The 60948-nt window shown below is 50.9% G+C and overlaps 1 protein-coding gene across 2 annotated transcripts; it reads left to right on the forward strand.

The window, feature by feature from the left end:
- The first annotated feature begins 10500 nt into the window (after positions 1-10500).
- On the forward strand, positions 10501-60731 carry TRAM2 (translocation associated membrane protein 2). 2 transcript variants are annotated; one of them, XM_006137043.5, is made up of 11 exons: positions 10501-10699; positions 42992-43055; positions 48522-48631; positions 48918-49034; positions 53616-53674; positions 55127-55211; positions 55636-55706; positions 56701-56805; positions 58312-58455; positions 59961-60127; positions 60498-60731. In XM_006137043.5, the coding sequence occupies exons 1-11, from the start codon at positions 10580-10582 to the stop codon at positions 60569-60571; spliced, it is 1116 nt and encodes a 371-aa protein (XP_006137105.2). In that variant the 5' UTR covers positions 10501-10579; the 3' UTR covers positions 60572-60731. The 2 variants fall into 2 exon arrangements, with proteins under 2 accessions (XP_006137105.2, XP_075779452.1); XM_075923337.2 differs by lacking the exons at positions 10501-10699; positions 42992-43055 and adding an exon at positions 45849-46520.
- The last annotated feature ends 217 nt before the right edge of the window (positions 60732-60948 follow it).

Here is a 60948-nt window from a genome sequence, read left to right on the forward strand (position 1 = left end):
GAGCTCTTTTGGAAAATGGCATGTGTTGATGGGGAAAAGGAGTTCTTTTGAAAGGAGAGGAAAGAGGAAAAAGCACAGGTGCCCTGGTGCCCATTCCATCCATAGTAATCACAGCTTAAATGCAAAAGAGTGTCCATTCAGTGTGGATGCTATCTTTTGAAAAAAAAATCACTTTTTCAATGCGCTTTGGCAGTGTGGATGCTCTTTTTTGGAAGATCTCTTCCGGAAAAGCTTCTTCTGAAAGAAGCCTGCAGTCTCTAACATAGCCTGGCAGCACAGCCTACGCTTCCTGCCCTTCCGACGCTCCTTTGCAGGCTTATCCAGTCACTGAGTCCTCTGCTGGGACTTTCAACAAGGAGACAGTACAGTAGAATCCTCTTACCCAACACACACTGGCAATCCACTCTATGGAAACAACCGATCCACAGCTGGGGCTAACCCGCATCACGCCAGCTGGCAGCTCCCCTATAAGCAGGGGTTCTGTAGAAACGGGATTTGCGCATTTCAGTTCAGTTAAACAATGTGGCACTTTCATTCTGCTCCTCTCTAGCCCAGTAAAGCAGAGACGGACTGAGGCCCTCTCCCCAAAAAGCAAAGGTGGTTCTTCCAGTGCTTGCTCATGTTACTCCAAGTAGGTATGTGCAGGCCGTATGCACAGTTGCTGGAAGACTTTTTTTTTCCCCTGGCAGTACCTGTCGGGTCAGTCCAACTGTCCCCTGGAGTCATGCCTCTATAGTGCCACATATAGGGCGCTGCCAACCTATTGTCCCTGCAGTTCTTTACTGCCTGTGAGGGTCCTTGCAACTGCATCTCTCTCTTGCTTTGGCAAGCAATCCCCTAGTGGACACTCCTGTTTCTCGTCTATACATAGTTAGAATAGGTGGATAAGGGCTTGTCTTCACTATGCTGGAGCAATCGAGCCACTGGCCATCGATTTATATCTGCTCAGACATGATAAATCGATATCCGAGCGCTTTCCCATGGATGCCGGTATTCCATCAGGATGAGAAGAGCAGATTAGATCGATGGCGGGGGTTAGTGTAGACTAGACCTCAGTTTTAATGTAGTGTTTGGGGGGTGTCCCCACACTATCATGTCCTTTTCTCTGGAACTGAGAAAGACCCTTCCCACATTCCCCTCACCAGAGCTGGGGGGGGGCCAGGCTAGTAGATTTTGTGTGACCCATGGGGGGACAGCAGAGGCACCAAAATGCCAGTGCGGGCTCCCCAATGCTAGGGGAAGCCCCAAGGATTGGATCCAGGCAAGCTGAGGGCTGCGTCTAGTCCCTGGGCCTTAGGTTCCCTACCCCTGGTTTAAACTGTGGGGTTTGCCAAAAACCTATGTGCAAAAGTGTCCCTACCCCACACGCATCTCAGCTGCATCTAGACTGGCATGATTTTGCAGAAATACTTTTAACGGAAAAATGTTTCCGTTAAAAGTATTTCCGCAAAAGAGCGTCTAAGATTGGCACGGGTGCTTTTGCGCAAGAAGTGCTTTTGCTCAAAAGCATCTGTGCCCAGTATAGACGCGCTTTTGCCCAGGAAAGCTCCGATGGCCATTTTAGCCATCGGGCGTTCTTGCGCAAAAAATCAAGGTGCCTGTCTACACTGGCCCTCTTGTGCAAATATTCTTGCACAAGAGGGCTTATCTCTGAGCGGGAACGTCAAAGTATTTGTGCAAGAAGCACTGAATTCTTACATTAGAACGTCAGTGCTCTTGCACAAATTCAAGCGGCCAGTGTAGACAGCTGGCAAGTTTTTGCACAAAATCTTGCCAGTCTAGATGCACCCCTCCTGTTCAAAGTACCTGGGAAAATCCCCCCAAACGGACTATTGCAAGAACTGAAAGGGGTTTTGTCCCAGAACTACAAAAGAAAGGGCGTTCAGGTGGAAGCTGCTTCTCACGGAGTCAGCCTTCCGTCCTTGTCCAGTGCTGAGCCCGGTGGAATCGGCTCCCAGCACCTCGGCGTGGGGCGTACCGCTCCAGGGGAGCTGCAGCACTGAGGAAGGACTCTGGGGCGAGTCCGCAGGGAGTGCAGCAACTCAGCTCCGTTTCTGCTCCCCAGCGCTGCACAAGAAATGGGAGAGAGGGCGGCACTCGCCCACTCGGAGAGGGGCTGAGCATTAATGGAGGCAAGGCCAGGCCATTTAGTGCCTTTTAAGCCTGAGACAGCACTGTCAACTCCGGGCCATCTTGTAGTTTCCCCTGCAAGGGAGGGCCATGTAGAGGATTTGGAGCTCCACTTCACTCCAGAGACTTTTGAGGCAGCTAGGAGTCTCACAGCACTGACCCGGGGGGCTATGTACAACAACCCATCCTTGCATGGGACCGTCAGCTGGTGCTTTGGAGACTAATGCAGCTCCCCTTTGAGCTCCTAGCAACAGGCTTGCTCCTCTACCTTTTGTGGGAGGTAGCATTCCTGGCAGTGATATTTTCAGACAGGAGAGGGTCTGAATTTAAGGTCCTGATATCTGAGCCTCCCTACGTGGTTTTCTATAAGGACAAAGTCCCACTACTGCCTCAACAAGCCTTTCCTCCAAAGGCAGCCTCATAATGTCACGTGAACCAGGATGCGTTTCTCGCAGTTTTCTACCCTAAGCCACGTGCCAACAGCTGGGAGCACAAGCTCCATTCTCTGAATGTTGCACCGGCGTTGGCTTTTTATATCGAAAGGACAAAACCATTTTGAAAATCTTTACCTCAGTAGCAGACAGGAGGAACAGGTCTTGGGGACCTGTGTCATACCCAAGAATTTCATCCTGGATCACAGTCTGATTCTGCAACCACCTGCAGGTGGATTTGAACCTGGGACCTTAGTGTAGGAACCTCTACTAGGTGAGCTACAAAACCAGCTGGCTCGCAGCTTAGGCTGTAGAGCTCACTCATTCTTATCTCTCACTGTAAGTGGTCTAAGGGCCACTATATAGGACAGTGAACCATGCCCACTAGGTGTGTGGGTTACACTATGACTTGGCAGAGGGATTAGTCGCCGCACTGACCGCTGTTCCACCACAAGGGACATTCTTAGCCACATTCCTGGCACAAGTCCCAATAGAGGAGCTCTGCAGGGCCACAACATGGTTGTCAATCCACACCTTCACCTCACGCTGGGCCATTACTCAGTAGGCTGGGCATGATGCCACCTTTGACAGATTGGTGCTTCAATCTGCAGATCCATAAACTCCTGCTAGGGACTGCTTGGGAGTCACCTACTTGGAATCAAGGCGACACGAGCAAGCATGGAGGAAGAAAAGACGGTTACCTGGCTTTCATAACAGTTGTTCATCAAGATGTGTTGCTCATGTCCATTTCAAGCCTTAACCACCTACCCCTCTGTTGGAGCCAGCCAGCAAGAAGGTACAGAAGATGCCGGTTGGGAGGGGCCTATATGCAGTGCCATGAAGGTGTGACTCCAGAGGGTGCCTGGACTGACCCAACAGTTGGTGCTGCTAGGGAAAAAGCCTTGGTCTGGTGTGCCAATGTTCGAACACCTTTTCAGTTTCGGAAAAACAGATTTCAAAAATCAGTGTTTATTAAGGGGCTTGATTTTTATCAACCAAAAAATGATCCGAGGAATTTTCGTGAAAACAGAAAAGCTGCAATTTTTTCGGTCTTTCCCAGGAACACTGATTGGTGTTTTTCAGCTAGCTCTGTCATTCATATGCATATTGCTGAGTACTCCCAATGTCTGGGAAGAGCTGGGGGGTTTCCTGGGCTCACCTCTAGCTAGAACAGAGCGTCACCATATGCAAGTTCACTCTAAGCAGCTTCCACTCCATAGCAAGGAGGACACGTGTCCATAGGACTGGCCTGGATTGTCTTATGCTCCCTTCTATGCTTTCCCCAACCCTGTAACAGTGAGCGAATAACAGCCCTCTGGTTTCTTGGCGGCAGTTTCATTCCACTTTTAAAAAAAAAAGTTTAATGTTTTTGGCCGTTGGAAAGAAAACCCACCGCAACGGCTTTTCTTTTAAACAGCAAACTCTGCCCAGCTCCATATAGGGTCTGGCTCAGACGCCATAGCCCAGGAATGCTGACTCTAACAGTGCAGCTGATTCGCCGGCTGACTCCCCTGCGAGTCCTTTCCGCCCACACTCCAGTTCCTATCCCCAGGCTGAGAGCAAAACATCAGCGATGGCCCCTAGTCATAGGCCTGATCCTGGGAAACAAACCTGAGTTGAGGCATCTCAGATCCGGTCAGGATCTGGGTCTTGAGTCTCCTCTCATGTATTCCAGCATAACTCCGTGGACTTAGGGAGAGTCGGTCTTGTTCTGCAGATGTCAATGATTAGAAAATCAGTCCCTCCAGCCAGGTGCCTGTGGCTTCTCCTGTGAATCTGGGACACTAACAATTAGGGTGTATCTGACGGCCTGTTCTCGGACTCTCGTCAGCCTGTCTTGGATGGATGAGAGAAGAAATAAGGGCTGCATTAATGGGTCCATGTAGCCCATTATCCTGACTCTGCCAGTGCCAGATGCTTCAGAGAAAATGTACAAAACCAAGCAATATTAGAATGGTCCACCCCCTGTCTTCCTCTCCCATCTTCTGGTAGTCAGAGGTTTAGGGCCATCCCAAGCATGAAGTTACATCCCTGATTATCGTGGCTCATGGATATTGCTGGATTGATCTTCCATGAACTCAAGTTCTTTTTAGCCAAAAATATAACTGGGTTCAGTCCCATTATCCCATGGCTATGAGTTCCACAGGTTTATTGTGTGTGTCATGAAAAAATATTCCCGCTTGTTTCCCCTGCTCTAGGTTTTATACATGTTTTCCTGATACCCGCTCTAGACACCCCCCCTTTGTTAATTTAACCCCCCTCCCCCCATTACAACCCTTAGGGTCTGACCTACCAGTTCCTCTCCTCCTGTGATGGTGGCATCCTTCAGAATAGAGTGGCCTCAAGCCCCTCCATTAGCAGTCACCTCGACACATTATTTTATTGTTTAGACTTACCTCCTACATTGGTCTCTCCAGCCGCCTCCATTTTTTCCTCTCTCTTTTCTAAGCAATGTCCAATCTGTCACTACCTTTCTGGCAAGGGAACTGCATCTTCCTGGCTGTTTGGACAGCCCTGTGTGGATTGCATGCCTGCATGGGGCTACTAGGCACTAACACAGCCCAGGTAACACATAGTGATACAGAATAGAACACAGTGGCTTGGGTGTGGCCAAGCAGGAGCTGATCAGGAAGGAACCATCAACTGTCTGCTTCACGGTGTGATGCTTGTGAGCATGTAGCCCCATCCCATGTAGCCAGGGATCTTTTACCAGGTCACATGTTTAATTCACTGCTGTCTACTTAAGGTACCCAGGTGATCCTCATTCCCATAGTATCTGAGCACCTCACCGTCTCTACTGTAGAACACCTACAGGTAGAAGAAGGGAATTGCAATTTCCCCCATTTAACAGATGGGGAACTGAGGCCCACTGCAGCTAAGTGACTTGTCCAGTGTCACACAGGAAGTCTGTGGCAGAGAACAGACTTGAATACAGGTCTCCCAAGTCCTACGCTAGTTCCGAGGATCCCTTTAGTCTGGTCTTTCTCAGCACTTGTGCTTCCCTAGTTTCTCCTTCCTACTGAGTCGAGGCATATCAACCTATCACCTCCTGTCTGACTAGTGTACCTGGAGCTCAAGCCTTTGTTACTAAGTCAGATGTCAGAGGTTAGCTCTTGATCCAAAGCCCACTACCGTCAATGGAAAGATTCCCATTGACTTCAGCGGGCTTCGCATTTGGCTCTTAAGATCAGGCTCTGAGCAGTATTGTAGCTATGCTGCTGTAGTGCAGACATGCATCGTGACAAAAGGTTTATCCCTCGCTGTAGAAAATCTATCCCCTGGAAAGGCAGTAACCAGCTTGAGCTAAGAATTCTTCTGTCAATCTCATTGAGTCTACAGAGGGGGTTATGTTGGGCATGACACTTTTCAGCACCCTGAGCAAGGTAGCTAGATTGACCTAAGTTTTAGGTGTAGACCAGGCCTTAGTGAAAGAAGTTTTGCTTTTCTCAGTTGTTTACTCTGAGCAGCATCTAGTGGTCTAAACAACACTAGGGCTGTGTCTACACTGGCCACTTATTCCGGAAAATCAGCCGCTTTTCCAGAATAACTTGCCAGCTGTCTACACTGGCCCCTTGAATTTCCGGAAAAGCACTGACGATCTACTGTAAAATCATCAGTGCTTTTCCGGAAAAACTATGCTGCTCCCGTTCGGGCAAAAGTCCTTTTCTGGAAAACTGTTCTGGAAAAGGGCCAGTGTAGACAGCACAGATTTCTTTTCCGCAAAAAAGCCCCGATCGCGAAAATGAAGATCGGGGCTTATTGCGGAAAAGCGCAACTACATTGGCACAGACGCTTTTCCGGAAAAAGTGCTTTTCCAGAAAAGAATCCTGCCAATGTAGACGCGCGTTTTCCGGAAATACTTATAACGGAAAACTGTTCCGTTTTAAGCATTTCCGGAAAATCATGCCAGTGTAGACGTAGCCTGGGGGTTTTGTGTAGGAGAAAGTGCACACAGTGGCACCAGTTACTCAGGACCTTCCTAAGAGGGTTGCCTATGGGTGCGTCTACACGGCACCCTAAACTTGAAATAATATACATGCAATCTTATCTCAAACCTATTTCGAAATAGCTTATTTTGAAATTTGGCACCACATCTACACAGCACCAATTTTCAAAATCATAGAATCATAGAGCTGGAAGAGACCTCAGGAGGTCATCAAGTCCAGCCGCCTGCCCAAGGCAGGACCAAATCAACCCAGCCAGGGCTTTGTGAAGCCGAGACTTAAAAACCTCTAGGGATGGAGATTCCACCACATCCCTAGGGAACCATCCCAGTGCTTCCCCACCCTCCTAGGGAAATAGTTTTTCCTAATATCCAACCTAGACCTCCCCCACTGTAACTTGAGACCGTTGCACCTTTTTCTGCCATCTGTCACCACTGAGAACAGCCTCTCTCCATCCTCTTTGAAACCTCCCTTCAGGAACTTGAAGGCTGCTATCAAATCCCCCCTCACTCTTCTCTTCTGCAGACTAAACAAACCCAAATCCCTCAGCCTCTCCTCATAGGTCATGCACTCCAGCCTCTTAATCATTCGGGTCGCCCTGTGCTAGACCCTCTCCAATGCGTCCACAACCTTTCTATAGCGGGGGCCCAGATCTGGATGCAGTACTCCAAATGTGGCCTCACCGGAGCCAAATAAAAGGGAATAATCACTTCTCTGAATCTGCTGGCAATGCTTCTCCTAATGCAACCTAATATGCCATTAGCCTTCTTGGCTACAAGGACACACTGTTGACTCATATCCAGCTTCTCATCCACTGTAATCCCCAGGTCCTTTTCTGCAGAACTGCTACTTAGCCATTCAGTCCCCAGCCTGCAGCAATGCTTGGGATTCTTCCGTCCCAAGTGCAGGACTCTACACTTGTCCTTGCTGAACCTCATCAGATTTCTTTTGGCTCAATCCTCTAATTTGTCCAGGTCACTCTGGACCCTATCGCTGCCCTCCAGCGTATCTAACGTGCTATTTCAAGCCATCCCTTAATCCTCGTGCAACGAGGATTACCAGGATGGTGAAATAGCAAACCCATTTTTTCTGGTATTCCGAAATAGCCATGCAGTGTAGACGTGCCCTACTTGATTGGAACTTAAGGCCAGGAATCTATTCCCCGAGCTGTGTCTGGCTGGAGTGACTCTTAGTGCTCCAAGTGGCCAGTTTGAAACAGTGCAGCAACTTCAAATGGGCCTGAGCTGTCAGTCCTTCATTCTTCTAACTCTCCTGGGACAGACGGGACCAGACCCTCCGCTGGTGTCAATTGGCTTAGCTCCACTAAAGCCAATGAAGTGATGCTAGCTCACACCTGCCGAGGATTTGACCCAGTGTGTTTTAATGTATAGGTCTGTGAGATAACACCTTGAAAACAAAGTCTCTGTGTATTGTCAGCTTTTCTACTTGCAATCATCTCTGTCTTCTTCAGCGGTGGTTCTCAAAGGGTGGTCCAGGACCATCTTGCAGGTGTGCTGTGGGCTCAGAGCTTACTCCTCCCCTCGCACACAGCAGGAAGCCTGCGCTGGCACTGCAGCCCTGCACACACACCCCTGCAAAGTTGGCTTCCCACTGCAAGTGAGGGTGGGGAAGCCCCAAGCCTCATGGGCCAGATCCAGCTCGCAGGGGGAGGAAGTGGCTCCATATGCTGTCACTCCCTCTCCCCTCCCCAACCCACCCCCAGCTGGGGAAATGCCAGCACAGGAAACTGCACACCTGGAGGCTTTCCCCGCTGCTCCCATTGGGCAGGATCCTGGCTAGACCCCCACCTCAAGCACCCTCCTGCACCCAACCTCCCACCCAAACTCCCCAACCTTAGCCTGCTCCTGCACCCTACCTCCTGCACAGATCATCACCCTCATTTCACTCCTGCACCCAACTCCCAGACACACCCTGCACCCCAACCCCATCCTGCACCCATTTTGTCATCATGGGTGGTTAGCTGGTGGTCCGTGGAAAGGTTTGTGTTGGGCAGGATGGGCCGCAGGCCAAAAAGTTTGAAAAGCCACTGTTCTACAGATAGTGGCTAAGCAGCAGTTCGGCAGAAAAGGACCTGGGGATTACAATGGATGAGAAGCTGGATATGAGTCAACAGTGTGTCCTTGTAGCCAAGAAGGCTAATGGCATATTAGGTTGCATTAGGAGGAGCATTGCCAGCAGATCTAGAGAAGTGATTATTCCCCTTTATTCGGCTCTGGTGAGGCCACATCTGGAGTATTGTGTCCAGTTCTGGGCCCCCCACTACAGAAAAGATGTGGACACATTGGAGAGGGTCCAGCAGAGGGCAACCAAAATGATGAGGGGGCTGGAGCACATGACTTATGAGGAGAGGCTGAGGGATTTGGGCTTTAGTCTGCAGAAGAGAAGAGTGAGGGGGGATTTGACAGCAGCCTTTAACTACTACCTGAAGGGAGGTTCCAAAGAGGACAGAGAAATACTGTTCTCAGAAGTGACTGAGGAATAACTTTTCTGGAATAAGTGACTTTTCTGGAATAAGCTGCGAGCTGTCTACACTGGCCCCTTGAATTTCCGGAAAAGCACTGACAATCTACTGTAAGAAATCAGCTGCTTTTCCAGAAAAACTATGCTGATCCCACTTGGGCAAAAGTCCTTTTTCCAGAAAACTGTTCCGGAAAAGGGCCAGTTTAGACAGCCCAGTAGTCTTTTCTGCAAAAAAGCCCCGATCGCGAAAATGACGATTGGGGCTTTTTTCCGGAAAAGCATCCTGCCAATGTAGACGCTCTTTTTCCAGAAATACTTATAACGGAAAACTGTTCCATTTTAAGCATTTCCGGAAAAAGGTGCCAGTGTAGACGTAGCCTAATACTGGGGACACATTTGTGTTTTTATGTCTGACTTTGTAAGTCAGGTGAAACTTGGGGATTGAGAACCGCTGCTTTCAAAGAATTTCAGAGGGGCAGCCAAGTTACTCTGTAACTGGAAAAACTTAAAAAAACAACAAATAGTCTTGCAGCACCTTAGAGACTAACAAAACATGTAGATGGTATCATGACTTTTCATGGGCACCACTCAATAATTCCAGTCATCTGAAGAAGTGGGTGGTGCCCACAAAAGCTCCTGATGCCATCTACATGTTTTGTTAGTCTCTAAGGTGCTGGAGGACTATTTGTTGTTTTTAAAGTTTTTTTTCCAATTACAGATCAACATGGCTACTTCTGAAACTTTTGCTTTCAAAGATGCGCTTTTGCCTTGCAGATTATAGTGAACTGACTTAACTTGTATGTAAATTGCCTATTGTTGATCCTCTCCCCTAACCTGTCAGCTTGTCAGTCTGTCCTTAGACAAGACCTTTAGACAGAGGCCTGTCTCCAGTGTTTGGAAAGTGCCTCAGACTTTGGGAGCGTGCCATCAATAAAAAAGAAGGGAGATGTATGAGCCTAGGGTACTTCACTGAAGAGTCCTTATTCTCGCTTGTCCTCTTTCTGCCTGGCTGCTGCTCTCCACCCCAGAAGCAGCTGCATTTGCGTGCTGCTCTGTGTGTAACTTGTGAAGCATTTTGAATCCCGGAGTCTGAAAGACGTTCAGCATGGGCTGCCTTCAGTAAGTGACCGAGCCTCCATGAGCAAGGGCTGCAGAAGTTGGTACGGTGTATTTCAAAGACTTCGGGAGTCAGTATAAAGAAGGCTTAGGAGGGAGGGGAAAGAGGGTTTAGGAGGCAGTACAGCCTAGGGGCTACAGCGCTAGTTTACAACGCTGGAGACCTTGGTTCTGTTCCCAGCCCTTATCCCCCACCCCCTTTGCCGGCTGCTCCGTGCCTCAGTTTCCCCGCCTGTCCAGAGGGAGCTGGGTGGGGTGGTGTTGAACAGGACAGCGAGGGAGACGCCGAGAAGGGGCGGGGGGAGGCGATAGCGCGGCAGGGGGGAGCCAGGAGCCGGCTGCGGGGAGCCGGGCAGGGACGGGTTAAGCGGGCGGGGGCGGTCGGCCGGCGCAGGCGCTGCCGAAGTTGTCCGGGCTCCGGGCCGGCAGAAGTTTGCGGCGCTGGGCGGAGGCAGCGGCGGGCGCTGCGCTCCGGCCATGGCCTTCCGCCGGCGGGCCAAGAGCCACCCGCTCTTCAGCCAGGAGTTCCTGATCCACAACCACGCGGACATCGGCTTCTGCCTGGTGCTGTGCGTGCTCATCGCGCTCATGTTCGAGGTGAGAGCTCGGGGCCCCCCATTGCACATTGCACCCCATTGCACCCCCGTTGCACCCCGAGCCTGTGCACCCTGCTGCGCCCCTTCCCGCAGATGCACTCCTGGGGGGTGGAGCACTGCCCTGCTGCACCCCCTCCAATGGACTGTACTGCCCTCCGCCCTTTGGGGGGCCCCTCTGCAGCCCCCCCCCCGTGCAATGCACCCCGAGGTTGGAGTCCCAGCGTAACTCCTTCCCACCAGCCTTGTGGAAGTCTCCGGGGGATCCTTCCCTCGCCAGTGGAAGCAGGCGCCAGCCTGCCCCCCTGGAGAGAGTGTGCCCTGGCAAGGCGTGTATGGGGAAGAAGGTGAGAAGGTGACCCCCACCTGGGGAAGGAGCCCCAGTGAACCTCCCACTCTGGCACTATCCCCACTGTGCCTATCTAGGGGAACGCAGTGCTCTGAGGCGCCCACCATCCTCCCCCCCCCCCTTTGTGGGTTAGTGTCACTCCCCCAACACTGCATTTCATTTCCTTCCCCCTTTCATTTGCCAGGGATCCTTCCCATTTTTCCTGTCCTCTCCCACCCCCATATGCAGTCATCAGCCATCACCCTCCCTTCTCCCCCCCCCAGCTTCTTTTCCCCTCTTCCACACTCTCAGCTGCTTCCCCACTCTCTGTCCACACCAACAACTTGGGCTCCCCAACTTCCAGTCTCTCCCGTACATCCTTCCCCTTCCCTAGTGCTGTCTCCGTCTGCTCCTCTGGTTTGCAGTCTCCTTCCCTCCAGCCCCTTTCACACCCGGACCAGTGCCCACCAGGGACAAGATTTCTCCCTGGCCTCTAACTGCTGCCTTCCCTGGGTCTGGCTGAGTGTAGGTGGGTCTCGGGGGACACTGACTAGCCACTGTCAGGGCGTGGCGGTCCTCGTGGGACCTCTGGCCATGGTAGGATAATACTGCTGTGCCAGGAGGTTGGCAGAGTGGCATACCTCAGTCTCTGAGCTAGCATGATGATTGCCTTGCACTCTTCTAGTGGAGGATGCAGGGACAAGTGTTGGGGGAGTGTCTGCCTTTGCCAGAGTTTCGGGGAGGGGGTCAGCTGGCTCTGCTTTCCCTGGTGTTTGGGAATGAGCCATCAGATGCCATTGGTTTGTGCCCCAGAAGTTAGGGAAGCTGATAAGCGAGGAGGAGTTCTTCCCAATCTGCTCCGTTGTGTGTGGCCTGCGGAGAAGAGGGGTGGCTTTAAGGCAGGGAAGGTGTGATTGGCGGGGAGGGGATCACACAGTTTGGGGTTGGGCAGGAGACTCCTGCAGTATCGTGTCATGCTGTGGTTAGCGGGAGGGGTGGCAGTGATCCTGACACCTCCCTAGCTAAGCCGGGTGGACTAGGTCATTCCTTGGCTGGGAGACCTCTGAGCGGCTGCTAGGAGTGGTGATGGCAAGTCTGTGGCAATCTAGTGTCTAGCCTGATCCAGGGCTCCTGGATTCCCCCCTCTTTCAGGCCTATTGTGGCTGTGGATGCAAAGGTGAGGCGCATAACTGAGAAACCGACTGCTCCTGGCCATCTGTGACCTGTGGTACTTCCATCCTGGATAGGCTGTTGATCTTGGGGTGTTACGTTTATCTAGATTTTCCCCCTCCATTAAGTTCTGGGCTCTGTCACAGGGATCAGATTTAAAATCCTTAAAAAAAAATCCCTTAGCTAGGTTACTGCTGGTACCTTTGATTACATATAAAAATCCACTCTTGGCCATTCACGCAGCTTCCTCTGAGTTTCCTGCAGCTTGGACTCCTTCCTTCTGTATTTCTTTACAGCCCCCTTTTCCTCTCTGGATTCTGGGGTGCCAGCACCCTGTTGCAGTGTTTGGGGTGCAAACTCTGCAGAGGCATATGTAAATCCAGATCAGAGTGAGGATTTTTAAAAGGAAATGGAAACATTTCTATAAATACAGTTCATTTAAAGAAGAAAAAAACAGCTTTGCCTGCTGGGGGAAGGGCAGTGTGGGTGGAGCGTGTCTGCCCTGTCCCTTTGCCTGGGAAGGGCTGCTCATGGTGGGCTGGCTGTCCCTTCTCTATACCCATGGACTAGGGCTGCCATCTCTTAGATACAAAGACCCTGCAACCCGGCGGATGGTCCTGAGTGCGTTAGGCATGGCCAGCTGGCCAGTGTTTGGAGCCACCCTGTTGGATATCCAGGACAGCTCCCTCAAACAGGCACAATTCTGGGAGAATCTGGCCCGTTGGGCAAGGCTACTGTCAGGACACCAACACCTCCTTTTGCCAGGCCACACTGTCCTAGTGCCCGTCTCCCCAGCCTTCGGGCATCTCCCCCTCCACCAACCCCTGTGAGTGCAGCTTGGGGAGGGGAGTTATTTATCAACCTCCTCCCCCCTGCACATTTGATAGCAGTCCGACCCCTGGTAGGGAGAAGCAGCAAAACTTTTCGCCTCTCCCAAGCCTGACACCAGGGCTCTTCCTCCCTGCCTGTGCCTAGGGAAGAGAGAAGATTTCTTGCAGCCCCAGCGCTTTGCACAGAAATGTCAGGAATGTGGAGCTCTCCCGCCCCCCCCCCCCCTTCCCAGCTTTCTCCTCTCTTTCCTCTCCTCTTTCAGGGGAGGAGACGGGACAGGGAAGGGGCTGAGGAACAACTCAGCCCTTCAGGCTTGCTCCAGAGGTGGAGTCTGGCCAGCCTGGTACCTGGGGGGAGGGGGGGTGTCTCTGAACAGCCTGTGTCTGATAGCACCCTGCCTCTCCCACCTCCCAGCCGAGTGCCACGTTTCAGCGTAAATAGAGATGAGACGGAAGGGGGGGGGGGGGCAGACTTTTCCCCTGCAAATCAGAGAAGGGGAAAATCCATTTCCTTAACTTAAAAAAAATAAAAAAGACAGTTTCTCCCTCCCTTTCATTGAAATGCACTGAATGAACAAGTCATTTTCAGTGCTAAACTCTTAAAGTCTCTAAAGGGAGGTGGGGGGGGAGGGGAGGACGGGGAGGGGGGGAGGAGGAAACATCTAAATTAGAGCCAGGAAGGCCAGCTGGCTGGGGTATAAATTCCAAAACTTCATGCAAATGCTGCAGAGTTGGGCACGCCGGCTGCAAGTTGCATAGTTGTACTTTGAAAACAAAAGGAAACAACCGATGACTTTTGAACTAGAGGGGGGAGGTTGTTTCCCACTAACACTGCGGGCGGGTTTGCCCTTTGCTGTTGCTGGTGGCAACTTTACCAAACTTTCCTTCTTTGTGTGTCTCCCCTAGCACTTTTGGCGAATTAACTTTGCCAGGGTGGGTAGCGCTATGTTGACGGGAGAGCATCTCCCCATGCGATTCTCCTTGGAAGTGCTTTAATTAAATTATGTCCATTGGCATAGAGCAGCTCCGGGGGGCGGGAGAGGGTGTGTTGGGAAATTGTAGTGGCACAGCCGCTTTGCTACAGCCATGTTGCTGTAAGTTCTCTAGTATAGATGTGGCCGTAACCTCAGGGCAGCGAGCAAAACAAACTCATATGGGCTCTCTTTAGAAAAAGCTGACTGCATGTTTTTCCCAGATGGAAGGTGTCTGCTTGACAGCCCTACTGAAGTGATTTGTCTACACTGGTGGTGTCATTCATCTCCCACCCTTGCAGCTACACTAGTCAGGATCCTGATGTTGACAGGACCCTGTTGCCATCCAAACCTCAGGAGGGAAATTGTTAGGAAAACCTAAATGACTTGGGTGCTTTTGGGAGACAAGATGAATGAGGGTGTATTTCCCTCCCCTAAATTCTGACTTCCGGAGGGACAGTCTCCACTCACTGATATATTTGTTTTCTGTGACCAACTCTGGAAAGCTTTCCAGGGGTGATGTACCCAGATACTTGATTGCTAATATTCAAACAGTATCGTAAAATGTGCTCACCTAAGTCTCAGTTGTTGCGGATTATATACTATGGGTATCATATAAAAATAATGGGGAGTCCTGTGGTACCTTAGAGACTAAAAGATTTATTAGGATATAAACTTTCGTGGATAAAAGATGAAGTGGGTTTTACCCATGAAAGCTTATATCCTAATAAATCTGTTAGTCTCTAAGAAGATGCCACAGGTTTCCTCATTCTTGCAGATACAGAATAACGTGGCTATCCCTCTGTGACTTATGTATATCATAGGACTCTTAAGTAAAACTTTTTTTGTAGATAATTGAAGCATGACACCCAGATGTATAGAAACTTTTTCTCAACCTGTGTACTACGTACACTTTAGCTTCAATCTTTTTTTTTTTTTAAATCTGTTATTGGCCCAACTTCTCTTGGTGAGAGAGACAAGCTTTTGAACTATACGCCCTCCTCTTCAGGTCTGGGTAAGGTACTCTGAGAATCACAGCTAAATACATAATATGAGAGGCCTTTTGAGCTCCTTTATAGTCTTGGCATTCACAGTGTCCACTGGCAAAGAGTTCCACAGGTTGACGGTGTGTTGTGTGAGGAAGTACTGTGCATATTACAGTACAGGTTGGACCTCCCTGGTCCAGCAGCGTTGGAACCCGACTGGTCCTGAACAAGAGGATTTGCTGAATCAAGGGAGGTCTCCTGCCACCAGCCCCCAAGTCGATCGCCTACTGCTGGCAGGCTGCCCCAGCAGGGACCCTGCCTTGCCTCCTCCCCCCCCCCAACCTGTCTGGGCTGCTTGCCTAGCTGCTGCCAGCTTCCTGGGCATCACAGGCTTGGCTCCTCCCACAGGGCTCCGGCCCCACTTGCTGTGGGCTGCCATGGGACTCCAGCCCAGCCCTGTGCTCCCAGGGGCTGCCAGGGGGCTCTGGTCCAAGCCCCACACTGCACAGGCCTGCTGCAGGGCTGTGGCCCCGTGCTTCTGGGGGCTGCCGTGGGGCTTCTTCCCCATACCAACGCAGGTTGCTGGGCTGCCATTGGGCTCCGGCCTGGCCCCACGCTCCCAAGGGCTTCCACGGGGCCCCGGTCCCAGCCCCACTCTCCAGGGGTCTGCTCCAGCGTTGCTGGGGATTGCCAGGAGAATCCCGTCCCTCCCTGCATTCCCAGGAACTGCCGTGGGGCTCCGGCACAGGCTGATGGGGGACTCTGGCCTGGCTCCATGCTTTTGCGGGCTGTGGGGGGCTCTGGCCCCAGTCCCGTGCTTCCTCCAGCTGAGCTGACGACCCTGTTTTCCCCAGCCCCAGCTGTCCCTCCTGCCCTTAGGCTCCTGGGCTGTCTGGTCCAGGAGTACGGCTGTTGCTGGACCAGAGAATGCCGGTTTTCGGAGATACAGCATGCCAATACAAGATGGAACAGATTGCGTAGCATCAGTGGTTAGCCCATATTCTAAGGGACCATTCGAGTTGAAGTAACCTGTTTACACATCAGCTGTCATAGCTCCAAAAACGGGGTTGGTGGGTTACACGTCACTGGAATCCATCGCAGATCCACCTATAACCCCATGGCCTGTCCCAGTGACTTCACTCTCCTGGTCTCCTTTCACTTCTTCTCTTTAACGTCTCCCATCATACCGCTGCTTTTCACAGTACAAGCAGGAGCCCTTGGGCTATGTCCACATGTACTAGCAATGTGTAATCCCGTTTAATTAACTGGTTAACCACTGGGGGTGGGCAGGCTGGAGCGGTGCCTCCATTAAGGATGGGGTCTGGTCCGGCTGGGATGGAGCACCCACCTGCCGGTTAACCATAACCTGTAAGTACCTTACCGGGTGATGCTTACCAGTTAACCAGTCACATTCCTAGTAGGGATGTGAATGGGTAACCAGTTAACTGGATACTCGGTAAGCATCACCTTTCCTGGATGGTGCTTACCAGGTACTGGTTAACCGGTCGGTGCCCCACCAGTGGCATCCTGCTTAGTTGGTTAAACATTAACATTGAACTGATTAATATGGATTTTGCCTCCCTAGCGCATACAGCAGCATGCAGAGTACAGGCAGTGTGAGTATCAAATGTCACAATGAAAGGCTCCAGCAAGGGAGCTGCTAGGGACTTCCCCACGGTGGGGAAAGGCTGTGGCAGCAGGGAAAAATGTCTGGCAGTGGGAAAAAATAGCAGTGTGGGCGTGGGAGGCGCTGGGTGTGTGGTTAGACACCCTGGAGGTTCAGGCTTAGGCCATGTCTCGCCATCTCCGCTCCTGTTTATAGTCCTGCTCGCTGGAAGTGCGGAGTCAGTTTTCTGCACGCTGCCGTAAGTGTAAATGTACTTGCAGAAAGTCATTTCTTAGCCCCGACTGCCTTGCCGTCTCCCTTGTACTCTTCGCGTCTGCCCCTTGAATGCACCATCCACAGATGGCACCTTCGTTTCTGCTCTTGCAGCCGGGATCCCCTGGCTCTCCATGGCTTGCTGGGCGTTGTTCCTGCCTGCCCGCACCCCCACTTGACTGCCTCTCCTTGAGCAATCTCATCAATCATTTTATGGCCGTGACTTCTCTCCACTCCTGAACTGCCTCCCTCGCGCCTGCCCTGCATCTTAGGCTGTCTCTGACACTTCCAGTGTGTCTTGCTGTCACGGTGCACTTAGCGTGGCTAAGTGTGTTTGATCTCTTTCCAGACCCCTCTCTGTTCCTCTCCTCCTCCCCCCCACCCCCAGCCTTGATAATCGCCATTGCTCTGACCTGCAACCCAGGTATCCCCGTGAGGCCTGTTTTCCATGCTCACCCCATACAAGCATGGCCTGCCCCTTGCTGCTCCATAGCCCTTCTAAGATTTGGCCTATGGCTGCTAGAGTTGGAAATTGATTGCATGGTGGAGTCTCTTCACCAGGGAACGGGTGATTGCAGACTGTGGGGTCTGTGGGCCAGGCCTTAGACCTTCCTGAGGCTGGTGGGGCCTGTGGTGGAGCTCACAGAGCACCCCTTGCAGGATAGGCTGTAGTGATGGAGCTCAGCTCAAAGCACAGAATCTCAAGCTTTCTCCTAGGCGGCACTTCCCCATGTCATGTGGCTAGGCACGGGCTCAGGGATGGGCCACCTAGGCTAGTGAGTGGGCTGCATGAATGGTCCCCTTTATCTCTGTGGGTTGCAAGGTTGTCGTCACTAAGACGGTCTCCTGGGACAGGGTAGTTTTGCTCACTGCACCTGCAGACCTAGGTGTAAGAGGCAGGGGAAGGCATTGGCTTCCCAAACTGCCAGCCCGGCCCCGCCCACACTCTGCCCTCCAGAATGGCCGACTGCTGCCCCTCAGCTCCCGCCCTCCCCTGTGCCCCAGGGCCATTTGCCACTTGCCCTTCCAATGGCTCTGGGGGGGCTGGGGAGGCTGGGGTTGCATACTGCCTGCCCTCCCCATGCTCTGGGGGGGGGGGCACTGGGGAGGCTGGGGCTGCATACTGCCTGCCCTCCCCATGCTCTGGGGGGGGGGCACTGGGGAGGCTGGGGCTGCATACTGCCTGCCCTCCCCATGCTCTGGGGGGGGCACTGGGGAGGCTGGGGCTGCATACTGCCTGCCCTCCCCCTGCTCTGGGGGGGGGGGGGCACTGGGGAGGCTGGGGCTGCATACTGCCTGCACTCCCCATGCTCTGGGGGGGGCACTGGGGAGGCTGGGGCTGCATACTGCCTGCCCTCCCCATGCTCTGGGGGGGGGGCACTGGGGAGGCTGGGGCTGCATACTGCCTGCACTCCCCATGCTCTGGGGGGGGCACTGGGGAGGCTGGGGCTGCATACTGCCTGCCCTCCCCATGCTCTTGGGGCAGGGAGGCTGAGGCCATGGCATGCTATCCTGCCTCCCCATGGTGGGGATGGGGAGGCATTTTGGCTCCTATGGGGGTGGGTCCTAAGCAGAAATGGGGGTGGGGGGCCTCCCCCAGCTCTTCCTTCACCCCACCCCCCATGTTTGCAGGGTGGGCCCACTGAACCATAGCTAGAGCCCTGCAAACCCACAGGCATCCGCATCTGTGGATGCAGATATCCATGGACCATTTTGCAGATGCAGATACAAACTTGGTTTCTGGCAGGGCTGTAACCATCGCAGCATGTTGATTGGCTGCAGAGGGAGCACCCGGTGCTCACAGTCAAACTGGCGTGCAATGAGGACGCGGCTCACTTCACGTGCCCTGGCTTTAAATGCGTGTCGCTTTAGTCATAGTGGCAGCGGAAAAATACGACATGGACGGAAACCAGCAGAATCTAGCAACCCTGCGCATGGGCGGCAGTAAACCCAATGTCTGGGGGGGGGGCCACACATAGACCCCCCGATGGGCTGCAGGTTGCTAATCGCTGCACCAGATGCTGCCCTCAACTGGTGAAAGGTTTGGTGTTCCTGCTGTCTGACAATACAGACTGGAGGAAGTGGCAGAACCTGCTTCACAATAGACCATTTCCTGTGGGGAAGGTACTCTCCAGCCGGCTGTGAATGTGTAGCTGTGATTTAACCATTGCTTTCCAAAGCTGCAGGCTGCCCCCGCTCCTGACCTAGGCAGACGTTGGGGTGTGTGTGTGCCAGGGCCTGCGGAGCTGTCTGCTCGCAGTGGGTGAGCTTTCATCCAGCCGCAGTCCTCGTGCATCTCTAAGGCTTGCTGGGTAGCTATGTGCTGATTAGGCCTTAGCCCAAGTGTTGTGTCCAGTTTCCGGGCGCTGCCTTTGAGAACAGATGTGGACAAATTAGAGAAAGCCCATAGGGGAGCAACAAAAATGACTAACGGTCTAGAAAACGTGGCCTGTGAGGGAAGACTGAAAAAAAAATTGGGTATGTTTAGTCTGGAGAAGAACGAGAGGGGACATGATAACAGTTTTCAAGTACATAAAAGCTTGTTACAAGGAGGCGGGAGAAAAATTGTTCCCCTTAACCTATGAAGGTAGGACAAACGTAAGAACATAAGAACGACCATACTGGGTCAGACCAAAGGTCCATCCAGCCCAGTACCCTGTTTGCCAACAGTGGCCAATACCAGGTGTCCCAGAGGGAGTGAATTGAACAGGTAACGATCAAGCGATCTCTCTCCCGCCATCCATCTCCACCCTCTGACAAACAGAGGCTAGGGACACCATTCCTTACGCATACTGGCTAATAGCCATTAATGGACTTAACCTTCATTAATTTATCTGGTTCTCTTTTAAACCCCGTTCTAGTCCTAGCCTTCACAACCTCCCCAAGCAAGGAGTTCCACAGATTGACTATGCGCTGTGTGAAGAAGAACTTCCTTTTATTTGTTTTAAACCTGCTGCCCATTAGTCAACAAAAGCAACAGGCTTAAATAGCAGCAAGGAAGGCTTAGGTGGAAAAACTTCCTACCTGGCCTGTGTGGTTGAGCACTGGAATAAATTGCCTGTGGAGGTTGTGGAATCCCCATTGTTGTCTAAAAACAATGGTCTTAAAAACTTCCACATACCTGTGAGGTATGGTCTAGTTGATACATAGTCCTGCCTTGAGTGCAGAGGACTGAAGTAAATGGTCTCTCAAATTCCCTTCCACTTATATCATAAAATCATAAAATATTAGAACTGGAAGGGATTTTGAGAGGTCATCAAGTACAGTCCCTTGCCCTTGTGGCAGGACCAAATACTGTCTAGATCATGGGTTCCCAAACTCGGGGTCATGAAGAAATTCTGGGGGGGAGGGAGGGAGGCAACCCAGCTCCCCCCCCCCAATCAAGTTTTGCTGCCCTGGTCAGGTGTGTGGGTTTTTTTTTTTTTGTTCAACAAGTTTTGCTGTTGGGGGGCACGGGACGTGTGAGGGTTTTTTAAAAATCAGAAAGGGGGCATGATGCTGAAAAGTTTGGGAACTGCTGGTCTAGATCATCCCTGACAGATGTCTGTCTAACTGCTCTTAAATATCTCCAGTGATGGAGATTCCACAACCTCCCCAGGCAACTTATTCCAGTGTTTGACCACCCTAAGACGTTAGGAAGTTTTTCCTGATGTCCAACGTAAACCTCCCTTGCTGCAATTTAAGCCACGACGCTGTGAACATGGTGGCTAATGCGACACTGAACAACTGTATAGCATTTTACACTTCTCATGTACCATAAATATCAACTTCTTCTTCAGGCCTAATCCTGCCATCCCTCTTCACACCCATAGCGTCTATTGACTTGAGTGGGAATTCTGTGTGCAGAGAGCACTTTGTAACTGGGCTCTGTGTTGGCAGAGCTTTTATCCTGTCGGACAGGGGGCAGTTTCTGAATGGAGACAAAAGACAGTGCAGTGGTTGGATCACTAGCCTAGGACTTTGCAGACCTGAGCTCACATCCTTGTGTGATGACAAGGATGGTATAAGTCACTTAACCTCTCTGGGCTTCTGTTTTCCATCTAAAATGGGAATAATGGCACTTCCAGAAGGGTTGTGAGGATAAACACAATGAAGATTGAGACTCTTGGAGATGGGAGTCTTGTAAGTACTTTAATAGGCTGATGCCTTTGAAACAGGACTGAAACAATGCCAGTGCGACTGTTGCTTTATCTCAAGGAGATGGAATATGTGAATTAGTATAGGCTTCTCCATCTGTAGCTTCTAGGGTGAAGGCTAACAGGATGGAAAAACATTATTTTTTTAATTGAACCCAGTGTCCGTCTCCCGTTAATTCAAGCTGTGCTGGATTTTTCTACAGTTCCTGGGCTCTCCGGTAAACAGTCTAAATGGGATTCTACTTCTGACCTGTCGGGGTCACTGGAGGAAGCCACAGGACAGACCATGCTGTGAAAAGGCATACTTGCTCATCATATGTATAGTAGCCCAGTGTCTGTCAGTCTGTAACGCTGAAATGCTGGCTGTTTCCTCTGGGTGGCCTGTGCTGCATGGGGAGTGCAGGGCCCAAAAGGCTGCTTGCTCCCCCACGGCGGCCCGGCTGAGCAGCGCAGAAGTCAGCCGAGTGCCACGGCGGGAGGCGAAGGGGGGCGGGGCGGTGACGTGCAGCATGACAGCAGCTCCAGGCCCCGCCCCCTGGCCGTGAATGTCACCGCCCCGCCCCCCTTCGCCTCCGGCCATGGCACTCGGCTGACTTCTGCGCTGCTCAGGCAGGCTGCCGCGTGGGAGCACGTGGCGCAAGCGACTGTTTGGGCTCTGCAGCACCCCTTATGCAGCACGGTGAGTGCGGAGCCCAAACGGCCATTTGGGCTACCCGGTCCCCCAAGTGAGAGGCAGGAGGGGGAGGAGAAGAGAAAGAGAGAGAGGGGGAGGCACTAGAAGGAGGAGAGAGAGACAGAGCGAGAGATCGGAGGCTCAGAAGAGAAGACCAACGTGGAGGAGAGACCTTAAAATCCCGTCTTATGACGGGCTAATTGGCTGGTTCTAATAGAAAGTCTAAGTGACAGCAGAAAATCACTTCCATTATTGTACTGATTAAAATTACCCCATAGTTGCATTAAAATATGTTCTCCACACCCCAGATTGCTTCTATTTCACTTGGCATTTTACAACCTGTGTTGTAGCAACAAATGAAACTTGAAAAGGACTTGGCTTGCGATGCTACGATATGGATGATTGCTATCACGAGTTTCTTGAACCTTTTCAAAGCTTGGCCAACTGGATACTCTTAATAATACAAACTCTCACATGGTGTTTTTCATCCTGAGCTCAACAGAGTGATTCACCAAGAAGGTTAGTAGCATTATCCATGTTTTTCAGATGGGGAAACTGAGGCACAAAGCCGTGACGTGACTTGCTCAAGGTTGCCCAGCAGGCCAGTGGTGAAGCTGGGAATCAACTTCATATCTCCTAAGTCCCAGTCAAGGGCCTTCTCTGCTGTTTTGAGTAGGAATCTCAGTTAATCAGTCAACCAATTAAGCAGAATCCCACTACCGCGCCACTCTCCCTGCATGTGGGGCTACTGCTCCTGGCTCCCCTGTGCTTGGAGCTGCCCTCTCCCAGCAGAGGCCGTCAGCCCCAAGCGTAGGGGGGCTAGCTTCTGCTCTTGACCCACGCACACTAGGGATGCAAGAGAGTAATCAAGTACTCAACACCCGGTAAGCCAAAGCTTATTTGGTAGTGGAGTCGAGTACTCAACTACTCATCCCCCCCCCCCCCGCCCCCACTTGCTGCCTCTGTATCAGAGGCAGCAAGGCGGGTGGGGAAACAGGAGCTGGTGCTGCCCACAGAAGTGAGGGAAGGATTCTGCAAAGCAGCCTGGGCCTAGGCTAGCCACAGGCCGAGGCTGCTCCAGCAGCAGCCCTTTTCCGCAGGGGGTTCCAGCTCCTTGCTGGGACCTCCCGTGGACAGGGGCTGCTGGACCCAGCACAAGCTGCTCAGACCTGGCTCGTGCCCGTCCGGGACTGCTGGGCTCTGCCTTTTGAATGTAGTAAGAGCCATGTGGCCCCTTATCGACTAATCGTGTTCTCAATATAAATTGTGTCGAGTACACGATTAGTCACTTACCCGCTTCTTAACATCCTTACCACACAGGTTGGGCAGCCAGTTTCTGCTCCCAGTGGGTTGTGGGTGTGGCGCTGGTCCCAGGTACTGATTAGCATCCCTAGTTTGAAGGAGCTGCCAACATTTATAGTAATAAAATCACGCCGACTTGTGTTTAGATTCCTCTTTGTCTCAAACAGTTGAGACAGGCTGCACACTGAAGACTTGCAGCAATGCTACTCGGTATGTCCTGTACTCACCAGCGTTGGAAACAGCCCCTACCCCGCCTGATCCTGCCTTGAAAGCAGGGTGGTTTTAGTGAGTCAAAACCACAAGCACATCTGGATGCTAGGGTCACGAGCCATTCTGCACGGTGGGGGGAGAAATGACTCTGTTTTACCCAGTAAAGTTGCTACGCTTTTTCTTGTATTCTTGCTCCCATCTTTATTTGGAACATCCACTGCCTCCATGGTTCTGAATCACGATCTCCCAAATACGGGGCTATCACACTGCCAAAGGGAGAAGGCTGACAAATAGCGCCTGTTTTCAGACTAATACTAAATATATTCTGCCCTATGATCACATCCTCCTTGTAAAGCTCTTAACACACCATACAAGCTGTAACGAACAAAGCCTCATCATAGCTGTCTGTAGCAGGGAAGTGCCATCTGTGTTGGATGGGACAGGGGGACCGGAGAGATGAAGTTGCAGAGTTTAGAACTGGGATTAGAATTTAGATTGCCTAGTGTGCTGGAAATTTAAAAAGGGAAATGCATGGGAGATGAACTCTAGTATGCTAAAATAGACAGGTATATTTGGACAGTGAATCTACCAGATGCTAAAAAAACCCCAACAAACCCAACCTACTTTTTATCCTGTTGGAGTCCAGTTTACATGCAGATCCTATTCTGGTGTATCTGGAATGTACTTCAGAGGAACAGGTTTTTATTTTTGTTTCGAGGGGTGTTGGAGCACAACATTGTGTGGAAAACTTCCTAATGTATATTTTTAAATTGTTTGACAAACCCCCAGTATGAGCAGAAATATTTTAATGCTGTCAGGAGGCTCTGGAATGTCTGTCATTGGAGGTTTTTAAAGAACAGGTAAGATAAATTCTGGGTCATGGACAATCTAGATACTAGTTAGTCCTGCTTCCGTGCATGGGACTGGACTTGATGACCATGAAAGTTCCCTTCCGGTCTTACGTTCCTGTGATTTATTTCTAAGAAATCTTCCCAGGCAGGGCAAAGCCAGGTGTACGCATTTCAAAGTGTTGTAAACCAAATACGGTTGTCAATATTCTATCCGCACAAAACTGAACACCCTAGCCCCGCCCTTTCTCTGAGGCCCCGCCCCCACTCACTACATTCCTCCTCCCTCATTGGCTCACTCTCCTCCAGCCTCACTCACTTTTCCCTGGACTGGGTAGGGGGTGTGGGAGACAGCAAAATCTGTAAATGGGGGTGCAGGCTCTGGCGTGGGGCTGGAGATGAGGTGCAGGGGGTGGGGCCTTGGGATTCGGAATGCAAGAGGGGCTGTGGGTTGATGTACGGGCTTGGAGAATGGGCAGCATGAGGGGTTTGGGGAAGTTCAGGGCAAGGTGTTGGGGTCCAAAGGGGTGAGGGGTTCGGATGCAGGAGGGGGCTTCGGACTGGGGCAGGAGGTTGAGGCTTGGGCTTACTGTGGGCACCTCCCTGTCAGTGGGGTTAAAACAGGCTGCCTGCCTGTCCTGGCTTCATGCTACGCCCCAGAAGTGGCCGGCAGGCCTAGCTCCTAGGTGGTGGAACTGAACAATAGGCGTGCAGACTTGGTGCTCAGGGTGGGGACAGCATGTGGAGCCTACGGCCCCTCCACCTAGGCGCTGGACCTGCTGGCTGCTTTTCGGGTGCAGTGCGGTGCCTCAGGACAAGTAGGGACTAATCTGCCTCAGTTCCGCAGCACCAATGACCGGACTCTGAGTCCTTTTTCGATTGGGTGTTCTGGTCGAAAACCAAACACCTGCTCACCCTAAAGCCAAAGCCTGTAACTTTGTGTTGGCTGTGGACAGGCACACACCTGAAAGTGAAACTACCCAGTTTCTGGCTAGAAACACGTGTAAGTTTCACTTTTGATTTTGCTGCATGACCTGCAAAATGCCAGCAGCTTAAACAATGAACTACATGAGGTCAGGATTTTTGGTTGCCCAACTGAGACCAATTAAAGGGGCCACTTTTTTGCAGGCAGTAGAGCCTTTCATCATTGAAGGCAGGTCAGTAACAGGGGCCAGGAAATATTGATACATTGGGCTGTACGTGCCCTAGATCTCTTCTTAAGGGGGACAAGATCACCCCAGCATTTATATGGGATAAGGAGCTCCCACACGACGAATTATAGTGGCTTCATATACTCTGCAGTCATAAGTAAACAGGTGGACTGTGCATTGTGATTGTCTTCCAATACTTATCATATTTGTGCTTTGTTCCTTTGATTATTGGCCCCTGTTATTTCATTTCCTAGTATGTACACCTGGATTATGAGACTCCGTTGTGTGGTTGTTTCTGCAGTCTAGATGTGTCCCTCTGTTACGTGCATCTAGCATAACCCTTGGTAAGGGGGCCGCTTGCTAGAAAAGCCTTCCACAGCTTCTGTGTCCAATGCAACAAGCAAATGTTGCAACGAATCAAAACCTCACGAGGATATCAGGCAAGGAGAAAAATCCAGGAAGAAGAGAGCTACATCACTTGTGGCAAATAGAGCGCTCCCAATAATAAAGAAACATCATACTGGTAACAGAGGGACACATCTACCCTGCAGAAACAGTCTCACCACAGTGAGTCTCAGAATCCAGGTGCATGTCCTAGGGGTCATGCTGAAGGGCTTAAAAATAGCAGTGTAGACATCCCTGCCCAGGCTCTGAGACTCATCCCCAAGTCTCCGCTCCTGTCCAAGTGGGAACGTGACACTGCTGTTTTCAGCCCTGTAGCACAAGCTTGAGCTTCTGTGTGTAGCTCAGGGGTGGGAAATCATTTTTGGGTCAGGGGCCACTGACCCACAAAAGAATCAGTCCGGGCTGCACACAAGTGAGGAGCAAAAAAAAAAAAAAACTCCCGGGGGCCAGATCCAGGCAAGTCGGGGACCACATCCAGCCCCCAAGCCTTTGTATAGATCTAGGCTCTGGGGCCTACTGCCACAGGCTTTTTTTGCAGCGTAGCTGTACCCCGAGGGGCTGTTGGGTGCCAGCGTAGTACTAGAATCGGATATTTTAATGCCACGGGGGTAGGCTGTCCTAGGATCAAGTGTCAGTATCTCATTCACTGCCTAGCCTGGAGCAGATTCCTGTTTGAGGAGTTGGGTTTTAATGAAATGCTCTGCACTGTCTCCCATCTGGCTAGTAACTGGAGTAGGGCAGGCGGGCTGTAATTTCCAGTGCCTTTAGGAAGCTTTATTCTGGCTCCTGCTCTCCCTGACCCTTGCAAACAGTTCTGTGCAAACAGTAGCTCCAACCCCTCCCACCCGCTTGCTCATTACTCATTCCCCTCGTCGGACTGTGCTCCACGTCACCAGCTGGCATTGCACTCGATGGATTCCAAACGCCAGCTGGTGCCAGGGTATTTATGCAGGCAGCAGGAGAGCCTGGCCAACGGCCTGTAGCCACGTTGCTGCACAGCTTTGCCGAGAGAGCAAGGTGAAGGGGTTTTGGAGATGAGACGCCCATGCAGTTACTCAGGAGGGGTCAGGATGACTGCCGTGGTGTCCTCACAGGGCTCTGGCTCCCTCGATGATGGTAACCAGAAGGCTGCTTGCGTGTGTGCTCGCTGATGTGTGCTGTGTTGACTTGTGCACTTAGTCTCCACAGCAGACCCCGAGAGGGCCCCCAAAGACCACAAACCAGGTAAGGATCAAAAGTGCCCGGCCCGGTTTATTAAGCAAAGTCCAGTAAGAGTTGTCAGTAGACTCTACAGAACCACTACACAGATGTACTCCGTAACAATGGATTGACTGAAGCAGTGGGAAATTTCCACTGCCCTCTAGGTCAGTGTTTCCCAATTTTATTTGGCCACGGAACCCCTAGGGTTGCCGCGTTTCATCAAGCGCAGAAAAAAAAAAAAACCCTGCCACCACAGCTCTGTCTCTTTAAGACGGGACGGGGGGAGTGCTGGCTCTTCGCGGAACCCCAGGGTTCCACGGAGCACCAACTGGGAAACACTGCTTTAGGTCATCCAAAGACTGTCCCCCCAAGACAAACAATTTACACATCACTCCCGACATTGTCCGATTGCCACCGTCTGACATCAGGTCACCACCCATCACCCTGTACCTCGTGGTTTGATCAGATCAGCTTTAGCCATCATGCTGTCATTTCAGACCTTTTCCTAAACCTGGGTCTGTATCTGCGGGGAGTGGGTACCAAGGTCTTTTTTTAATGAGCTGGTGGTACCATGTGCTTTCCACTTAGGTCCAGTACCAATGACTGTTCTACACCTGGGCCTATTACCAATTAGTGTTTTGCACTCTCAGCCCTGTTCGTGCAAAAGTTCTGTGAGCAGGGGCCTGCCTCCTCTTGCTCTCAGCTCAGCTTTGCTTTATGTTAGCCATGTTTTGTCTGTTGTTAGCTAGACCTCAGGCCTCAAACCAGGCCTGTGCTACATGGGCTTACGTTTTAGGCCTTCATAGTGTCTCTGAGGGTATGTCTACGCTACAAAGTTAGTTCGAACTAACGGACGTTAGTTCGAACTAACTTTCATAGGCGCTACACTAGCGCTACGTTAGTTCGAACTTAATTCGAACTAACGGAGCGCTTAGTTTGAACTAGGTAATCCTCATTCCACGAGGATTAAGCCTAGTTCGAATTTACTAGTTCGAATTAAGGGCTGTGTAGACCCTTAATTCGAACTAGTGGGAGGCTAGCTCTCCCCAGGTTTCCCTGGTGGCCACTCTGGCCAACACCAGGGAAACTCTACTGCCCCCCTCCCAGCCCCGGACCCCTTAAAGGGACACGGGCTGGCTACGGTGCCCGTGCCAGGTGCAAGCCTGCCAGCACCCAGCCAGCAGACCCTGCACCTGGCACGGATCAAGCCACCCACCCGATGTCCCCCAGCCCTCCCCCTCTTCCCGGGACCAGGCTGGCGGCTCCCGGGAGCTTGCCCGGGACCGCAATAGGCGGGCACCCACCTAGGCTAGTGCAGACATCGTGGACCTTGTCCACGATCTCCGCACTAGGCACAGGAAAGTGGCCAGCTAGGGCAGGAGAGCTGCCAGCCTGGCCACCCGGGAGCAGGTGTGCATGAAAATCAAGGGGGTCCACTGAGACCCCCGACCCTGAGCCCTGAGCTTACAATGGCCGTCCTGGGTCAGACCAAAGGTCCATCTAGCCCAGTAGCCTGTCTGCAGACAGCGGCCAACCCTAGGGACCCTGGAGGGGATGGACCGAAGACAGTGACCAAGCCATTTGTCTCGTGCCATCCCTCTCCAGCCTTCCACAAATCATGGGCAGGGACACCACTCCTACCCCCTGGCTAATAGCACTCCATGGACCCAACCTCCATGACTTGATCTCACGTCCCTTTAAACTCTGTTCTAGTTCTAGCCTTCACAGCCTCCTGCAGCAAGGAGTTCCACAGGTTAACTCTTTGCTTTGGGAAGAACAACTGTCTCTTACTAGTTTGAAGCCTGCTACCCATTCCTTTCCTTTGGTGTCCTCTAGTCCTTCTTTATGGGAACTAATGAAGAACTTTTCTGTATGCACCCTCTCCACCCAACTCCTGCTTTTAGAGACCTCTATCCTGTCCCCCCTCCGTCTCCTCTTTTCTAAGCTGAAAAGTCCCAGTCTCTTTAGCCTCTCTTCATATGGGACCTGTTCCCAACCCCTGGTCATTGTAGTTGCCCTCCCCTCTCCCAGCCTCTCTCTTCCCCTCTCCCACCTCCTTTTCCCAGTCTCCCCCAGTTTTGTTCAATAAAGACAGATTCCATTTTTAAACACAATTGTCCTTTATTTTGTACATCAAGAAAAGGGGCTAGGGAAGGGTAAGTGGAAGGAGGTGAGGGAGGAATGGGGTACGAGCCCCCGATGGGGAGGACTGGGCTGGCTCTGTGGGCTTCTGGGGGTGGAAGCTCTCCTGCAGCCCCCCAATTGCCCCCTCTCCCCAGATGGCAGCCTGCGGCAAGTGCAGCCGGGCTGATGGCCGAGTGGTGTGATGTGCCCAGTGTGGGTACTCAGGGCACTCCAAGCCAGGACTGCTTTGCAAGCGGGGCACCCCTGAGAACTGTCTGTCCGGGGTGGGGGTCGGGACCCTTTAAGCACAGCCCTCGGCTAGCCCGAGACAGCATCTCCACGCTCTAAGTCCTCCTCTGATGCCCTGCCGGCACTGCTTCCGGCCATCCTTAACCTAGGATCAGGGTCCACTTAATGTGGACATGCTAGTTCGAATTAGCAAAACGCTAATTCGAACTAGTTTTTAGTTCTAGACGCGTTAGTTCGAATTAGCTTAGTTCGAATTAACTAATTCGAACTAAGTTAGTTCAAATTAGCGCTGTAGTGTAGACGTACCCTGAGGAAGGTGAAACTGGGCTTCTCTTCACGGTGTCTTTGATTTTCTCACTGTGGTCCCAGGCTGCGGGTGGTGGTGAAGGTTTAACATCTAGGGTCTGGTGGTAGCATCTGATAGGATTGCCAGGTGTCCAGTTTTTGCCCGGACAGTCCGGTAATTGCATTTTCTGTCTGGTTTAAAAAAAAAAACAAAACACAATTTTTTCCCTTCCTTGTTCAGAAATTTTTGTGAAGGCAACCCTAGCATCTGGAAGCCAAAAAGCTGTAGTTATAGGTGCTGCACAGACCTACAGCACATGACCGTCGCTGTCCTAAGGCACTGACAACCAAAGGGTGACATTTCCAAAGGAGTGTAAGCGACTGCAGACAGAGGAGTCTTCTGGCTCGGGTAGATGTGCTTGTGCTTGCTTTTGTAACTGCCACCAGATGGATTTGAACCTGGGATCTCTAGAGCTTAATATAGGAGCCTCTACCCTTTGAGCTAAAACCCAGCGGGCTCTCAGCCCATGCTGTAGAGGTCTCTTGGTCTTATCTGTTGCTGTGGTCTAAGTGCCACTGCATGGGACAGTGAACCTCACTAGGGCTACGTCTACACTACAGGCTTCTTGCACAAGAACTATTTTACACAAGAGTTCTTGTGCAAAAGGTCTTCCACAAGAGTGCATCCACACTGCCATGTGCTTTTGCGCAAGAGTGTCCATGGCAGCGTGGATGCTCTCTTGCACAAGAAAGCTCTCATGGCCATTTTAGCCATAGGACTTTCTTGCGCAAGAAACCCCTGTTGGCTGTCTACACTGCCTTCTTGTGGAAGAGCTCTTGCGCAAGAGGGCTTATTCCTCGTGGGGAGAGGAATAACTCTTGTGCAAGACGCCCTGTTTTCCGACGCTTTACTGTACATTGACTTGCGCAAGAACGTGCGTGCAATGTAGATGCTTTGCAAGTTTTTGCGCAAGAACAAGTGTTCTTGCGCAAAAAGCCTGCAGTGTAGACATAGCCTAGGAGTTTGGGTTACACTTTCATCAGGCGTGTGCACTCAAAACAGTAGCCATGATGGCAGGGGCAGGAGTATGTGGCACCAGGCAGCTACAGGGGTCGCTCGCCCCCACCTCAGCAGCAGGAGCCGGAGTGACCCAGCAGCCTGCTCTGTTCCACCCCGTCCCCTCCCAACCTGCCGCCGTAGTGAAGCCAAGCACAGAGGACTGGAGGTGTGTGGGAGAGAAGCAGGCTCCCTCTTGCCTCTGTGGTGTGTGTAGGAGGGATAGCAACTGCTGCTGCTGGCCTGCACCAGGTCCCCTGGTAATTCCCTGTCTCGAGGGACTTCAGGCAAGGAGCAGGATGGGGCGGAGCATGTGGAATGGGGCAAGGTGGGACCTGCAGTGGGTCCAAGGTCCATTACTGGCCCTGTTGCAGCATAAGACAGAAGGACCCGCGTCAGCATTACTGCCCTAAATCTCTTGAGCCCTCAGGCCACGTAACCGTTGCTGCCTTAGCCCTGGGAGTCTCAGTTCCCCAATGGCCTGCCACATCTGTTTCCAAACCTGGCTGGTCATGAGACTTCAGACATTTAAAGCGGAATCATTCTGATGACTAACAGGCTTTTGATTTCTTTCCACTTGGGTTCAGACGTGGGTTTTTAGTGCTTGCTAATTGCTGTCTTGATTTGCCAAAGCTGGTAGAAAAACAGTGCGGTGTGCCATCTGAAACTTGGAACCCTGCTTTGCAATAGCACGAATCATTAATGTGAGCCATTCGTGAGATTGTCAGCTAAAATCATGTTGGAATTGACCAGCGCTCTGGAGGAGAATGGTAAGGATGTTGTGGTGTTAAGGTATGAAATCTTGCAACCAGCATGGCTGGGCAGCCTTTGGTGGTCAGCATGAGTGCTTTAGAACCAGTAAACTTTACAAAGCCTTGCAGCAGCAACTAGAAAGAAATACTCTTGGGCTACGTGTACACTGTTTTGCACAAGAGTTCTTGTGCAAAAGGTCTTCCACAAGAGCGCGTCCACATTGCCATGTGCTTTTGCGCAAGAGTGTCCATGGCAGTGTGGACGCTCTCTTCCGCAAGAAAGCTCTGATGGCCATTTTAGCTATAGGGGTTTCTTGCACAAGAAAATCATGTTGCCTGTCTACACTGCCCTCTTGTGGAAGAGCTCTTGCACAAGAAGGCTTATTCCTCATGGGAGAGGAGTAACTCTGTTGGAAGAAGCCCTGTTTTCCGACGCTGTACTGTAAATTTACTTGCGCAAGAATGCGTGTGCAGTGTAGACACCCGGCAAGTTTTTGCACAAGAACAGCTGTTCTTGCGCAAGCAGCCTGCAGTGTAGATGTAGCCTTGTTCTTTTCTGTGTGTCACTATTATGTGGCACAAGGTCTTGAGATACTCACTAATCCTTGGTCTACACTTAAGGCTTTGTTTCAAAACAACCCTCCTTAGATCGAATTAATAAGGGGAACATCCACACTTCTAAGCCTATTATTTTGAAATCTGTACTCCTGCTTTCCTCGAGGAATAATGCTAATTTCAAAATTCGTTATTTCAAAATAGCGGTAGTGTGCCACTTTTTCAAAATAACTGCTCCCCAGTGCTTCCTGGGACTCTAAGTCAAGGTAGTGTCCTTATTTACGGAGCCTGCCTCGGACTAATTTCAAGAATTCCCTGGAGTGAGGACACGCTCTTTTGATTTTGTGAAATCAGGAGTTATTAAATCAATTTTAGTTATTTCTAAATGGTTTCCTAATGTAGACATGCCGTAAGGGTTTGGATTGCAGGTGGGGGTGGAACACCGGTCACCTGAATTCTGTTTCTGTCTCTGCTGCTGATGTGCTGATCACGGGCACAGTTCCTTCAGTTCCTTATCTGTAAAAAAGAAAGCGTATAGGGCTCTTCTTTATGAAACTGTTTCAGACCTACAGATTACAGCAGTATATGCGTCAACCTATCACTAGTTAGCATTACCTGTTAAATGTTTCATGTAGGGCTTTTTAGATCACAACTGAAATGCAGCCCCCTCTGGGGTGGAGTGTGGTTGCCGGGTGAACAATTGTCATGCTGCACATGCTCAGTAGTTGGGTGGGAGAGAAGGGAATGTTTGGCAAAGATGGTGGGCAAATCCCTTGCTTATATTAAGTGCTACCGGACCTTTAACATCCCCACAGAATCTTTGTTTTGTTAAGGCCTTGTGTGAAAGACCGATAGATGCAGTGTTTTATAGATTGTCGTCATCTAAATGGCTCGGGCTAACCTTTACTAAATGCAGTTTCTGTCTGTTTGTGTTGAAGCTGACAATGCACTAAAAGTCTTTGTTTCTAGAGATCTGCACTAGCCTGAGCAGGAGGGAAGCTAAATGGCTCCTGTGGGGGGTGGATAGAAAACCTGTGTGTTGCCATCTGCTTGGAAACAAATTTTCCAGTGTTCTAGGTTTTGAGTCTCTGATTTCAATCCAGGTGATGCTGCTTGTCACGTTATGATATCAAATCAATGATATACAAATCAAGTACTGGCTGCTAATACTGCACTCTGCAGTGAAGGTGGTCTTTGCAAACAGTGAATTCCACCTCTCCCACCCCTGTAAGGTAGGGTAAATGCTCCCATTTTGCAGATGGGGAAACTGATACACAGATAAGTGTCTTGCCCAAGTTCACTTTGTCAATAGCAAAGTTCTGAAAATAGAACCCTAGTGGCTTGATTTCTGGCGCTCTGCTTTTTCCAGCAATAATAATAGCTAGCTCTTGTACCGTACTTTTCATTAGTAAATCTCAACTCTGTGTACAAAGCAGCTCAGCAGGATTATCCCCATTTTACAGTTGGGGAAACTGAGGCACAGGGGCATGCGACTAATCCGACGTTGCCTAGCAGGCCAGTGGCAGAGCTCCTTGGTGTCCAGATTCCCGGATCATTGCTCCATCAACTAGACAATACTGCCTTTACATTAAATGGCATCACTGGTAACCGATATTTATTATCTGAATTGTCTAATCACCTTTGTATGTGTATCTGTGTCTAGTGGAGATGGAAAAAAAATAAGTGGTTTAGAAAACTTGGCTTATGCGGAAAGGTTAAACCTGGGCATGTTTAGCCTTAAGAAAAAAAGACCTGGGTGGGACTCAACAACAATCTTCAAATCTGGTATGGGCTGTGTAACACAATGTGTCTCCTCACCATGGCGCCTCCTGCTGGTCACTCTGGGAATTAGCTTCTTGGTGCTGAAGCACCCCCTTCTGGCTGGTGTTCCCCCCTGTCTCTGCACTCTGGAAACCCCCAGCCCCGTCTGCCCTCCTTGCCTCAGTGATCCACTGCCAGTCTTCATCTAGCCCCTTACCTCGGGGCAAACTGCAGTGTGACATGGCCACTCGCCATCGGCAAGGGGGTGTGTGGACCTGCTGCCTTCTCCTATTCTGCCTGCTTCTCTGCAGCTTTAGGACACTCAGGCCTTGCTTTAGGCCCTGCAGCCTGGGAGCTTGCCTGGCCGTCCCCAGCTCTGCCTGCCTTTTCCCTAGTCCTGCTCTCACTACAGCCCTAGTACCCTCAGGCCTTGTCTCAGGCCTTGCAGCCTGGGAGTGAGGTCCAGCTGGAGCTCCTCAGCTTTGCCTGCCTTTCCCCAGCACTTCCCTGTCTCAGGAAGCTTCCAGGTCCCTCCTATTCCCCAGCAAGAGTGTGACTGTCTCCCCGCAGCCAGGAGCCTTTATTTATACAGCCCTCAGCTGGGCCCTGAATGGCTCCTACCAGCCACAGCTGCACTCCTTCAGCCCTCTCCCAGGGTTGGGTTGTAACCCGTAAAGGGCCAGTGCAGGGCAGATGCTCCATCACAGGCTATTTTCTGGAGGACTGTGATCATGAGTGTCCGTGTCCCCTGAGGGTTGGACAAGAAGCAACAGGCTTGATCTACAGCAAGAGAGACCGAGGTTCGATATTAGGAAAACGTTCTAACTCTAAGGTTTTGACTGTACGACATGGTGTTTAGCAATACAACTGTTGTGAAAGTCGGGCAGTGTAAAAATGCTGTTTGTCGGCACTTTTGTTGATAAAATACTTCCACCCTCTATGAGCAGCATTCGTGTTGTCGACGGGAGAGTGCTCCTGCTGACACAGGAACATAAGAATGGCCATACTGGGTCAGACAAAGGTCCATCTAGCCCAGTATCCTGTCTGCCAATAGTGGCCGATACCACATGCCCGAGAGGGAATGATCAAAATGGGTAATCATCAAGTGATCCGTCCCAGCTTCTGGCAAACAGTGGTGAAGGACACCATGCCTGCCCATCCTGGCTAATAGCCACTGATGGGCCTATCTTCCATAAATGTATCTAGTTCTTTTTCTAACCTTGTTATAGTCTGGGCCTTTGCATCATTCTCTGGCAAGGAGTTCCACCTGTTGTGCAGTGTGTGACGAAATACTACCATTTGTATTAAGCCCACTGCCTGTTGATTTCATTTGATGACTCCTAGATCTTGTGTTGAGATGTAAATAGCACTTCCTTATATACTTTCTCTACAGCAGCCATGATCTTATAGACCTCAGTCACCCCCCCCCCCCAGTCACCTCTTTTCCAAGCCCAAAAGTCCCAGTTTTATTAATCTTGCCTCCTATGGAAGCTATTCCATACTCCTAATTATTTTTGTTGACCTTTTCTGAACATTTTCTAATCTTGGGGTGACCATGTCTGCATGCAGTGTTCAAGATGTGGATGTATCAAGAATTTGTATAGAAGCAATATCATATTTTCTGTCTTATTCTCTATCCCTTTCTAGTGATTCCCAACTTACTGTTTGCTTTTTTTTTTTTAACTCCTGCTGCACATTGAATGGATGTTTTCAGAGAACTATCCAGAGTGATTCCAAGATCTTTTTTTTTTTTTTTGTGTTAACAGCTAATTTAGACCTCATCATTTTATACGTATAGTTGGGATTGCGTTTTCCAATTCAGGATGTTAACTAGCGGTTAATTGACTAGTCGAGTAGTCAATGGAATTCCTCCTTTCAAATGTATAAGAGCCCCTGCTGAGTCCCCCGCTGACCTCGGGCTCCATGCTTCACTGCTGCTTTGAAGTGCCATGCTGAACCGGAATCAGCTGGGGACCGTGGGTTTCGCGCGGCATTTCCCCAGAGCCTGGGCATTTCAAAGCGGCAGCGCCACACAGCTGATCCTGGGCTCAGCTGTGCAGCGCTGCTGCTTTCACTGTTCTTCTCTCTCCCCTCCCTCCGTCCCCCTTTGCTGCCTCTATCTTGAATAGGCTTCCAAGAGAGGCTGTGGAGTCTCCAAGGCTATGTCTAGACTGCAAGCCTCTTTCGAAAGAGCCTCTTTCGAAATAAAGCGTCTCAACTGCACGGAGAAATTTCGAAAAAGCGGCTTGCTTTTTCGAAAGAAAGCATCCAGTGAGTCTGGATGCTCTCTTTCGAAGAAGCCCTATTTACATTGAAGAACGCCTTCTTTCGAAAGAGGAACTTTCGAAAGAAGGCGTTCTTCCTCGTAAATTGAGGTTTACCACCATCAAAAGAAAAGCCGCGTTCTTTCGAATTAATTTCGAAAGAACGCGGCTTGAGTCTGGACGTAGGGGAAGTTTTTTCGAAAAAAGGCTACTTTTTTCGAAAAAACCCCTGAGTCTGGACACAGCCCAACACTGGAGGGTTTTCAGGACAGGTTAAACTTGTCTGGGGTGGTCGAAGTATACTTTGTCCTGCCTTAGTGCAATGGGCTGGGTATACAGAGTAGAAAATGGGCGACGGGCTGGTGGTAACCCGCTGCCGGACTGGCCCACGCATGACCTTTTTTTTTGTTCCCCCATTTGATAGTGCTACTGCGGCGGCAGCATTTGGTTGCTCCTTTGGCCCAGAGCAAAGGGGCAGCAACATTAAGTGCTGCTGGGCCCTAGTGGCAGGGTGGCCGATAGCGGAAAAGGGGGGCAAAAGGAGCAGCTGCCCCAGGGCTCCCAGCTGCTGCTGGGTGGGGGGGAAGGGCGTCTGCCCCCAGCACCACCTCTTCTGCCCGATGTCCTGCTCCTTCTTGGGACCCAGAGCCACCCCCTTTTGCTAAAGAAGTTGGGCCCAGTGCAGTGTGCACCTGTAATTCCCGGCGTCTATCGCCCCTGAGTATATGGCCTTGTGAGATCCTTTCCTGCCCTACATTTCTATGACTCTGCATGTAAACTAGCCTTTCCAGGAACCACACAACGCTCCCACGCTTTTGTCTTTCCCATCTCAGCAACTTTGCACTCTCATCCTTTCCCGTTGTTGATTCTTAATTTAGGAATGGCTTGATGGGATCAGCCCCATACTGTCTAGCTCTGTATTCTGTCTGACATTGGCCGGTGCTAGATGATTCAAAGTAAGGTAAAATAAACTGCTATCATGAGCTACCCTGCTCCCAAAGAAAGGCTCTTCCTGGCCTCTGTTAGTCATAGCTCAGAGTATTTAGGAGGCTTTCTCTCCTCTTATATCCTCTTGGAGGAAAACATGAAGTCATCACTGATAAATTTGATGCAAAAGTTGAGGGCGTGGTCTGTGACCAGGCTAGCTCACTGACTCAGAGTGATCCGGAGCGCTTGCTAAACTGGACGCAAGCAAACAGTGTGCGTTCTCAGTGCTTTTTTTGCGACGATACTGCCCGATACGCAGTACCAGCACCTCCAGACGCAGTACCAGCACCTCCAGTCAGAGCTCAACAGCTTTTCCTCTGGAGTACTAGCATTTTTTTTTTTTTTTTTTTTTATTACAAAAAAAGCACTGGTTGTAATGCCGCAAAATGTGAATATATACTCCTGGGAACAAGGAATGCAGGCCGGGGTGGATCCAGCCCATCATGATGCTCTGGGCCACCAACGTCCCATGGCCTAGCAGGAGCCTCAGGTAGGCTCCCTGTCTGTTGCGCCCCACACATCACTCAAAAGCGGCCAGCTGCTGGGACCAGCCTGTGTGTTTTTGCAAAGTGCATGCCTCATATGGGGACCTGCCCTCAGCACAATCCTCACAGCTCCCATTGGCCAAAAACCAGCCAGTGGGAGCTGCTGGGGCCGTGCTTGTGGGCACAAACAGCACATGAAGTCCTCCCTACCCAAGGGGCATGAGGCGCAGAGATGTATGTGGCCCCAGCAGCTGTGCCTCCAGGCCAGAGCCTGCACCTGGCTCTTCAGCCCGTCCCTGCTCCAGGTCACAACCCAAATCTTCTGAACTCCTCCTGCACCCCTGCCTCTGGTCACAATGCCCTCCCAGACCCTGCACCCCTTCCTATACCCTTCCACCAGTCAGCATCCTCTCCTCCACCCATACCCCTTCCCGGACCTTGAACCCCCTCCACCTCAATCTCTTTCCCCAAGTCACAACCCCCTCCTTCGGCCAAACTCTCCTAGATCCCCCAACCCCTCCTGCACCTCAAACTCCTCCCCCGAGCTCTCTTCTTGCACCCAACCTGCATCCCAGACCCTGCACCTCCTCCATTAACATAAAAGTGTGTGGCCTTGGACCACCTACCAAATTGTTGGAGAGGTCCCTCATCAAAGATTATTGCCCACCCCTGATGTAGGCCATGAGTACAGGATGGAGACACTGTCCTGGGGAGCAGGGGCTTTGAAAAAAACTTTAGTCATGGTGGGTAATTGGCTGAACATGAACTCCCAGTGCAGCACAGGGGCCTGGAGGGTTAATGTGGTCGGGAGACGCATAATCAGGGAAATCTTGAGTAGGACAAGAGATGTTATTTTACTCTGTATTTGGCATTAATGCAGCAGCTGCTGAAAGACTGTGTCCCGTTTAGGAAGAATCAGAAAACAGGACTATGTAGCACTTTAAAGACTAACAAGATGGTTTATTAGATGATGATCTTTCGTGGGCCAGACCCACTTCCTCGGATCAAATAGTGGAAGAAAATTGTCACAACCATATATAACAAAGGATACAATTTAAAAACATGGACACATATGAAAAGGACAAATCAAATTTCAGAACAGAAGGGAGATGGGGGGGAGGAAGGTAAATGTCTGTGAGCTAATGATATTAGAGGTGATAACTGGGGAAGCTATCTTTGTAATGGGTAAGGTAATTAGATTCTTTATTCAAACTCAGGCGTAAAGTGTCGAATTTAAGCATGATTGACAGTTTAGGAAGGGTGTTGATAAATTGGAGAGGGTTCAAAGAAGAGCCCCAAGAATGATAAAAGGAGAAGTAAATATGCCACATAGTGATAAATTGAGGGAGTACCATCTATTTAGCTTACCAGAGAGAAAGTGTAGGTATGGTTTGATACCAGTCTGTAAATGCTGACATGGAGAACTAATATTTGACCATGAACTCCTCCATCTGGATAAATTGCGGCTGGAAAGATGTACGTTTTTAACGGTGAAGGGAGTTCACCATTGGAACAACTTACTGAGGGTCATGGTGGATTCTCCATCACTGGCGACTTTTAAATCCAGACTGGATGATTCTAGCAGCTCTTTGGGTGGTACTCTGTCAGGCATAGCTGTGGCATTATTGAGGCAATAGTATGGGTGGTTTGCAGTGGCACATTATTGCTCTTTCTCTAGGATGTGCAGTTTCCAAGTGGTTAGAGCACAGGACAGGGATTCAGGAAACCTGGGTTCTAGTCCACTAACTTGCTTTGCCCCACGGCTCTGCGCCTCAGTTTCCCCATCTGTAAAGTGGGGATGTGAAACTGCCCTCCTTTGCAGAATGCTTTGAGATCTCCCAGTAAGGGCAGGATGATGGTGGTAATAGGGCCATGGAGCTGAATTGCACTGCGGGGTCCCCGTAGTCTTGGGGAGAAGATAGAATTGGGTTGTTGTGACATAGGAAGCCTGGTGGGGGTGCAAACCATGGGCAGTTCATGAATGTGTCTAGCGTGCTGCAGAGTCAATCCACACGAACCCTCCTGTGCAACACGAGGCTCAGGTCTGGTGAGATGCAAAACTCTGGGAAGTGCCAATATCTAGAGGTTTTCAGGGGAACTGACACTGCAGGCTCTTCCCCAGCCAGCCAGTGTGTCTGTGAAGTGGGAGCAGGAAAAATCCTGTAGCTGCTGTTTACTTTTATACTAAGCAGCTGGTTTATTTAGCCAGGCCTGTGTGCTTTAACCTTTAGCACTGTACATACGTAGGAACCTTACTCAAAGTGATCCAACTTTCAGAGGACCAGAGCTCCTACAGCTCCCACTGAAAGGTCCTGTATGGTAATTAAGCAATCGCTTAGAAGGGATCTTGGGAAGAATTGGGTTTTAAAGTGGGATTAAATTATTATCGTTATTATAATGATCTTGTACAGCACTTTTCATCTGTGGTTTTCAAAGTGTTTTCCAAAGGCAGGATGGTTATCCCTATTTTACAGATGGGGAAACTGAGGCAGAGGGAGGCTAAAGTGACTTGCCCACAGTGAGCCAGCTGGCCAGTTGCAGAGCCAGGATTGGAACCCAGTCCTCTGAATCCCAGTCTTTCTCCATGCGCTATGCCCTACCTAATAACTCGGTCACCTAGGTCTGAAATTCCTGCCTTAATCGCTAAGTGCCTCAGTTTCTCTGTCTCCTCACTTGAGTCACTGGAGCAGTTAGAGACCCTCGGAGAGAAGGTGATCAGTCAAGCGTGTGCTTCTAATCAACTCCACCTTCTGATGAGGTCCGTTGAAATGCAGCGATCTCAGCCCTGGCAGCCTGCCCACACTCTCTGGCGGGCTTTACTGTCATCCACGCCATGTATGGAAGGCACAAAGCGCGCGAAGTGCTCGCTGTCCCTGCTGATTGGCAGGCCTGGGTAGCTAGGCTACATTCCTCTTTATGCTCTGCCAATAGCCTTTGATCCCTGTGATCCAAACGGCTGGAGCCTGGGATGTCAACGCTCTGTCTTAGCCACTGGGGAATTGCTTTGTTTAATGCTGCCTTCTCCCAGGCATGCCCACCTTTCGTGATCTCCAAGTCCAGCTCCAGAGTGTTTGTGGCCCAAGCTTTGCTACGGGAGCGTGCACTTGGGGGCCTGTTCCCGTCCCGTACGGGGCCGTGTCTCTGGGATTGTGTTTGGCTTCGTTTCCTGGCACGCGACGGCTCGAGTCCTGTTACGCTCAGCGTCAGCACCACTGCTGTCTCGCCTCCCACGAGGGCCATTGTTCTCATGGGCCCTGCTCGCCCGGGGGCAGCTGGATCCATTTTGTGGCTGAACGCCGATGAAAACGCAGCCGTCGCGTTTGGCTCTGAATGGAGTTAGTGAGGAGAGCTGCACCGAGGAACTGGAGGCTAATACTCGCCTACGTCTCCTTCCTCCTTCCCACCCCTCGAAGGACTTCACGCTCACCTCAGCTGCCGTGCGCACCCCTCCCCACCTGAGCTCCCAGTGCAAACCGCCGCCGTTCTGGTTCTGGGCCCAAGAGTCTAACCAACTCCACCTAAGTGCAGGCCAGGGATGTTGCTCCACAGGCTTCTGCATTGGGCAGCCCTTGCTCATCCCCAGCCTCAGGAGTCCGAAGGCCTGAAGAGCAGCCAGCTGACCACGCCGGATTTCAAGGAGCAAAGAGGCCACGCACCGGTGCTCAGTGCACCCTCGGGGTTGCCATGCGCAGTACGGACACGTGATTTCGGAATCTTCTAGCCCAGCTATCCTGGAGGCTTTGCGAGCAGGATTGACTCAACCCTGACGTGCTTTCCAGGCTCGCAGCCCGGAACACGGACTTCGCCGGGTGGATCCGTAGATGTGTGCCAGCTGCAACGGCTTCGGTTTGGTTCCCAGAGCTGCTTTTCCTCCCCGCCCTGGGAGTCGAACGAGCATCTGCCGCTCTCCTGGCATGGCTAATCCCTGTGTCTGTCACCACCAGTAGGAGGGATTAGTGGGAAGAACTGCTGTGTAAATCTGCTCGCAGTCTGCAGCGCTTTGCCCCCAGCTCGGGGAGATGATTCTGGGGAGCCTGGGCATCCGTTTGGGAGCCAAAGTCAGCTAGCATGCTGTGCTGGCATCCCTGCTTGGGATGCTAGGAGCCGCTTATAACCAATTGGTTTTCAAAGTCAAACGCTATTTATAACGCCTTAGCCCTCTGTGGTTCCTCTCCTTTTTGTGGGGGGGAGAGGCTGAGGGGAGTGTCCCCGAGCCTAAGGTATTGCTTTATCACACTGTGACTAGAACGCCTGGCTTCTCCTCGCAAGACTGTCTGTGAAGCATCCTTAGAACGAACTGATCTTGCGTGATGCAGCTTGAACCTCTCTAATCCAGAACGCTCTAGTCCGGAAACATCCGTTGCCCGCTGAGCATGGGTGTGGCCAAGGTTCCTGCACTCCCGTAAAGTTTAACAGCCACCTCAGTATTCTCAGTGTCCTGTGCTGATCTTTATCTCTAATTTACCCCTAAATGTCTTCCAACAGCCCAATAAGCAGTGGCCCCCGAGCGGGATGGAAGCGTCGGTAATGGTGCTAGACAATATTGACCTCCCGTGGTCCGGAGCGTTCTCCGGTTTGGAACCGGTCAGGTCCTGAGGGTGCCGGACTAGATTGGCTCAACCTGTAAGAGTGCTCAGGGATGGAGGGAACATGCTTCATTGCCCACAGAAGTCGGGCAGCATAATTTCCCCTTGCCCCATGCTGCCCTGCTGGTGTGCCTCAACTCTGATTGTGAGGGATCTCCTCTAGGCAGTGAGTTGCAAAGGTTAACAAGGGTGATAATAGTGCTAACAGACTTCACCTGCAAAATAGTCCCTAGAGGTTGGACTGAACTTCTTACCTTACCCAGGACACCAGCAAACTGTACTCTCCTCCCACCTCCTCTCATAAATCAGCGTAAGGGCTGTTGGCTGAAAAGTGAGTAGACCAGCAGTTTTCCAACTTTTTTTTTCTCATGACCTAGTTGAAGCAACTCATTGATGCCTACAGCCCAGCATAATTTAACTGGAGTGTGGACTGAGGATGGGAGTTGTAGGGTGTAGTAGGGGGCTCCAACTTTGAGGGTATCAGGGCTGTGACAGGAGGGCAGCTAAAGTAGCTTCCTGCCTCTCCTGGCACTGGACCATGCTGCGCCCCAGAAGCAACTAGCAGCAGGTTCCCAGCCAATGGGAGTACCCCTGTGCACTCTCCCTTCTGGGGTGCAGCACACTCTGCAGTGCCAGGACAGGCAAGTAGCTGCCTTAGCCCCCCTGCTGGTCACCTGATCCCCCTGCAGCAATGAGACCCAGTGCCTGGCATTCCACCACCCTGTAGTAGGTCACCACCTGTAATTTGAAAACCACTCCGTGTAGATGATCTGGACTTAACCAGCGTGCACTGCAACGTGTTTGGGGATGGGACATGGGAAGTTGCTGACAGGACTGGACTTTGTCTCCTGCACAGAGTTCCTTGTGATTGGTTACTGAGCAGTCGGCTTTGCATAGCAAAGGCAGCTGCCTGGGAAGAGGCAGAGGGATACAAACAGATGTCACTGGCTCTAAATGTGGGACTCTTTGAGCCATACAGAGCTGGGATTTCAGAGGGAGCTGTGTCGTGCTGATTGGGATATGGGTGGTGATGGGAATTGGTACCTGATTCATTAGAAATACTGTAATTCACTTTAACCAGGTGTATTTTTGTTTTTAACAGGCGACCGCCAAGACTGCCTTCTTATTCATCTTACCTCAGTACAACATTAGTGTGCCTACAGCAGGTAAGAGCATCCACGCCGTTGCAGCAGCCCTGCATAAAATCTTCCACAGGATCACAGCAGACTCTGCTCTCATCCTCATTACTAAGCAACCACGGCTGAATGGGATAGACTCACATGCCACGCACATACGTGGCATGGGGGATATTTTAGTAGCTTTTTACTAGGAGACTAATATTTTAGCAGTGAGGGGGTAGCTCAGTTACAGTTTATCGGGGCTGTTAATCCTCATGCATCAGGGCATAAACTTCCCACTAGCGGGGTCAGGAAGAACATTTCTGTCATCACACATGGGGTAGTAGTAATGCCTCTTCTGTCTTTCTTCCCCAAAACCAGTTGCCTAAACTAGGCGGGCCCATCGCAGCATAATCTTCCCAAACTATCTTAACATTCAGACAAAAAATAATTTCCTGGTTCTTTTGCACAGGGTATTTTTATTGTCTGCTAAGGAGCATTTGGTGGAAACATTGTGTTGGACTGCATGGGCTATTGGCGTGGTCTAGTTTGGCAATTCCTATAGCCTTTCATTCTTGCTGTAGTCCATTGCTGGGTGCTGATTATTTTCAGGAATAACGGCATTGCGCAATAGGGTTTTTCTTGCGAAAGAAGGGACAATATAGACCGCACCTTCTGGCGCAAGAGCCTCTTCTGCAAAAAATGGCGGCTCATTAGGTATGCAAACGAGGCTCGGTGAGATTCCATGCTTAGCCTTATTTGCATATTTCTGGCGCAAGAACCCGCCAATGTAGACATAGCCTGAGAGTGTGGGTATAACAAAGGGTAATGAGATGAAAGGGGAAACAGCAGATAATCTTGATTACACACAGAAGACAACACTGGTAACCATTTTCTCTAGTAAACTAAGTACAAGTTATTAGCAAAGAAAAAGAATTAGAATTATTGAGAGGTTAAAATAAGTAAAACCCATTAAAGGTGAGTCAAAGTTTGTAAATCCAAAATAATAGTGGAGGTGTAATGACCTGGGAGTTTTTCATATGCCTCTCAGGGTTACCCATAGTAACTTTGGGGCTCTTAGTCTTGCTTCTGGAGTACTTCTCTGTGAGTGAGTGTTAGGCAAGTGTTTGCATCACAGCAGGGACTTTATCTTTGTGGACCAAATACAAAGTGAGTTTGTGACTTTCCATTGTCAGGCACAAGGAACCATGCTTTGGAATTAGCAATCTCACATTTCCAAGGCTTCAATTTTGTGTGATGGGTAAATCTAACATAATCACAATGTGATAGCCAGAAACAGTTCTTCATTACTTTTCATGAAGGTTACCCTTTCTAATGTTAAGACATTTTATTCTAGGGTTATCTAATTATCAGTATATATAATGTAACAAGATAGTGACAGGTTATAGGTAAGTGAAGACAATAACATGCTGAACTGTCAGTGTTGCAGTGACATTGTCCACTTCTGTTAGCGCTCAAACACCCAATTTAGTCTACATAACATGAATTCTGCCTGTTTAAATATGAGGTCCTAATCTTTTAAAGATACTTAAGTATTGCTTTTCTCAGCATCATAGTGCCTATGTGATTTAGAAGCCTAAATATTTTTTCAAACGGGATTTAGGCACTTAGTCTAAGTCACAACAACTGCTTTTTAAAATCCCTTTAGGTTCATATCTGCGTATTACTGCACCTAAATCCTTTTGGAAATTTGGCCGTAAATTTCCATGGAAGATGTACAGATTGAAGCCAACAGCACAAATGATTTTAGAACATAAGAACTTAAAAATGGCCATAAAGAGTCAGACCATTATGCCCCATATCCTGTCTTCCAAGAGTGACCAGTGCCAGGTGCTTTAAAGGGAAAAAGAAGAGCAAGACAATTATCAACTGATTCTGCCTTTGTCATCCATTCCCGGCATTTGGCAATCAGAAGGTTAGGGTGACCCGGGGGTTGCATCTTTGACCATTTTGGCTAATAACCTTTGATTGGCCTATCCTCCATAACTTTCTCTAATTCTTTTTTGAACACAGTTATACTTTAGGCCTTCACAATATCCTCTAGCAGTGAGTTCCACAGGTCGACTGTGCATCTCCTGAAAAAGTACTTGATTTTGTTTGTTCCACCTATTAGTTTCTCTGGGTGATCCCTGGTTCTTGTGTCATGTGAAGGGATAAATAACCCTTGCTCACTTTCTCCATTCATGATTTCATAGAGCTTTACATTGCCTCTTAGCTGTCTCTTTGCCAAGCTGAACAGGCCTAGTCTTTTTAGTCTCTCCTCAGAGAGAAGCTATTCTACATTTTTTTTTTTTTTTTTTTTAGCATTTTTGTTGCTTTTTTTCTGTACCTTTTCAATATCTAATGTATCTTTTTAGAGTTGGGGCAAGAAGGGCTGCATGAAGTATTCAAAGTGTGGGTTTACCATGGATTTATATAATGGCATGATAATTACTAACTTATTATCTACACCTTTTCTAATAGCTCATTACTTTGTTAGCTTTTTTTAACTGCTGCTGCACATTGAATGAAAGTTTTCAGAGAACTTTCCACAATTACTCCCAAAACTTTCTTCAGTAGCAATAGCTAAGTTAGATCCCATCATTTTGAATGTATAGTTTGGATTCTGTTTATTTTCCCATGTGCATTGCTTTTATTGATCCACACTGGATTTCATCCCCCACTGTTTGCCTAGTCACTCAGTTTGAGATCCCTTTGTCATCAGCTTAACAGCTATCTTGAGTAATTTTTGTGTCATCTGCCAACTTTGCTACCTCATGGTTTTACCCTTTTTTTCCAGATCATTTATGAAGATGTTGATCTGCGCTGGTCCCTATACAGATTCCTTAGGGACATGACTGATTGCCTCTCTCCATTATGAAAATGGACTTTTTATTCTTACTGTTTGTTTCCTGTCTTTTAGCTAGTTACTGATTCATGAGAGAACTTTCTCTCTTATTCCATGACAGCGTACTTTGCTTAAGACCCTTTGGTGAGAGAGCTTTCCAAAGGCTTTCTGAAAGTCCAAGTACACCGTATCCACTGGATCACCCTTGTCCACATGCTTGTGTTATTCCCTCAAAGAAGTCTAATAGATTGGTGAGGCATCATTTCCCTTTACAGAAGTCACATTGGCTTATCCCCAACAAATCATGTTAATTTCTGTCTGATAATTCTGTTCTTTACTATAGTTTCAAAATGTACAAGGTTCTGAAGTTAGGCTTACCAGTCTGTAGCTTCTAGGCTGCTCTCTGGAGCCCTTTTTTAAAAATTGGGATTGCATTATCTAGCCTCTTGTCATCTGGTACAGAGGCTGATTAAATTGATACCTTACTTGTCACGGTTTGTAGTTCCGCAGTTTCATATTTGAATTCTTTCAGAACTCTTCAGTGACTGCTGTCTGGTTGTGGGGACTTACTACTGTTTCATTTATCAGCTTGTTTCAAAACCTCCTTTGTTGACACCTCCGCATGGGACCGTTCCTCAAAGCATCACCTAAAAGGAATGGCTCAGGTATAGGAATCTCCCTGAGGTCTCTTCTAACCCTGTAATTCTATGATTTCGGAAAGGGCACTCACAAGCCCCAAGGTTGCTAAGCATCTCTCTTCAGCCAAGTACCAAAGCATGATTTCAACCCTTTTCTTTAATACTTTGCTCAGTTAGGGCCCCTCCCAAGTGGTAAATGTAGGTTGCATTAACCAATACTGCAAAACCTGAACTAGAAGCAGTGTTGTGCTTTTCTCAGCATGAACCTGTTCCTCGTTTGGGAGTGTTCCGCACTATCATGCTGTAGTCCTGGTCTTCCCTGCTGATATCACCCCACCCAACAGGAACCTTTCTCTCTAACCCTGCTTTGGCTTTTCAGCACGTTAAATCCCACCCTGCTAAGTCGTGCCCATTTAGTCGTGGGTCGCATCTCGTCAGCTGTGCTGCCAGGCCGGCCTGGCTCTAAACCAGGTTTCTTAATCAATAATTTTTTTGTATGTGGAACACCAAGTATTTTTTTGTTGAGCAAAAAAAAAAAAAAAAAAGTCCGCCTGCCCCTTTAAGGGTGGCCTTTTTGAACTCTTCTCCACAGCACCTCCTGACGGATTTTTTTCTGTGGGTCAGCAGCCCCCGACTCATAAATGGTTCCCCACCCTTAATCCTGCCAAGTCCAGGTTTTATACCTCCTCCAAGTGCTGATTCTTCAGCTGGGCAGCAAGCCAGCCATGGTCCTCATGCCATGCTAACTGGGTTTGGCTTTTTGGGTACTCAGAAGAAATGGGCTTTGGCCCTGTCCAGCTGCTCCCTTCTCCCTATCCGGTATTGTGAGCTGGTGACTCTCTTGTGGGGTGAGTGTAAGTTTAGTGGGGGGAGCCTGTGGGTCCCAGTGGGCCATGTACTCTACTTACTTGCCCGGGGTCTGGGATAAATCACCAGCAGGGGTGGGAAGAGGGACACAGTCACTTGGACTCTGACTAGTAAGAAGTCACTTCTCTCCCGCTCTTTGAACCGTGACAATCGTGAGCTGTGGAATTAAAACCCTCCCTTTTCAGAGTCCCTTGTCAGGTGTTTCTGACTGTCATGTGGGTGGTATTCCAGAAAACCTACCCCAGTAGCTGGGGGGCCACTCTGTCACCCAGTACGTCCTGGTCACCCACATCTATAATCCCAGCATTTCCTGGGAGAGGCGGTTGGGTCACTCAGTCACATTCTTTCATGACTGTTGCAAGCTCCGTTGTAAGACTAGGTGTGGTGCCCGCATCCCCCCCTGTTTGATGATGCTTAAAATAACCGAAGGACCAGTCTGGTGCTGGCTGATTTGTGGCCCTCGTAACTGAGCATCCTTTTTTGAGCACTTTTAATGCATTTATCCACCAGCGCCCCCTGTGGCAGCTGCCACCACCCTGCAGCACAGCGCCCCCTAGCACCACACTGAGGTATTAGCGTTAGCATTGACTCAGAAGGGAGAGTGCACCCAAAACCCCAGGAAGGCCTGGGCGATCTAGTGCCCTCGGGTGTGTTTCTAGTCCCATGCGGACAAGGGCACCATTAACAGGGCCTCAGTGTGACATCTCTCAAAAGGAAGGGTGGCCCAGTGGTTAGGCTGCTTGTCTGGGACTCAGGCGGTGGGCGCTCATACTGGCTCTGCCAGGCTTCCTGTGTGTCCTCAAGTCACTAGGTCGCTCTGTGCCTCAGTTTCCCCATCAGTACAATGGGGGATAAAAGCCCTGCCCTGCCTCCCAGGGTGTTCTGAGAATAAATCCATTGAAGACTGAGGCTGTAGGGAGCTGTACCCTGCCTCAGCTGTGTGTCAATATGGGAGCAGCTTTCCCCGCTGCTGTCCATGTTGGCCCCAGATGAACACAGCCTTCCAGGCTTGGCATACAGCTTCTTTTTTTAAAAAAAAAAATCCACTTGATCTCCCTGCGTGCCTTTAAAACTCAGCCCTGCCCCCCTCTTCGGCCTCGGAAGCCAGTGGCCTCTCCAACCCCAACAGGTGCAATCCGGATGCTTGTGTGTCTTCCCCAGATGGCGAGCTAGTTCACTACCGCTACGGTCTAAAGGACTTGATCACCATCCTCTTCTACGTCTTCATAGCCATCATCCTGCATGCGGTGGTGCAGGACTACGTCCTGGATGTAAGTTCTGCTTCTGCCCTGAGGTAAAAGCCCTGGTGGGCCTCCAGTTAGAGAGTCCTCCGGCCTGTATGTCAACCCTTTGTGGCCACAGCTGGCCTCTGTGTGCTAGCTGCCCTTTATGAGCTGGTTAGTTTGATCGGGGGCGGGGAGGGCGGATGGGGGCGTGTTTCCAGGATTGACATGGTGACTCTCAGTTCATGAGCAGGAAGGAGTGGGGGCATTGGAGGGCCAGGAGGGTGAATTGCCCGCCTTGTGGCTTACGTCCTCTTCTTTATTTTTCCTCTAGAAAATCAACAGGCGGCTCCATCTCTCCAAAGTCAAACACAGCAAGTTCAACGAATCAGGGCAGCTGGTAGCATTCCATCTCACCTCCATGATCTGGTGCTTATATGTAGTGGTGACGGTAAGCTATGGCAGAAGGCCCCGCCGAGACTCGGCATGGTCTGGTTCAGGCTTCCCCGTACAGAGCGTGGACTTAGACTGAAGGAGTCTGCAGCACATACCTGCCCTCATGGGTACTTCAGCATTCCCTCTGCTGGATAAGCGGCGAGGAGTCCTGTGGCACCTTATAGACTAACTGAAGTGTAGGAGCATAAGCTTTCGTGGGCAAAGACCCACTTCGTCAGATGTGCATCTGATGAAGTGGGTCTTTGCCCACGAAAGCTTATGCTCCTACACTTCAGTTAGTCTATAAGGTGCCACAGGACTCCTCGCCGCTTTTGCAGATTAACACAGCTACCCCTCTGATCCTCTGCTGGATGATATCCGTGCATGCTGGTTTGATGCAGGCACAGCCCATGCTTTCATTGGTAGGAATCACTTCCAAGTTACTGCCTGTGAAAGGTCAGGCAACCAGACTCCAGAGCAGCACGTACAGTGGAGGGTTTTCCTGTCTCTGTACTGCTTGGCAAGCTGGACTTAGTCTCGGTCAGAATTAGGGGGTGGCGCAGCAGACAGGAAACTTCTGTGTCCATTTCACTGAGCTGAAAACAGAGGCTCGAATGAGTTCAATTTGAGAGTGAACCATGTAGTCACCGTGGCAGCCCCTGTGCTGTTTGTTTTGGTTTTAAATTTGATTGATTTGAAGCCGTCTCCGGACTCGAAGTTGTCACTGTGACCTGACTCTGAATTGACAAGGCAAAAAAATCATGATGATAACTACTTGGCTCTTCTCTAGCACTTTGTGTGCATTGGGAGCTAGTCCTAATGAAGCTGCGCTGTAGAAGCTGCTGTAGGGAGCGTTGGAGGAATCTTGGCACCGAAGGCAGGCTAAGAGACCGTTTGGGATGAGCACACGAGCTGGGTGTTTCTGCAAAACCTGTCCGTAGCAAGGCACTACTGCTGCCATTTAAACTGTCACTTGGATTCACAGTCGGAACTGAAGTGAATGGGACAATTCTTCCCTCTCAGCTCCCGTTTCAGGCTGCCAGCGGATTCAGGCAGACGTCAGCACGTCCGTTTACACATGGTTCACATTTTCAAGAGGGTGTGTGGGTTTTTTTTTTTTTTTTTTTTTTTTTTTTTTTTGCAAGCAGGAAAGCTAAAGATAGAGGGTAAAGATTTGCCATGGGCTACAATGGCACCGGTTCTATGGCTTAGATTCTGGAGCAGAGTTCTGTGACGGGGGAGACTCGGGCAAAACCCGTGATCGTGGAATTGGATAGTACACTGGGCCAAACTTTACAATCCCTTGGCAGCCTGCTCTCTCCCCCTCTCTGGGAAGCCTGTTGTTCAGGCTTTCTGCCCTGTGAGGCCCCTTTATTCAAGAGGAAAAGGCTGGAAATGTTCAACCAATCGAGAAGTCAACACATGGCGCTGTATAGCCAACAAAGCTACTGCAGGGAGCAGCCAGGGGTAGGGCTGTCTGAGTGCATTTTCGCAAGAGCAGGTCTCTTAACCCAGGTTACCAAAGCCCTGGAATGAGCAGCGAGAAGGGGATAAACTCTGCTAAACGCTGTTAAGGTTGCTGAACTCCAGGCGTCTCGGTGCCAATTGCTATTCCACTCACATTCTGATTCTGAGCCGGGGGAGCAGCATAACATAAAAGACTGGAGCTGCCAGGAGACGTCAACATTCATGGAAATGTAAACTGTGACTTTCCATTGAATTTGGACCAGTGTGCTGGGGGAGGGGCTACATAGGGCCACGCTATTGTACAAGCATGCTGTAAAATGTGGGTCTAAAGCATTAACCAGTGCCCCACATCAGTGTCCTCCTTGCAGCTCCCCCTCCCCCCCCATCCCAAATGAAGCTTATGTAATTTCAGCTTCAATGCCCGAGAACATAAAACGCAGTGGACAAAAGTCAGGCAAGGCAAAAGTTAAGGATTTTCCTGGCAAAGCTCACTCAGCTGTGTGTGTAGAGGGGAGGTGTTTCTGGATTGCTCTTAAATACGTGCGTTAATACATGTGCCGTATCAAAAGCTTCATGCAAAGAATTGAAAGGGCGCTAACACTCACTGCAGTGAATTACCGCTTTACTAGCTGTCTTTAAAACTCTCATGTTCCCAGAGGCTGGAGTGCCCCAGTGCTGGATAGTAACTGGCCATTCACTGTCATAAATGACATGTGACATCATCCCATCTGTGAATAATCCAACCCTCCATCTACAGCGCCTGCCCCAGCATCCACGCACCCACGTCCATCCCAGCTGGCCAACAGCTGTGTGTCGTCTTCCCTGCTGACTCTTGTCCCAACTCCACATCCAGCATGGAATTAGCTGTGTCACTCTTGTTTGAGTGCTTCATTGCTGCAGTCTACTCGTTCCCCATTCCCCAGCACCATCCTGTGTCTGACAGCTCAGCTAACCAGGAATAGCAGGAGGGTGGACCGGGAGAAGCCCCTGCATCTGGACCCTCCTCCCCAGCTGGAGCACCGGAGGGCGAGGCAAGCCCCTGATCCCTCTCCCTGGCAGGAGCGGTGGTGGGTGGAGCAAGCTGCTGACCCCCTCCACCCCACGAGTGCCAGGTGGGGCAAGTCCCTGCGCCCCAACCTCATTTCTCCAGCAGGAGTGTGGGGTGGGATGGGGGAACTGCAGGTGGAAGAGGGGAAGGACCCCCATTTGCTTTGGCCCAGAGCCCCACAAAATTGTGATCTGCCTCTGCCTGGAGGAGCTGAAATGGGTCCCCAGACAGTCCTCCTATTCCTGGAGCTAGCTGCCTGCTCCCACCCACTGCCGAATCTCAATACATCCCCCTCACTCCTCCTCCTATTCCTCTGCCTCCCCCACCCCTCATCTACAGAGAGATTCCGCCCTCCTACCTCTGACTGGGGGCTGCAGCCTCCTCTGTAAACATCCCGCTGCTGCTGTGCCAGGAAGCCCGGAGGGGCGGGCCAGCTGACTGAAAGAGGCTTCTGAGCTGTCTAGCTCTGTGCTTTGTCCCCCAGCCAGCCCCTCTCTCTGCCCGCAGCTCAGGATCCAGGGCAGTTTTGCAAAGAAGATGCTGTCACTGAGGGCGAATCAGGCCCTGGCTGCATGTTTCGCCTCTGGATCCCAACTTCTGATTGGCACCATATGGAATCAGCACCATGATCTGTTGGTCTGCAGGGTGCTGGGATGTACCGCTAGTCTCCTGAGTTCTCCTGAAGGGAGGGGGAGTTGTTGGAAGAAGCCTTCCCTTTTGTTTGGGAGTGTGGCCTTGTCTACACCGCGAGAAAGCTCAGCTCAGAATAGTTAATGTGCACCAGCCACTCTGCCCTAACTCACGGGGTAGACACTCTTACTCCGCACTAACAGAGCCTCGGTGCACTTCAGCTTAATACACTTCCAAAATGCCTGGTAGGAGTGTCCGAGTGAGGTAGCTAGAGCACTTGTAAAATCACACCCTAGCTTAGGGCACACTAGGTAAACCTAAGTCAATGTGGATTCCGTGCAAAGGTGCTGCATTAAACGAGCACTTAAGTTTGCAGAGCAAAGCACTGAAAATCAATCTGAGAATGTCCAAGTGCTGGTTTCCTGCACAGCCGTGATTATGTATGTGTATATTCATGGCGCCTCGGAGCCACAGTCAAGGGCCGGGAATCCGGACCCCGCTGGGCGAGGCACTGTGCAAACACAGATGGAAAAGAGGGTCCCTGTCCCAAAGTGCTTACAGTCGAAGACAAGTGACTATGGATGGATACAGGCAGGGAGGGGAGCACAAGGAAACGCTGAGATAAAACTCCCCTTATGGGCTTATGATGAGTTTTAATTACAGGGTCATATCCTGTCCTGTTACTTCTGCCAGGCCATTCAGCGTGCTGTCTGGATGGTGTGTAATGTTAACAGGCAGAATTGAACTTGGGACTTCTGGAGCTTAGTGCGTGAGCCTCTACCACATGAGCTAAAAGCCAGCTGGCTCTTGGCTAAGACCTCTCTGCAAGTGGTCTCAGTCCCAGGAGGTAGAACAGTGCACCACATCTACAAGGTGTGTGGGTAACAGGTGCAGGGAGTAGCCAGGAGTGGGTTGGCCGAGTGCCCTTTATGGCTTGGTGGAATCAAAATGCATTTTCACTGGATCCCAAAAGGGCAAATGTGACCGTCCTTGAACTCCCAGTTTTCTGCCCTTTCCCACAGAGAGAGAAGCAGGGGAAGGAGGCGGCAACAGTTTCGTAGCAACAGAAAACACCCCCGGGTTCAAAACTGGCCTCTCTCTCTCTCTCTCTCTCTCTCTCTGCTTGATCTTTTTTCAGTTCCTTTCAGATAGAGAGCAGACCTGGAAGGGTACAGCCTCATTGTGGGGGCAAAATTGTAGTCAGCTGTGAGAGCCTAGTCGAAAGGCATTGTTTTCACAACCTTACCGCTGGCCGTATGTCATGCTCTTCAGCTTGGGATCGAATAATTACAGCAGCTCTGAGAGGATCCAGCCTCCGGGCCCCTTGGTTTCTTGTTGTTTACATGGCATTAACAGGCGTGGCTGAAATTAGTGTTGAAGTGGGTAACCCAAAAACCAACAAGTGCTGATGGTTTCCTTTGCTGAGAACTTGCCTCTCCTCTTCTCTTGCAGGAAGGATACTTATCAGACCCGAGGAGCTGGTGGGAAAATTACCCTCATGTTTTTCTCCCGTAAGCCTGCTGTTCTTCACCGGACCACTTCCGTCCTCTTTTTAGGTTTATGGGAGGACGTAGCTTGGGAGCCAGTGTCATGTGAATGGGCAGCATTTATCCTTCTGTGTGTTTTCAAAGCACTGGTGACCCCGCTTCCCTCTCCCCTGCTGGGCTTGCCAGTCAACCCTGCTTTCTACCAAGGTCGCAGCGGAGAGAGGGAGACATTTGAATTCAAAGAGTGAGGGGGGCATTTTGTGATCAGCGTGTGGCTGCCCTTCTGGCCTGGAACTTGAGCGGCCTGGGTTCGATCCCCAATGACTTTGGGCAAGTCATGTTACTGCTCTGTGCCTCAGTTTCCCATCTGTGAAATGAGGGGTGGTAATTCTTGTCTCCTCGTAGGGATGCTGGAATAATGACTTTGGGAAGGTGTGTGAGGCCCAGGCAGAAAGAGGGTGCTCCAGTCAGTGAATAGCCAATATCTGGTAACACGGGGCTCAGAAATTCAGGGGTGATCTGTACCCTCATTAGGAGGCTAAGTGGGGCAGAGGAGTTGGGGACCTGCCCAGCCAGGCAGGGGCAAAGCTGGACTTAGAAGTTACAAGGTTCCTGGCTCCCACTCCCGTGCTGAATCCCCTGTATGAGCTCTGTGGAGTTGCATGCGGGAATCCCTGGGTGGAATTTCCTGGCCTGTGCTACACAAGAGGTCGGCCCAGGAGACCACAATGGCCCTTCTAGCCTTGAAATCTGTGATTTTAGATTGTTCTAGCCCAGGAATCCTGGATCCGGTGAATGATTAAACCTGGATATTTGGCTCTTCCTTCCTAGATGCACACTCTGCGAGTGGGGTACCCCGTTCCTAATGTGAGCTGCAAAACAGTTGGGAGAGGAGTGCTCTGTAATGCAGCACAAATGGCATTCGTGCCAAATTCATAGTGCGTCTCAGTCAGCCAGACTTACCAGCAAACACCCAATGTTGCATTTTGGTTGCTGGCAAATTCTTCTCTCTTGTCCCGGGGGTGCCGCATCGATTATCTCTTGAAAAGCAGTAACCTCGGTACCTCTTTGCCTGAGGCTTTAGGCCAGATGCGTCTTTCCCAATCCTCAAAGAAGAGATTAAAAACCCGACCTTCATCTCCCCGATTGTCTGGGACCAGCTGCTCCTTGCAGGCTCTCTGGGTTGGCCCAAGGCATCCTTATCCCCGGGAAAATCAGCAGGGGACATGCCTCCTCCAGAGTTAATCTGAGTTAATTGGTGTAGGAGATCAGGCAGCATTCTCTTCCCCTCCCCCTGTCTGTACACCAGCTGGGACTGGGGTAGCTAGTTTGATTTCCAGGGGTCCTCTCTGGGCATGTGCTTTCTGCTCAGAGGAGGTGATGCCCTGTGGCAGGCCATGGTGGGGGAATATTTACACACAGTCTGGAGCTTGGTTTGCCCTCCACGCTTTCACCCGTCCTGTCCTTGCATTTCAGGTTCCAAGTGAAGTTTTTCTATCTTTGCCAGCTAGCATACTGGCTGCATGCGCTTCCCGAGCTGTACTTCCAGAAGGTGCGCAAGGTGAGTGCCCCCCTGGCCATGCTGCAAGCTTTGCAAAGGGGGTCTTGTCTGGTGGACCCACCGCCGGTGGATTAGCGGTAGCTTTGAGAAGCAGAATGCCAGAGATGGCTGCGTATGTGGAACTTGGGGAGGATTGTGAGGCCAATGAAAGCCCCAGCAGCTTCATGTGCCCTTTCGACGTACCATCAGCGAGCTTGGAAGCTGGCATAGGGGTCCCTGCCATTACATTGCCTTTACATTTGACCAATGAGGTGGAATCTTCACAGCCATGGGATGACTTGGCATGTCAATGGGGAGCGCTCCACAAAATCCGGAGGAGCAGGGAGAGTCCTGGACTTCCTGTCATGCTTCGCTGCTCTATGTTGTGCACCACTCCGTCGGCCATGTGAAGAAGCTTAATGTGAAATCTTTGTTCCCTTGCCAGGAGGAGATTCCTCGTCAGCTGAAGTACATCAGCCTCTACCTGCTGCACATAGCTGCGGCATACCTCTTAAAGTGAGTCTGCCACACTTGCTCTACGGGGCCTACCAAGGTTCTGTCTGGCCATGTCTTCCCTCCCATTGCCTGGGGAACATGGTTTTCTCTGCAGGTTTTCTCTGACCTCTGGATGTCCTGAAGGATGCACTGTTGCTCAAAAAGCAGATTGGGGCTTGGTGCAGAACTATTTGGGTGAGGAGGTTTGCTTGTGAGGTGCAGCTGGAATAATGGGAAAATCCTGGTTTTCAGCAGGCGGGTGCTCGGTGCTTGCTGAAGATCAAGTCCCTGGAAGGGCGCTTGGGTTGGGCAGCCAAAATCATGAGGCATTCCAAAAATCTTGGCCCACACGCTGAGAGCTAAGTAAAGGTGATTTATGAGCCAACGATCAAGGCAACTGTTGATTAGCACAACTGCCAGCTACACTGTGTTATTGAAGCCAACAGGTTCCAAATAGGAGAATAGCTATTTTTAGCAATGAGGCTATTGTCTAGTCACATCAGCTAGGACAGATGACATGTCAGCGCCTAATATTTCCAGAGCATCATGCAACACAAACATTAGCTGAAGCTGTCAGCCCGGGGCTGGGAGGGATGATCACCTTTGGTGTCAGGAAAGTTTCTCCAGGGCTGCTGTTGCAGTTAGGCAAACGTTCTAAAACTTTCATATACCCTCCTGGGAAGCATGCAGCTTATGTGAGAGGCAGCAAGTTCAGTGGTTAGCATGTTGGTCCACAATTCAAGAGACTTCTGTTTCTCTTCCCAGTTCTGCTACTGAGCTCTGCAGGGACAGTGGGCGCTGTGCCTCAGTTTCCCCTTAAGCAGTGTCTTATCTATTTGATTATAACCTGTTTGGGGCAGCTTCGTGTGGGTCCTAGGCCCAACACAACAGGGTCCTGATTTTGATTGGCGCGTGTAATCTGCAGAACAGACACTTAGTAGTAGTAATAAGGCAGGTCGCTGTCTGGAGCTCAGGTCTGTTCCAACACAGCAACGCCTGTCTTTTCTCTCCCTAGCCTAACCCGCCTGGGGCTCATCCTCTTGCTGCTGCAGTACTTTGCTGAATTCTTCTTCCACGTGGCCCAGCTCTTCTACTTCACAGACGAGAACAACCAGAAGCTGTAAGTGCATCGAGCTGAGGGGAAAGATTCCCCCGGCCGGCCAGGGCTGTCAGTACAAGGGGTTTAGGGGAGTGAGTCTGTCTTCTTCAGAATGAATCTGCAAGTGGAGCGGTCACCTGGGGTGGGGGACAATTGCAGGTGCTGCCATTCCTGACTAGCCGGTTGAGGTGGGCAAGGAGATCCTCACAGCACAGGCATTCGAGGCCATGTTAACGTCCAGGCTTGATTTAGTGGACTTAGTAAGAATAACAGATTGGCGCAGCCTGCCAAAGGCCTGGGACCTTGTGTCTTCCTGTACTGTGGTGTGCAGTTGAGGAGGGAGTGTGGTCTAGTGGATAGAGCCCTGCCCTGTGCAACAAGAGACGTGGGATCTCTTCTTTGCCCTGCTTCCTGAGAGCTATTGGGCTAATCACATCCTTTCCTGTGCCTCTGTTTACCTTCCCACCCTTTGTCTGTCCAGATTGTAAACTCATCAAGTCTGTCTCTCACAGAGGGTATGTCTAGACTACATGGCTCCGTCGACAGAGCCATGTAGATGAGTTTACTAGACATAGGGAAATGAAGCGGCATTTTAAATAATCGCTGCTTCATTTACATCAAAATGGCCGCCGCGCTGTGCCGATCAGCTGTTTGGCGGCACAGCGGGGCAGTCTGGATGCTCTGTGGCCGACAACGGAAGCCTTTGTCGACCGCTCCGTTATGCTTCGTGAAATGAGGCTTACTGGAGTGGTCAACAAAGGCTTCCGTTGTCGACGGCGGAGTGTCCACACTGCCCCGCTGTGCTGCCAAATAGCTGATCGGCACAGCGCGGCGGCTGTTTTGATGTAAATGAAGCAGTGATTATTTAAATCGCCGCTTCATTTTCCTACGTCTAGTAAACTCATCTACGTGGCTCTGTCGACGAAGCCATGTAGTCTAGACATACCCTGAGTGTACGTGCAGGTATAAAAAGCTACCGGGTTGGAATGCCCTTTTATGCTCCTGTTGCAGTGGGGTGAATGACCAGCAACAGGCATCAGAGAATCAGGCCCGGAGGCCCCTGGGCCTGGAATGATCTATTCCTTCGTGCCAGCTGTGGGCAAATGTGCTGAGACTGCACACAGGCACACAGTGAGGGGTTGCTCTGGAGTGGAAGGTGGACCTTGGAAGAACGTAGGGACTGAAGCTCTGTCCATCCCGTTCAGCACAGGCCCCAGCCGACCTGCCCCCATGTGACTTGCCGGGGCCATCTCACACGTGGCCTGTTCTGACCATGATATCCCTGCTGAGGCTCAGGAAGGGAGGTGGCTGGAACAGTGGTTTTCGTGGTGTAGGACTCTTAGACTGAAAGAACCCCTCTCCACCACAGTTAAACCCTGTGAAAAATGGGTCCCCAGGAACCACATGCTGCTCCTGGACATTGTGAGGCAGTTTTCTGGCCTGAGCATGTCTCCCAACCCCTGGGTGTGCACCCCCGCCGCAGACGGAGGCTCGGCCCAGTGACACCCCCCATTTGAATTCACACAGGTTTAATGCCTGGGCCGTGGTGTTCGTGGTCGCCCGGCTCTTCACCCTCACCCTTTCCGTGCTGGTCATCGGCTTTGGGCTGTCTCGGGTGGAGAACCAGGTGTTCGAACCTGAGAAGGGAAACTTCAACAGTCTGCTTTTCAGGTAAGACATGGCCACATGCTGCTCCATCCCTTCCTCCCCGTAGGCTGAACTGCTCTGCGGAGTGGCTTAGCGTGTGCTCACGTAGTCAGGAAGGAGCCTGTCAAAATCAGAATACTAGGGCTGGAAGAGACCTCAGGAGTCATTGAGTCCAGCCCCCTGCCCAACTAAAGTCAACCCCAACTAAACCATCCCAGCCAGGGCTCTGTCAAGCCGAGACTTAAAAACCTGTAGGGATGGAAATTCCACCGCTTCCCTAGGGAACCCATTGCAGTGCTTCCCCACCCTCCTAGTGAAATAGTTTTTCCCAATATCCAACCTAGACCTCCCCCACTGTAACATGTGACCATTGCTCCTTGTTCTGCCATTCATCACTACCGAGAACAGCCTCGCTCCATCCTCTTTGGAGCCTCCCTTCAGGAAGTTGCAGGCTGCTATCAAATCCCCCCTCACTCTTCTCTTCTGCAGACTAAACAAACCCAAATCCCTCAGCCTCTCCTCATAGATCATGCGCTCCAGCCCTCTAATAATTTTGGTCGCCCTCTGCTGGACTCTCTCCAGTGCGTCCACAACCTTTCTATAGCGGGGGGCCAGAACTGGACACAATACCCCAGATAAAAGCGAAAGCAGTCGTCATGCCCGCGTTTGTGTTCTCAACCCCTGTGGTCCCATTTGGCTCCAAGGGTGTCAAAATCCATCTGTCTTCTGGTTGGGATTTCTCCTGTATCAAGGATTATGTAGATGCAGCACAGGCCTGGGTGAACAAGCTGGGTGCCCAGCTGCCTTGAGGCTAAGCAAAATCCTAGGCGCTGCACTGTGAAGACAAGAATAATCCTTGATATGAAGAGAGCCTCTGAGCAGATCTGTTCTTCAAGGAGGCATTGACATACAGTCCCTTTTCCATCGTACTTCTGTCTGGCCATGTCTTCCCTCCCATTGCCTGGGGAACATGGTTTTCTCTGCAGGTTTTCTCTGACATCTGGATGTCCTGAAGGATGCACTGTTGCTCAAAAAGCAGATTGGGGCTTGGTGCAGAACTGTTTGGGTGAGGTGGTTTGCTTGTGCGGTGCAGGAGGTCGGACAAGAAGACCCTAGCGGTCCCTCCTGGCCTGAGAGTGTCTGTCTGAATAACCACTGGGATTCTGGGAATGAGGGAAAAACCTTTCGGAGTTCAGTTTCCCTTTGCGCATTTGTCAGTGTTTTGTATGCTGCTGTGTCCCCTGCATAGCCCCCAGCCAGGACGGGCAGATGCTGCTTTGCGGAAGCGTGATTGTACCCAAACACAAACGGGCAGTGGCACTCAGGGCAGGGTTGGCACCTGGAACAGGTACTCCCACCCCTCAGGTGACCTCCCAGGACAGGTATGCCGGCTCTGCGGAGCATTGAGAAGGCTGTGGTCCTGGGGGGCAAAGAGCCGTTTACTGGGCGGGGGTTGGATTTGGGAGTGGCCGGTTTCAGCCTCTCAGCTCTGTTCTCAGCCTCCCGCCTCTCTGCCCTCTCCCTGCCAGGATGTTCGTGCTGCTCCTGGTGTGCCTCTTCCAGGCCTTGATGATGTGGCACTTCATCCGCTTCCAGCTGCGGCGCTGGCGGGAATACTGGAACGAGCAGAGCGCCAGGCAGAGAGCTGCTGCCGCCCTCCCCAAGCAGCAGTCCAAACCCATCAAAAGGGAGACAGGTGAGTGCCAGGGCGGGGCGCTGAGAGCGGGGCCATGTGGTGCTGAGCTAGGGGGCAAGATGTAAGGGCCCAGGCTGCTGTCGGGTCCCTTGCTCTGCCTGAGGGGGAGCAGTAACAGCCAGGCGCCATCAGGGCCCCAGCCCTGTCCCGTCCAGCAGCATCGTGCCCCCAAAGTCGTGCTCAGGAGTAACTGACTGTTCTGCGACGCAGCCCCGGCCAAGTGGGACCACGGCACAAGGCGGAAGGCCTGCCGGGCACTCCCGTCCCCTGAGGGGATGGCAGTTCACACCCCTCGTGCTGAGCGGGGGCTAAGCCCTTGCGCTCCTCAAAGCCGGTCGGGTCCCTGACACGCTGTGCTCCCCGCCCCCAGGTTACCACGAAAACGGAGTGGTGAAAGCCGAGAACGGAACCTCCCCGCGCACCAAGAAGCTCAAGTCTCCCTAGGGCCGAAGGCTCTTCTGCCAGGGAGGAAGGCGAGAGACCAGGACTAAGCGCCAGCCCCTCCCTCCACCACCGCAGTGGCTTGGAAACGTTTCCTCTTCCCATGGTCTCTCCCCTTCCCCCGCCGAACCATTTGCAATAAAACCAAAAAAGCCCCGCGTCACACGGCCTGTAGGAGGCAGGCTCAAACCTCCCCCACCCCCCGGTCCGTTTTATCGTCAATCAGCGTGCAATGTTTTCCCCTGTTACAAATGCACTGTAGAAAGGTTCCAGCCAAAGGATCCCTTTTTCCTCTGCCCTCTTGGCACTGCTCTACATCGGTGGGGGGCAGGCAGCTGCTTTAAGGTGCTGCGTGCCCTAGGGCCTTGAGGGTAGAGGTT

The sequence above is a fragment of the Pelodiscus sinensis genome, chromosome 3, assembly GCF_052426305.1.
Source record: "Pelodiscus sinensis isolate ZL-2025 chromosome 3, ASM5242630v1, whole genome shotgun sequence".
In the NCBI taxonomy this organism is placed as follows: domain Eukaryota; kingdom Metazoa; phylum Chordata; order Testudines; family Trionychidae; genus Pelodiscus; species Pelodiscus sinensis.

Coding starts and splice junctions, on each gene's coding strand:
- TRAM2 (XM_006137043.5), top strand. CDS start 10,580: ATGGCCTTCCGCCGGCGGGCCAAGAGCCACCCGCTCTTCAGCCAGGAG. Junction 53,675..55,126: donor TACCCTCATGTTTTTCTCCC/GTAAGCCTGCTG, acceptor CTTGCATTTCAG/GTTCCAAGTGAAGTTTTTCT. Junction 55,212..55,635: donor ACTTCCAGAAGGTGCGCAAG/GTGAGTGCCCCC, acceptor TTCCCTTGCCAG/GAGGAGATTCCTCGTCAGCT.